Below are 72,089 nucleotides of genomic sequence, written 5' to 3'. Positions count from 1 at the left end.
TCAGCATTCCAACATTTAACACACCACTACAAGTTCACTGTACAAGTCAGGGTATTATTACTACATGGTGACACACAAGAATGATGATCCAAAGCGCACACACACTCACAAAAGAGAAACTTTCTCAAGGGTACCCAGAAGAAATATTTGCTTGCCCAGGGTGGCGGGGCAGGTGGTGTGGCGGGGAAGTCTGAAGGAGCACCCAGAGATAGATTCAAAGAAATAATCACTCACCATGGTGGGAGGTGAGGCACTCAGCCCTGGGAAGTTTCCCTCGACAGTGTCCCAATCCCACAGGGAGGGTTCCTAGTCTCATTCCTGCTGCTCTGAGGAACACCACTCAAAAGAGAGGTTCCCGTAGAAGACCCATTTATAGCCTGGTCCGATCTAAGTTGTGGTCATATATGGACATGGTCCAGAAGCTTCTCTGAGCCAAGATGTCCCATTGGCTGAGGACTCTGTCTGTTGACCTGGGGTCTGCCTCCCTTTCTCCCCCAACCGGTGGGTCTGTGTGACAAGAGTCATTATACCCCAGTGGGTACATGATGGTCAGCACCTAATGAAGGTGGATATGTGACAACAGCCATGCTGGGCACAAAAGGTATGAACATAAGGGTGCAAAAAGAGCCAGCAGCTGCTGTGTGAGAAGCCCTGGTATTGAAGCGGGGTGGAGGGGGCAGTTTGTGCACCTGACACATGGTTGTCTCATAGGAGACAAGTTTCCAAGAGACTTAAAAAAAAAAGCAAACAGGATGAAAAACTAAGTTGTATAGATTACTTTGAAAGTATAGAAACAAAAGCATGCATACAAATACTCAAAGTATCTTTCAATTTCTTGAACACACATGCACATGCATATGTGTAATGCAGACATAAATAGGCATGTACAATATACAGAAAGACTAATAAACAGATCTAGTTTCTGAAGTATACCTATACCCCTAACAGACTAATTGTGTCTGAATCCCTCACTTTCAAGCATTTTAGAGAATTATATCTCGCCAGAGCAGACTCTCTAGTAGCAGAGTGAATTTAGAGGCATAGTAAGAACAGATTTGTCTGCAATTAGGCTTTATTCATCCCAGAACCATACATGCAGACTGTCTTACCAGTAGACAAGGGAAACATTTCATTTACCTTTTGTGCTATAACTGATAGCACTTTTCCCACCTGATGTTGCAATCTGTCCTCCTGTCTCTTTCTGAGTGGAGTTACTCTCATTAAATTAAGCACCTTCTTGCTTGATCCTGGGTTGAATCAAAAGCATTTGACAATGTAACTTCCCCAAGTTTGTTTTGTTCTGCTGTCATCAGTGAATAGTCATCAAATGAATGAGAAAGGAACATTTGTAAAATAAACAAGTTATAAAAGCAATATAAATTAAGGAAATTAAACTTAAATAATGAGAAAGCATGAAGGAAAAGTCAACAGATTTGTGTAGAGCGATGGTCAAAGTGATATGTGAATCCTCAATGGGTGAATTTTATTTATATAATTTAATGAGATACTTTACAATTACCAAAGGCATATTGCTTGTCTGTATATTAAATATATAATCATATGTTATCACGAGTAAAGAGCAAATTCCGGATAAATTTGTCTCAGAGAAGAGCACAGATTATTTATAAAGAGGTAATGACTACTGAGTGAGAACCTCAGGCTGAATGATTATGCTACATCATGTGCCTTTGGCATCAGAAAAGCCAGCAGAGCTCTTTTGAGAAACAGAGTGGAAAGATCTTGAGGAGAGTCATACATATATATATATATATATATATATATATATATATACCACAAAACTTCACATCGCTGGTGGGCAATCCTCCCTCTAGAAGGGAGTGTTTAGTCCCCAGTGTGTTTAACTATGGAGCTGTGTTTTTTCTGTTTCTTCTCTGCTTTGGCCATAGCCATATGCATATGACATTTTTTGTCTGTGACATATTCATTAAACTGTCCTTGCTATATCCTTGTGCTAATATCCAATCTAATTCCACAGTACTGCAGCATACTCAATGGATTAGTCACAGACTTACTTTCTAGGAAACAAAATTTAAATACAATAGCGAGTTGCACACAAACAAGAAATTTCTCAATATTCTGGAAGGACAAAGAATGTACATAAATAAGCAAAAGAAAACTGTCAGTAACACAGCAGGCAACATGATTTAGATACCAGAAAACTGGCTGCCTGGGCTTGATTCTTATCTACCATCACTCAGATCAATGCACTTACACTGCTGTAATTTTTTTGTTGTCACAAACTGAGTTCAGTCTCTCTTCTGTTTTTTTCCTTCTTTTATTTTGACAAAGGGAATTTTGAAAAAGTATTCCCTAGATAAGATTAGTAGTGAGAAAAAAGTGGAAAAAACCCCAAAGGCACAATAGAGTGTTAATGAGAAGGTAGAGTCAGAGTACAGATCTGCCCAGACTTGCAAACTTGAATGTCCATATGATATAACAAAATCTCTCTAGACAGTACTTACAAGCTATGAAACTCTTTATGTCATTCACTTCGTCAGGACGTATAGTGTTTTGCTCAAGAGCATTATAATTTCTTCCAGATATCAGTACTTTTGTATCTTGTTTGTGGGTCAAAGGGTGTCGTGTAGAAATTAAAAATCTCTTATACAAGTACCTTGGATTTCAGAATGTTTGGAATTGAAAGCCTGAAGTCTTATAATGGACCTAGTACTAGTAAGCAAAGAGGGCCAGTGATTAGACTGAAACCCTGCTACACAACCGTGTGAACTGCCTAATCATTGCCTACACAGATTCACTGGGGTGGTCTTGGCTTGTGTCAACTATTATCCATGACCAGGATCATTTCACGGGTTGGTGTCTGTCAATTGCTACTCCTACTGTGCAGCTGGGATATGGCCACCAAGTTCTGGAAGTGGAAAATGTAGACATGTGGTTAGAAGCCTATCCATGACACATGGCCTCAGGATTTGGGAGCAGTCCTTGGGTTGTTTTATTTCATTGGGTAAATTAAGCCACTGAAAGCTCCCAGAGGTTTTGGAAATAAAATTCAGAAGTAGAAAACTTAACTCTGAGTGTTCTCATAAGACACAACACTCTAATACCCTTTGTCTCTTTTAATGACTAGGTTATTTGAAGATATTCAGAAGGTCACATGAATAAATGTTTTCATGTCTTATTCTACATGTCAGGATGCAAAGAAGAGTGAGGTGATGATGGTGGAGCAGCAGGTCTAAATCAGTTGTAGGCATATTTGGTAGAACCTGAGAAGCCCTGTAGACAAGCCTGCAAATAAGTAAATTCTCAGACCTGAATTACTGTTCAGTCCAACTTTGTACATACTGGCATGTGGATCTCTTTTTCTATGGATCATTTTTCCACTTTTTCATATCTAACCTGATGATTATTCTTGTCAAATCAGTATCTGATGCCAATTCTGCTGTGCAAAACAATGGTATATGCTTTTAGAAAAGAACATTTATATATCCATGAGCTAGCATATTATGCAAATAAATATTTAGCAATAAAACTCTTACTGGTTTCGTATAGATGTTGATGTGTGCATACTAGGGCATCCCTACCCCATAACTTGTCATCTACAAACCTCCATGTAGAATTCTGCGAGACAAGAAAGACTTGAATGAAAAATCCCCCTTGTAACTAATAACTCTGGCTTATTTCCCTGGGCAGGGAAAAAATTAATGAAATATAACAAGGGAAAATGTAGAGTATTGCATCTGGGGAGGAACAACCCCAGATTCCAGTATAAATTGGGGAATGACCTATCAGAGAGCAGTGTAGGCGAAAGGGACCTGGGGGTCCTGGTGAACAACAAAATGACCATGAGCTAGCACTGGGCCCTTGTGGCCAAGAAGACCAATGGCATCCTGGCGTGTATTAGAAGGGGGGTGGTTAGTAGGTTGAGAGAGGTTCTCCTGCACCTCTACTCTGCCCTGGTGAGACCACACCTAGAATATTGTGTCCAGTTCTGGGCCCCTCAGTTCAAGAAGCACAGGGAACAGCTGGAGAGAGTCCAGCACAGGGCAACGAAGATGATTAAGGGAGTGGAGCATCTCCCTTATGAGGAAAGGCTGAGGGAGCTGGGTCTCTTTAGTTTGGAGGAGACTGAGGGGTGACCATATTAATATTTACAAATATGTAAAGTGTGAGTGTCAGGAGGATGGAGCCAGGCTCTTCTCGGTGACAACCAACGGTAAGACAAAGGGTAATGGGTTCAAACTGGAACACAAGAGGTTCCACTTAGATTTGAGAAGAAACTTCTTCTCAGTGAGGATAACAGAACACTGGAACAGGCTGCCAAGGGGGGTTGTGGAATCTCCTACTCTGGAGACATTCAAGACCCACCTGGACACATTCCTGTGTGGCCTCATCTAAGTGTTCCTGCTCTAGCAGGGAGACTGGACTAGATGATCTTTCAAGGTCCGTTTCAATCCCTAACATTCTGTGACTCTGTGATTCCATTCTTTCTGTTTCACATAAGAAAAAGTATGTATTTCTGAGTCCTTGTGGTACTAGGAGACTTTTTCTTTGGTAAAAGAGGACAAATAAGACTTTGAAGGTCCTGGTCCTGCTTATCTCCTGCTGTCTCACTTAGTCTCTTCTTGCTTCTCTCTGGAGACATTTGGTGGTTCAGTGAGTCCTACGAGCACAGCTGAATGGACTGTTGAGATATTAAACAACCTGTCTGAGTTGAAAATTATTTCCAAAGCCACAGAAAAGAACAGATCTCAGGCCTAAAAAGATGTTCATTCTGTGTACAGCTCTCAATACTGCTGAAGTAGATCAGTCACAGCATACAGTAATAAAGGAAGAAAATATTAATGGATTTTGGGCTACCAGAGAAAACTCATTCATGGCAGGCTTCTTCAGATGAGCACTAGCTTCCTATGAGAGTCTGGGCAACAGGAGGATATTGGACTTCCCAGGATGAGCTGAGAAAGATGAAGATATCTTTCAGTCTTCAGTATTGTGATTGAGTAACACGAAAAAGAGGAGGATTAACTCAAAATGTCAGCATTTATCAGGAGGTACTGGAGTACAGGAGGAACTCTTTCTCCGATTTCACATGAATGAGATTTGCTTTATTTCAGCTGTCTTGTGTGGAAATGTATAGTCTTGGAGTGGTACCTTTGAGAGCTGTGTTAAATGTGATTTCAGCAATGGGCACCACTGAGGGACAATATGGACATTTGTGAACAATGCTTGATATGGAAAAGGTAATTTGATATTTTTGTGAAAATTGAATATGGCTTGCATTCCATAATATTGTTTTTTTCCCTGGCCTCTCAAATTTAACTGTGGTGGATTCACATCAGCAAGCAGCTAAGCACCACACAGCTGCTGACTTACTTCCCACTAAGTGGGTTGGAGGAGTGAATAGGAAGAGCAAAAGTGAAGAAACTCATGGACCAAGATAAAGACAGTTTAATAAGTGAAGGGAAGAGGAGGTGGGAAAAAAAGTGGTGCAAATAAAATCACTCACCACCTCTCACCAGCAGAGAGATGCCCAGCAAGTCCCTGAGCAATGGACACATGCCAAAAAACTCCTGCTCCCCTCACGCCTCTTTTTACTACGGAGCATTACATTGTATGGCCTGGAATATCCCTTTGGTCATTTTGAGTCAGCTCTCCAAGCTGTATCCTCTTCTAGCTTTTCTTACCCCTAGCCTGTTTGCTGCAGTGGTAGCAGAGTGGTAAAAAGAGAAATCCTGAGAGGAAGCACTGTACACAGTAGTCAAAACATTGGTGTACGTTATCAATGCTGTTTCAGTCACAAATAAAAAATTCAGCACCATACAGGCTGCTATGAGTAAAATTAACTCCTTTCCATCCAGACCCAGCAATGTTAGCCAAGCTCCCTCACACACTAACTACTCTGTCAGTCTCTAAATCACTGAGACACTTTGGTGGGGTCCTGAACACTGAAGGGTATGCATGCAAGACTGACTAATTCAACCCATGCCTATATCCTTAGATTTTCTAAGAGTCTTTAATAGCTGTTAACAAATTCTGTGTTGGAATCCAAACAGGCTTTCCTAGGAACTTTATAGCCACACCTGCAATTTAGACAGATGAAGATAATCAACATAAATGTCAACAGAAACAGAAGGTAATCAGTGTAATAGCACTGGATACCTGAAAACAAGGTCGTCTGGCTTCAAACTATCGAGCAGATTGCCTTGTGTTCCTGAGGTACAATTGATATTTTCACACTAAAACAATGTAAATACATTATCTCCTCAGTAGCATATGATTTTCAATGGCCATAGTCATGTGACTGGGGGAAAGGGATTTTTACTACATATATAATTCATAATAAAGAAAATTTTAAAATTAAAGAACAGAAAATTCATTCTGTGAATAGAAGAATGAAATATTTAATAGTAGGATGGGGAGAGAAGATGAGGGTGGAATTAAGGTTAGAATACACCCTGAGTGTTGCAGAGCTGTAGAAGGCATTACTGGAGAGGCCTGACAAGCAATGTTTTTGCCTTTATATGAAGTTCTAAGCTACTGTGAACCAATATGAGCTTTGGTGGCTCGAGCATAACATTGCCAAACTTGAAATATTCCAAGGTTTTGAACCATTACAAACCAAAGATGCTGCCTCTTCCTCCAGACATTGGCTTCCTCAGACCATACTGATTGCATATATATTTTGGCTCTTTCTAAGCACCTTTAAAAAAAAAGAAAAAAAATTGCAAAGGTGTTTTTTGTCTTTTTGTTTGTTTGTTTGTTTTTTGTTTTGTTTGTTTGTTTTTTGTTTAGTTGATTGGTTGATTGGTTGTCATTGCAGAAGTGACAACAGGGTACATTTTTTTGGGGAAGTTAGGAGGATGAATATAGAAAACCATTTCACTAAAATGCAAGTAGTGAGAGCTTTCAGAACACGGAATAGCAGGAGATTTACAATCAAATAATAATATTAGGTGACACCGTAAATGATTTTATGTGGGGGAAAACTAGATCAATTATTAGAATAATGTTTGACATTTGAATCAGTAGGACGTGGTTCACACTTTTGCAGTCTGTAAAAAGGATTTGATCCTTCTTAGGCAAGTTTTATAAAACTGGATTCACCAAAAAGATTTAGACCATAGCTCACTGTTTGAAGGACAATGTAATGAAAAGAATAGGGAATTCATCTGACAAAAAAATATAACTTATTTTCTTTTCAGGAGAGAGCCAGATAAGCTCCTCTTTCTGATTCACAGTGAATCTCTTAAAAAACTGTCAACTCAGCTGACAAGAAGATAAGCTTTAACATGAGCTCAGTAGCACCTTAAGCTTGTGCTGTCACAAAACACTTTGCATTATGAGAACATGACTTTACTTAACTAATTTGAGTTTTTAGAACCATTTTCAACATGTTCTTTATTCTACTTCATTAACAAACTATAAAGTCTTGACAAGAACTTGACAGTTTACAGTACAAGCACTCAAAATATTCATGAACTGTGCATTGCTAATGTAGGAGACATTTTCTAAGTATATGAAGAGCGAAAACAATTTAATAAAAAAGCATCTCTGAACCTGCATTTAGACTGAAGTTCAACTACCTTCTTTTGTAAAAGATTTCTGAATTCTCAATCCTATTGTTCCACAAAAAATGCAGGATAATTCCAAAATGGGCTTTATCAGTCTCCCCTGATGAAACTGCCGCTACATGTAAAAATTAATAATACATATATTTTCCTGGATAACAGAGAAATTTGAAATGACTCAGTAATCCAGTGGGTTGGTCTTGTAGCAAGAAGAGGTAATAGTTGTGGCCTAACATATCAGTTATAAAACACAGAATAATTTTATAAAAAAGAAATAGCATCAATTGTCTCTTCTTGTTTGCTTGATATTCCTAGGTGGGAGGAGGAGGAAATTCTGTATGTGACAAAGTATTGTCTTAATTTAAGTTTCTAATGCCAGGAAGTCTTAGTAACAGAAAATCTAAGGCCCAGGCTGGCATCTCCTTTAAGTTTAAAGCAGACTGTGCAGAGTGATTTGAGGAGTGCCTAGGAAATACAAAAGGCTAAAACGTACGTCACCAGCAACATTCAAAATAACATATTTCAGCATGAAAAGACTGCCAAGGAAAGTCTGTCCAAAACACTCAAAGACTCCTGTTGAGGCTGACTCAATTATCAGCTGTAATAGCATCAGGTGACAGACTTTGGTAAGTAAAGTGTTGCACAGTGAGAAAATCCTATTAGCAAACACCAATTTACACCTCTGAATTGCTGTTAATATTTGTTAACATCTCCTGTATGCTTCATAGCCATTAACTGATTAATGAAATCCTAAAGAGAAGTAGTGGTGAGCAGGTGTTACCACTGTCTTTCTGCAGGTGTTGGGAAACTGAGGAGAGACTTACTGATGATTTACCTGAGACCAGGTTGCTCAGCAGGTGGAGATGTTTCTGCAGGAGACTGCATGCTGTGGCAGCTGACATCTGACACTCCTGTGATAGCTGGTAAGGTGCTTGTCATACCCCAAGGTACTTACTGGTCATTGTCCCTTAGCTCTGCTTGCATCCTTCATTCAGCTACAAGACCTCCTTAAAGTAATCAAAAAGATCTTGACTATATTGAGTATTTTAGGAAGAAAGAGGTTTTGTAACTGTTTTGTAGCTCTAAAACTTTTCTAACTTTAATTTAGTTTGATAGCAGCTGTCCACAAACACTTTAGGTTGCCTTGGGCCTGTGCTACCAGAAGAAGCTGTCCCACATTCTATTTGCCTGTTAGCTTCTCACTTATCTCCAAAGACACTGAGTTTCTTTCATTAACAGAGTATACTCAAAAAGTCATTACTACATGCAAGTTAATATGATTTGCTCAGATAAATGAGAAAGTAAGAACAATTCCCATCGTACAGTAGGTAGATGAAACTGCATGTGCACATCCACTTAAAATACCAGAAAGTAGTACATTGTGACATAGAGAATCAAACTGAGAAAAATCTATATTTTTCCATGTGCATCACCACACAGCTAAGGTTTTCCAGTCGCTCTTTTCTTCCTCCTTTATCAAAATGGTAGAAAATGCTGTTTCTGTGGAGCAGTCTCACAAATCTGACAGCCTCTCCTGCAGAACTTAAGGGTAAGTCTCTTACTTCCTCTGATGCCTTGGTCTTCACTAAGAGGCTCGTGGGTGCTAGACTGACCCATTACTTAGCATGAGTAACCCTTAACAAAGAGGAGTAATGAGATGGAGTGGACGTGCCTTCACTGTAATTGCAGACATTATGAGCTGTCCTTTCCCAAGCACTTTGTATATAGTAAAAATTAATAAGTTGACCTTAATACAAATTTCTGCATAACAAACAGCTCTCTGCCATATCACAGGGTTTGCTCTCATGTACTTACTGCCAAAAAATCAACCCGACTTAGCTGATCAAATCAAAATGTTGCAAACAAACAAATGAACAATCATTTCCAAAGGCAGCTGCCCTAAGATTGGATGTTATCCAGCACAGCTCCACAGTGGGGTTTTTGTTGGGTGTGGGTTTTTTTTTTTTTTTCTTTCCCCTCTTATTTATGGTTGTTTCTCTCACATTGTACCCACTCTCTTAACTGAGTGTCTGTTTGGGATCTTTATCTCAGATCCCATCCTGCTTTGAACAGACATTCTGATCAATCCAACCACAGCTCAAGAGCTATAATCACCACCATCATAAATGAGCTCCCATTAATAACTATGAAAGGGTCCTAAAGGTCTGTTAAAGACTGTGATTTACATCTTCATCAATTAAAGGAGTAATATGTTCTCAAACCTATTTTATTAAGTTGTAAAATTCCATAGTGTACTGGTGAAATTCTTAAGAGTAGAGGAAGTTACTGATACTGAAGCTCAAAATTAGAAACTAGAATACAGGTTCTACTGATCCCTTGGAGGTGCTTTCTGCTTTTGGGCAAGACACTTTGTAGTACTTTGTGCTTCGCTTTGTCCAGCTGAATAATTAAAAGGGTGGGAGTTATCATCTTGGTATCCAATACTTTAGAAAAGCTTTAAGAAGAATGTTATTGAAAGTGTATTTGCTATGTGTACTTCTGTCAAATGAAGAAGATGTCATACTTTCAAGTACAGGCGGCTGGTGGGTGGAGAAGGGGAATTTCTGCCTGGAATAACAGTGGTGTCTCTCAGCTGAGGGATGGTTCAGTTGCCCTATGCTCAGAATCAAAAGTATCTTGAAATGGATTTAGTCAAGATTCTTCCTCCTAGAAGCAAAACCCCAAATAAAATATATCTCTGTGTAGAGGACAAGAATGTTGCACACCCCCCTCTCTCTAGCTTTCCCCTGCCTCGTTCAGTGTGGAAGGTGCATGCACACCTCCCGCCTCTTCCCCAACACCTCCCGCCTCTTCCCCAACACCTCCCGCCTCTCCTGCTATGGGGCAAGTTAACAGCTCCTTTTGTTTAATGTCTGTCAGTTAGCTAGGAGAGGGGAAGAGGCGCCAGACAGTTGGGAAGTTTCTGGGTGGCCCACAGCCAGAGTGGGGGAGCAGAGAAGCTTCTGGAATGCCCACAGCCAGATCTGACACGATTATAAAAACGGGACTACCTGCTGAGGCATTTCTTTGTGTGTGTCCTCTCGGAGCAGTGGGCCAAGAATGCTGTCATCGAGAGCCCTCCCCTTAGGCAGGATTGCCACCTAAGGTAATCTCCCGGGACTGGGACTGCCTCACCGCACCCTGTGGGTCAGTGATAGCCTTCTTAATAGTTCCTCACTGCATAAGCAAGTGTATTTTCCTTGCTGAAATCAGGCACGTGTATTTCCTCGCAGGATTTGCAGGTGTTCTTCCTCACTAGACAAAGTGAGGGTATTCCATGCTTAAATATGAGCACATGTATTTGTGTCCTGAAGTCAGGGATGGCTCTGGCATTGTTTTTCGTGAGCCACATGTATGCACACTGTGGATCTCCATTGTTATTATTTGCTGCACCCCAATAATTTCCTCAATTGATGTTCAAACCTGTATTTATGTTACTGGAGTGCTAACTGATTGCATAAACCCCGCTCCTTACCGGTTAATTTGCTGCACCTTTTTGACCCAAGTAAAAGTTTGTTTTGGACCTTGTTATCCACCTAAAACTGACTTCAGGGTACCTCCGTGACAAATCTACACATTATTAGGCCAATATTGTACCAAATGTAAGACTATCTAGAAACTTTGGAATAGCTGATTTGCCGGATGCCATGGACAGATGAATATTAAGCAGAGCAGCAGCAGACCAACCACCCTAAATGTTTTCTCCTTCCAAAGCCTAGGCTGTATATACTAAGGTAGAAAGCTTGATTGTACAGTCTGTATCAGTTTGAATTAAGTATTTCTAGACATTGGAAATAGATGAAGTATGGTATAAACCAGATGAGGTTTTGCTTTGTATAATTGCATTTGTATGTTCTTATGTTCCATGGAAATTCAGTTTAAAATTTATGTTATCATCTACTGCAGAATGCATGAAAACAGCCAATAGTCACACTGACATTTTTCATGTTCTAAACTCCCTATATTTCTAGATGTAGATATAGCTTGTATCGCTATTCCTATGGGTGGGTGTAGAGAGAGTTTTCAGATGAGAAATGTTGTGACCAGCCAGCTCCGTATGGAGGCAGAGGACCCCAGTTTTGTCTGTATCCAGCTCTGTAAACATGCCTCTTCTAAAGGACCCTGTTGCTTTGTGGTTCAGTAGGGGGATTTCTAAAAATGGGGCCTAATCGTGACAACAACTCATGGTGTCATACTGAACAACTGACTACATGCCAGTGTCATACTAAACAACTATGACTTGTTCTGTCTTTGTTTAGAATTGGAAAGGAATTTGGCAGTTGAAGCAGAGCTCTGGGAAACCCACGACACTGAAGCAACAGATGGCCACTTACTGCACACACAGGGTTGCAATTCTCTCCCCAGGACTTGTTTGATGACAATCCTCAGTTCAGAAATGACGGTGATCAGCCCTGAGAGTGAATTACAATTGTGTACAGACTCTGTGGGTGACTACTACCAGTCATTGTCCTGACTAAGAAAGAAAGCTATTTTTCTTCTACAAGTTGCATCAGCAGAACATTTCTGTACTTTAAGGGATTTTGGATTGGCATCATGTGCTTCTAACTCATGCCAGCAGACTTAGCTAGACTGAATGAAACAATTGTCATTTTTGCTGTCTGCCTCAAACCTCAACCAAAGTTTACCCATCCCTTTCAAGAGACAAATCCATGTGATTTATAGATGCCTATAAACGACATAGGTCTGGATAATTTCAGATAATGCCAGTATCTGGCGTCCTAAAATGTTAGCTGATCTGCTCAGTGAAACCTCCTGCAGTGTTACTGGGACAGCAAAAAGGCTGGGACAGACAACAGATGACAGTAACCATCTCAGCCACTCCAGTATGATCTGCCTGCAGATATGAGCCACTTCCTATGGCAGAACAAGGGGTAGGAAGCAGAAGGTAATAGCTTAAAGCTTGTTTTGGGCACAGAAATCAGATCTTTTAAAATTACTTCCTTGTCTCAGTACAGTTAAAAACACTTAAGAAAATGCTGAAGCCAGAAGGACAGATATTTAAAAATGTCTCAGCCTTCTGAAACAATGTAGGTAAGCTACCACTCTCAAAGGAAAGTGCACTCTCACATCATTTCTTTCTGTGGTAGCACCATTTTATGCCACTATAATCCCACACCACCCACTTTTTCATACCTCCATGCCATTCCTTTCATTATGCCTGGAAGCTGCAGGAGCAATTGGACCACAGAACTGATTGGCATCTAAAAAATTTCCTGTCACTAAAACAGATGCCCTCAGTGACAATGGTGAGTAATAACAGTGGAAGACAAGCAATCTGTCCTTCATAAACTCTTCTAAAGTCCAGTCTCCCATTTTACAGGCCACGAAGGTAACAAAATACTTTAAGGAAAAGTGAAAACTCACATCTTTGTTAGAATTTGCCCAAGATCAATTAGTCTGCAAATACAGCAAACAAAAAATAACTAAACCAAAACAACAACAACAAAAAGAGGGGTCTCTATCTTTGCCTGTTTGAGAAAGAGAATCTTACTGGATGTGATAGAGCACTCTTCACAGAGTATGTGGTTAAATGCCCAGAGAGTCCTGTGAAGAGAACCTCTAAGTATCTAAACATGTAGAATTAAATACAGGAATGTTCACTCATCATTGAAATGCTCTTATTGCAGGACTCACTATGAAAATGGAAGCCCTGCTATGTCAAAAGTCCTGATGCTTGTAGCTTGCTGATAAATGTTAATAACAGTAATAAAAAATGTAAATAATAATAATAACAATAATAATGATAATATAATATTCTTTACAATTGCTAATGAAGGAGATTGCTAATCTCCCGCTGGTAGCAGGAGAGTTCTTTGTCGCTGCTGCCAGAAACACGTTACAACTTATAATTAATTAAGAAGCATGCTGGGTGGGCTGGCAACACACGTTATAAGTAATATGAAATAAAGACAGTCAGTGGAAAGGTAACAGAAGATACTGTAAGATAGTGCCAGAAATAACTGTTAGATGATTATTACATCTAGATAAGCATGACAGGTTTTCTAACCAATGTAGAGCAGTGTGAGTAAAGAATTTTACCTGATTTCATCAGTATACTCTAAAATGTGTTTATGTCCTCTCCCCACATCCTTAGATCTTCTTTTCCCCCAGAGGCCATTGCCTGATGGAGGAAATGGAGACTAGTGGTTACAACAGAGGACTTGGAATTTGCTATTTTGAGCTGCACCACTAAATAATTTCCTGACCTTGGCAAGGTCAGTTACAGTAGCTATGCATCGTTTTCCATCTATAATATGGGAACAATCACAATTGTCTTCTAAAAGTGTGGTGATGCTTTAGGAGTAAAGGTTTATAAAGCATGTATTATTCACAAAAGGAAAACGTCTTGGTGATGATGTACCTTTATGACTAAACCCCTGGAAACAGGTTTGGGTGGAAATTCAGACATAGCACTTGTTCTGTTTTCTGAAAGTATTTGTATTTGTTATTGCTCAGTGCCTACAAGTCAGAGAGAACTGCAAAACCTATACCCCAAAAATTAACCTGTATTTCTGATGGCTTGAAAATGAGTTTTATTATCCTGCTCTGTTGGGAGGGCTGGGAGCTCTGTGGTGCCCACTGTTCCCATTCCCACCCAAAGTGACTGCTTCTGAGCTCACAGAGGAAGCAGTGGAGGTTAGGGAGAGATATGAAGTGTGCTGGTAAGCCTAGTCAAGTGCTTTGTGAGGAAACAGATTAATCACTGCATTTTATCCAACTTCAGTTCCAGCTGTCACCTGTGCTTGCAGTATTGGGCTAACTGAACATACAGGGAGATAGGTTTCTTCTTAGCTGGAAAAATCATTTCAGAAATGGATGGAGCCTGGTTTCTATCACCATTTTTTTGGTGCATTTTGCTCTGTATGCTGCACTTTCTGGAAGACTGGTCTGATCTGTGAAATAGAACAAGGTTCTTCTTCTTATAAATGATACAATACTGGCTGCCTCACTGCTGTCTTCTCAAATAATTTGAGTTCTGTGTCTAAAGTAATTTTTGAAAATCATGGTGTTTCATGTATCTTTAGATAACTTCCAAACTCATTTCCCATACTTTATTCACTCCCAGCTAAGGACAGGCTCTCATTGGCAGTGTAAAAGAGACTGGCATCACAGTCCTTCTGCCTGTGAGAGATTTCACCTGTTTTCATCAAACCCTTGAGGAAGAGATGGGTCCAGCTGCTGAAGGGCAGTGCTAGCTCCTGATATTTGTGCCATGCAATACAGGGAGGACAGATGCTGAAAGTCACCTATTTAATTTTGTTTGAAATTTGGAGATGCCAAAGATGTTTGTACCTGCATTTATAATTAAATTTGTGCTGCTGTACAAATGTAATTCACATTATTATTATTTTTCTTATTTATTCATATTTAGAGGTGGCATTTTTTCCCTCCCTGTGTACCAATGGAAATTTATATGTGCTTTATGAATACATCTGTACTTACATAGGCACAAAGACTGCTTTTGTGAAAGTCAAAAGCCAATTGTTTGTTAGAAATTAGAGGTACACTCCTCCCCAAATACAGAAAGATTCTTCAAGTAAATGATATTGATACCATTGAAGTACATGTTTATTTTTACAAGAAGGTCAAAATGTACATGTACTGGAACAATGCAGCTATTAAAGATTAATTTCACTCAGGATTAATCAATGATGAAGAAATAAATAAGACTCTCTTCGTTTTAGCTGGAGAGAAACTGTTACCTTGATCTATAGTTCAGTCAATAGGCTGAAATTGTGAATAACTATGGAACACATTGAGAGTTAACCTTTTGATCTCAGCTTGAATGCAATAATTGTAATAAAAATCCCAGACCTAGTATTGTTATGGATACCACCCCTTGTAGATGGTGATTAGGTTTGATTGTATTACTTTTATAAAGAACAAAGACAATGTGCTGTATTCAAATTACAAATGATCCATTCAGAAGAATTGAATTACACAGAACATTATAATGTGCTTAGTAGAGAGATATTAAAAATGTGGCTGAATCACTCCATAATTGTTTATTGCAAATTTTATAAAGCAGTGAGTAATCATACACTTATTTTGAAATTACACAGTATCTCAGAACTAACTAGCGCTATCAACAAACTGTTTGCCTGCTGTGTTTAAGAACAGCTACAGTCAGCTATTCAGCTAAGCATGAACTTGATTGTGCAGGCAAATATCTCAATGTTTACTATGGACTAAAGTCTTTCAGAATCAGAAGACTGTTTTTGCTGTCTGAGTGGAGGAAGCAACTTTCATTGGAAAGATGTCTGTGCATCAAGGGACTTGCATACTGATATCTCTTAATTTATTAATTTACTGTAACACATGTCTATAGAATTATCATAGAAAGTACAGATGAGAAAGTGATTTTGTTATTTGTAATCTCCTCTGGCTGTTGTGGAATTCCCTATATAAGATATTGCATTTATTTGGGCTAGTGGTAAAGCTTTTTGAAATGTGTAAGAGACTTTGGTAATGTTAAGCCATTTTTTAAAAATGATACAAATGTTTAGGATTTTCATTGGCTTTGAGTGGGGCAACAGTTTTATCAATAAAAGTGGGCAAATCAATTGCTTGTTTGCTTATGAAACCCACACTTTGGTCATTTCCATCCCACTATGTGTGTGAATACAAGATTGAGCCCTTAGTGATCGAGCCCGTCCCATGGATCAGTCTGATATAATGATGCCAGTAAAGCGAACTAAGAAAATATGCTGTAAAAGGTACAGTTTCTATGCATTCCACACCAAAATTTGGAACATAGTAAAGATTTCCTTCCTCCAAAGAAAATTTTGAGGAATGGAATGATTGTAAACATTAGAAGTGCTAACATACGTTGTACATCATATCGATGTACAATGGATATATCTCATCTAAGTCTGGAATGCAAATGCAACCTGATACGTAATATTACCCATGTTATCTCATTCATTCCAAAGACTAAGTGCACTTGTACTTAAACCGCTAGCTTTTTATTACATATTCCTATCTGCTTTTTTACAGGTCTGACAGCTGAGACCAAACTATTTTTACTCAGTTTTTTAAGGATATGCTGCATCCATGGTAGGTAAAAGCAGAGCAACTGACTAACAGCTAGGAAAAGGAGCTAGAATGAAAGCAAATTCTTCCTGCAGCAAACATAGAGCATATTTCTCCCCAAAATGAATCATTCATCTGTTCTGCCCTTGTAAATAAATATTGCCTGGGCTAGGGAGGCAATTAAAATTTATTTGGGGAAAATCTAGGAAATTCTGCTACATAATTCTTCATAATCATGGAATCACTTAGGCTGGAAAAGACCTTTAAGATCATCCAGTCCAACCATAAACCTAGTATTGCCATGTCCCACTAGACCACGTCCCTAAGTGCCCAACCTACACATCTTTTAAGTACCTCCAGGGATGGCGACTCAACTACTACTGTGGGCAGCCTGTTCCAATGCTTCACAACCCTTTCAGTGAAGACTTTTTTCTTAATATACAATCTAAACCTCCCCTGGAGCAGCTTGAGGCCATTTTCTCTTGTCCTACAACTTGTTACCTTGGGAAGAGACCAACACTCACCCTGCTACAACCTCCTTTCATGCATTTGAAGAGAGCAAAAAGGTCTCCCCTCAGCTTTTTTTTCTTCAGGCTAAACAGCCCCAGTTCCCTCGGCTGCTCCTCATAAAACTTGTGCTTCAGACACTTTACCAGCTTTGTTACTTTTCTTTGGACATGCTCCAGCACCTCAATGTCCTTCTTGTAGTGAGGGGCCCAAAACCGAACACAGTTTTTGAGGTGCAGCCTCACCAGCACCAAGCACAGGTAACAATCATTTTCCTATTCCTGCTGACCACAGTATTTCTGATACAAGCCCAGATGCCATTGGCCTTCTTGGCCACCTGGGCACACTGCTGGCTCCAGTTCAGCTGCTGTAGACCAACACCCCCAGGTCCTTTTCCACCAGGCAGCCTCCAGCCACTCTTCCCTAAGCATGTAGGTTGTTGTGACTCAAGTGCAGGACCCAGCACTTGGCCTTGTTGAACCTCATGCAACTGGCCTCAGCCCATTGATCCAGCTGGTCCAGATCCCTCTGTATGGCCATCCTACCCTCAAACAGATCAACACTCCCACCCAGCTTGGTGTTGTCTGCAAACTTACTGAGGGTGTACTCAATCCCTTCAGCCAGATCACCAATAAAGATATTGAACAGAACTGGCCCTAAAACTGAGTGCTGGGGAACACCACTTGTGACCAACTACCAACTGGATTTGACTCCGTTCACCACAATGCTTTGTGCCTAGTCATCCAGCCAGCTTTTTACCCAATGAAGAGTACACTCAACCAAGCCATGAGCAGCCAGTTCATCCAGGAGAATGCTGTGAAAAACAGTGTCAAAGGCTTTACTAAAGACTAGGTAGACAACAACCACAGCCTTTCCTTCATCCACCAAGTAGGTTACCTTGTAATAGAAGATCAGGTCCATCAAGCGGGACCTGCCTTTCATAAACCCATGCTGACTAGCCCTGATCACCTGATTGTCCTATATGTGCTGCCTGATGGCACTCAAGATGGTCTGCTCCATAATCCTCCCAGCAACAATGTCAGACTGACAGGCTTGTAATTCCCCAGATCCTCCTTCTGGCCCTTCTTGTAGATGGGTGTCCCAGTTGCTAACCTCCAGTCAACTGGGACCTCTCCAGTTAGCCAGGACTAAAGCTGATAAATAATGGAAAGGGGCCTGGTGAATACTTCGACCAGCTTCCTCAGAAGCCTTGGGTAGATCCCATCTGGCCCTATAGACTGGTGTGTGTCTAAGTGGTGTAGCAGGTTGCTAACAATTTCTCTTGGATTATGGGGGCTTCATTCTGCTCCTCGTCCCTCTCTTCCAGCTCGGGAGGCTTGGTATCTTGAGGAAAATTGGTCTTACCATTAAAGACTGAGGCAAAGAAGGCATTAAGTACCTCAGCCTTTTCCTCATCCTTTGTCACTGTGTTTCCCCTCACATCCAATTAAGGATGGAGATTCTCCTTAGCCTTCCTTTTGTTGCTGATGTGTTTACAGAAATATTTTTAATTATCTTTTACGGCACTAGCTAGGTTAATTTATTTGGCCCTTCTAATTTGCACCCTGCACAATCTTACAATATCATTGTAGTCCTCCTCAGTTGTCTGCCCTTTCTTCCAAAGGTCATAATCTCTCCTTTTATTCCAGAGTTCCAGCCAAAACTCTGTTCAGCTAGGCTCGTCATCTTCTCTATTGGTTCATCTTTCAGTGCATGGGGACAGCCTGCTCCTGCACCTTTAAGATTTCCTTCTTGAAGAATGTTCAGCCTTCCTGGACTCCTTTGCCCTTCAGAGCTGCCTCCCCAGGGATTCAGTCAACCAGGCCCAAAACAGGCCAACATCTGCCCTCTGGAAGTCCAATTTGACTTTTACTTATATAATTCTATGCACATCTGGAACATTGAAGTCGGAAGCAAGGTATTGAGCTGCAGCTAGAATTTATGCAGTGAACTGTTGCAAGTAAATATCTCAGTTCTTCCTAAGGCTTCCTTAGACCCCATGATTTCTTTATTACATATATTGACTCACATTTATCAATGAAACATTTAATCAAACAGGAAAACATTCAAAAGTGGTTAGAAACAAATACTCCATAATAAAGATTGTGGGGGGAAGTGATTTTGAAGAGCTTTGTGAAAGCTTCCACTCAGTACATAATTTGTCCTCAAAACTGGTCCACATTAAGGTGATCTTGAGGAACTGAAAGATGCAGCAAGTTGACTTAGCTGTTTAAATTCTAGATGTGCCTCTAACTAACAAGCAGTCAACTAGGAAAAGGTACAGGATTCCCATTGAGTAATAAAGACAGTGCAGGGTTCAGAGACATTTGTGCCTGCTGAACTATTAATGAGAACAGCTGAAATGCATTACTTCTTGAGATTGTTGGTGATGAGTACTCTAGGATAAGTAGTATTGAACAAAAATTTCCAGTTTCTGTAAATTTTTATAATTTTGAATGCCTTTATTAGAAGAGAAAACAAAAATGTTATACTGGAAAAAGATGAATGCTTTAAATTACTTGATTTCTGTTTTACAGTAAATCATAATTAGAGAGGCCTCGTGCATTGTTTTAATAAGCCAGATAATCAGTGAGGAGAATGTGAACTTGGACTACAATCTTTGTAGTCCATAGGGCAACTCATAGTCTGGTGCTCTGTGAATGGGACTGATGGTTTTCTTCTCCTTACCAAGTTCCTAAACCTTTACAGTCTGGAACAGTGAGTAGGCACTGTTAGTAGAGACAGCAGCTTTGTATCTACTGTTGGTTCGCTCATGCAGATAATCAATACCTGGGTTCATTTTGCCTCTTTGCCTGATACCAAACTCATGTCATCCAGACAGACTTATGCTGCATAGAAATTGTAGTCTCAATCTTTCGTGATGTTACTTTAGATTGCTTTTCAGGGGGTCTTGTTGCATTATCTTCAGAGAAAGTATATGCTGTGGCTGCTCAACTGTGGCAGAACAGATGTGTTGCTAGGTTTGTCCAGAGGGAGGAACTGGGGTATCTTTGGAAATTTTAACATTATAATGAGCCCTGGCTGAGGGCTTTGAGAATATTGGGTTTGGATTTAAACGGCTATGTAATTTGCGATTCTGCCTTAAAGGACTTGCCAAAGGTCAGATGGAGCTCAAACAGCGAGACAGAGAAGAAAAGCCAGATTTCAGCAGAGCACACACTCTCGCAGAGATATTTGGTTCCAGAACCTTTTCACACTGACAATATATCCCTCATGTGCTGTGTTGCATAAAACTCAGCATAATCTGCAAGGAAGCAAATTATAGAGTCAATGCTCCTTGAATGCTGAGATCTTCTTGAAACTAAAATCCAAAAACGTTAGCTCTATAATGTGTAATTATGATAGCATTAAAAAAAATATTTACTGTATATTGACAATGTTTCATAGGACAAAACTCTGCAGCATGGTTACCTGCTATTTTGTGACTGGGCAACAATTTTGAGGTTTTTCTTACGCTGCTTCTTATATCCTGATGGGAAGCATGTTGGCAAAAGACCAGTCAAGCCATTTCACAGTCATTTTCATGGCTCTGAACAAATTTTCCCAACAAATGCAAATACATTCTCATCTAGGTTATTAAATTAGTCTCCCCAAAAGGATCAATACAAAGAAATGCAAGTCCATAATCAGAATTTATGGAATTTATAATCCTTTTACCTGCAACAACAATCCTTTAGAAACCACATCTATTCAAGACTGCAGAGACAATAGGGCAGGCATGGGTATATGTATGTATGATGTCTTCAGTTTGTTTTCTGGGAGATTTTTTTCCAGTATACTGAAGAAAAAGTACTAGCATTTTTAGGGAACTGAGCAACCTGTGGAGATAAAAATGCAAAAAACCTGCTTATATTTTAGTTATTTTTCTAACTTATACTTTCAGTCTTCCAGACAGTCGCAACTGCAATATCCTTTGGAATTAAAATAATAACCATTTCAAATAGGTGCAGAGAGACACTGGTGGAAACAAGCACAGTTAACTTACCTAGCTGCCTAAATACAAAGTTTGGATCCTTCAAACTTTTGCTTGTCTAACTTAAGGATATGCAATAATTGAAGATGTTTGTGTTTCTGAAAATACTGCTTTTATGTTAACAAATGTCACTTTTCTGGTAAGTACCTCAGTCTTGAGGCTGCTGCTGAGAATAAAACATACAGATAACACATATCAACCTGATAGAAACATGTATGTAAGGTGTTTTCCAGAAACCTGTTTTCTCTTGCTGATTTTTCCAGTACCTGCTCTCATCAGGAGAGGGCTGACTTCTGATCCGACTTCACCTGAAATAAAGATTTTACATGGGGTTATTCCTTGTGAGCTGAACTATCCATCTCCCCTTTCCATTCATTATCTTAAACTTCACATTTAGGAGCAAGTTGACTGAATGACTCCAGTAGTTTGATTAAAACATAAGGAAATATCTAAAAAAAAAAAGAAACATAAATAAAAATTAGGAAAAATACTTTTTCCTTGACATACTAGGTCAATGATGTTAAATAAAACCATGCTAAGAAACAGAAAGGGTCAGATACTGAACCATTTCAGACTTTGAGACAATACTGATCTTTCACAGTTGATGTCACAAGACACCGTCAATACAGTAACTGCTTCATTAGATTCTCACTTTAATTGCAAATTTATCTATTCAGACTACATTTTTTTCCCAACACATATGATTTTTATTGAGAAACATATTTAATAATTTTTAAAATGTCTTAGATAAAAATTAAATTTCAGTAAAATCTAAGAAAAAAATGCCACAGATTGCAGAAATTAAAAAAAAAAGACATAATAGTTTTGTACTCTTCCACAAAGATCATTTTTAAAATAGGTTACTTTTAAATATAGTAAATATTGCAACTACAAAGAAATAAGGATATGAAGAGGCAACAAGGAAAGGGGGTTGATTAGTTATGTGTAGCACAGCAAACCCAGTTTGATGAGGACCAAAACCTTCTCTAGACATTGTGAATCCAGCTCAGTAAGGTGATAATCTACAGGAAAAAACAGCCCACATTTTACTTCTGTCAGTGAGCCCCAGAAACTGGAGTAGCCTTCACAGAGGCAAGCAGGGTGAACAAAGTGATTGGTAAAGTTTTTGACATTCAGCATATCTCTATTTTGTTCCTGCCATTGACAGAGGTTCGATAGGTACCAACTCCTTTCTAAGAATTTACATGGTATCAGATGACAGCTAGAATCAAATACTTTTCTGACAAGTAGTGTTCTCATAAAAGAAACAGACAACCACAAAACTAACCAAAAAAGTAATTTTCACCATCTAAGCCTGTACATCTCCAGGTAAATGGAATGTATATGTTTGCTCAGAATAATAGCATCTGCTAATACTCTTTTTCAATCATACACTTTCACACAGAAGAAAGATACTTTTATTGAAGTTCATTGTCAAAGCTAACTATCACTGTTCCTTAGGCATATATTCTAGATATTATTCCTTTCTCTAATACCTAAAACATACATATTACCAAGTATTGATAACAAATACATCTTGACTGAATCTCGCTGTAGGTAAAGTCAATAACATAATAATGGAAAATATATTTTTCTTTCTTTGCACATTCTTGACAATATTGGGTTCACTCACATTAAGGTTCTATGCAATATTTTTTTTTTTAGTAGTCTAAAAAGCACTGAATTTTGGTGTGTAATTACAAAGAATTAGAGTAATTGTCTACTAATTGAACAGGAGATTTCACTTACACTGATACATTAATGTATTTTCTTCTGTCCCAAATGTCATCCCTTGATGTTAATTACACTGTCAGAGAATACCTCAATGTTCTTTTATTATGGTATAACTAGTGGCCTGCTCTACTTTAAGTTTTTCTGTTGCTGTAGCTGGACTGATGACATTTGACTTGTTGATTTGTTCGAAATGAAAACCAAGTGATGAGTCCTCAGTTTCTGCCCAGGTGACTTCATGCTTACTCTCTAAAGCTTATAAAAGGGACCTTGCCATGAAAGTAAACATTATTAGAGACCACATCTGGAATATTGTGTCCAGTTCTGGGCCCCTCAGTTCAAGAAGGACAGGGAACTGCTGGAGAGGGTCCAGCGTAGGGCAACAAAGATGATTAAGGGAGTGGAGCATCTCCCTTATGAAGAAAGGCTGAGGGAGCTGGGTCTCTTTAGTTTGAAGAAGAGGAGACTGAGGGGTGACCTTATTAATGTTTATAAATATATAAAGGGTGAGTGCCATGAGGATGGAGCCAGGCTCTTCTCGGTGGCAAACAGTGATAGGACAAGGGGTAATGGGATCAAGCTGGAACACAAGAGGTTCCACTTAAATTTGAGGAAAAACTTCTTCTCAGTAAGGGTAACAGAACACTGGAACAGGCTGCCCAGGGAGTCTCCTTCTCTGGAGACATTCAAGACCCACCTGGACATGTTCCTGTGCGACCTCACCTAGGCGTTCCTGCTCCAGCAGGGGGATTGGACTAGATGATCTTTTGAGGTCCCTTCCAATCCCAAACATACTGTGATACTGTGGTACTGTGATTAGTACTTTTTGTTTGATCTTAGCTGGCGGTAGCTATCCACTCAACTGATGCATTTGAAAAGTGAGAACATCTTTTCCATGAGGAAGATTTCAAGTCTCTTTCAGATTGCTATAACAAAAAGAAAAAGGTATGGTTGATACGATTGTTTTTCCTGACCTTTAGCAATGTGGAAATAACACAGATAATAATTAACATTATTCATTGTTAATATATCAGTTGTTGTGGGAATTAAGTTTTATAACTGGAACTTGAGTAAAGCTACTAATAGATAAGAGAACGTAATGTATATCAAATAGGATTAAGAAAAAATTTTAATGTAAAATTGTAAACACAAGGAGTGTTTGCAATATTCCAAAAATTTAGAGCATCTGTCCATCTTGAATCCAAAGAGAATCAAGACACAGTCTCTGTGTCTTGTTGACAGTGATTACGAATTCTTTGCTAAACGTAGTATGAAAATAGTCATTTGATTGATAAGTATATGTCATTAAATATTTTAAAATAATTTCACCTAATTTAAAAACAAAAAACTCTGGAGACATTAGAAAGCCAAAGAAAAAATTCAATACTTTGTCAGAACTTAAAGAAGGTGACTAGACTCATTACAGTTTGGTTTGCTTGAAATTTAAGATGGGCAACTAATGAGCAGGCTGATACTTGCTGCAACTCTGATAGCTGGAACTGAGCTACAGCTATTTTCTTTTAGAAGAAATACCCAGCATTTGTTATAAAAATCATTCAGTACAACAAAATTCACTATAATCGTTTCAAATTGTATTGGTGGATCACTTTTCTCTTCCTACATGTGAATCTAATGTCTCATCTGCATTTGTCTGGTTATAACTTCCACCTTATGGATCTTTTAATATTTGTCTATTAGGTTTTAAAAAATCACTAATTTCAACATTCATTATGGAACTATTAACTAAAATTTTAACACTTCTTTTCAGAAATGAAAACTCTAGCATTGTCTTTCATGCAAAGTGGCTTTTTTTTTTTTTTCCCCATGGCTCTTTTCTGCAAAACAACTCTAATTTTTCCATGTAGTCTAGAAAGGCAGCTATGACAGCTAGTCAAACAGCTGTGGTGGAGAATTGACAAAAAGGAGGAAATTCACCTGATTTTGTATGTGTATTATGTAATCTGTCATTTTCGAATTATTTTTTGGCTTTACCTGGTTTTCAGATATAAAAAGCCTTTATCTCATTTCATCAGTTTTCAGAGTTATTTCTTCCAAGGATGGAGCTTTCCATCCTGTGTACTTTGCTCATGTTCTTCATTCCTACATTCTGACCTTACATTTACTCAATCAAAATAAAATGTCTCTAGAGTTTTCCATGGAATTAGAATCAATCCATGTATTGTCTCTATCAGGCACTTCTCATTTTTATTAAGCTCCTTTCTAAAAAAACCACCAAAAACCAAACCAAACCAAAAAAAAAAAAACAACAACCAAACAAACAAAACAAGCAAACAAACCCAAAAAACGTTTTGTCAGATTACTCATAAAAATATGAACAAATGTTACCAAGAGTAAATTCTAAATAGTAATAACTAACTAGATTGATACTTGCTCATAATCTAAATTTCTTATACTGGAAAAGAGCACTATCATAGGTCTTAAATTGAAACATCATACAATAGTAGTTTTGTGGCTTTAAAAGTATTCATAGGTCATTTCTGGGCTGATACCATCTCACGCTAAGATTGTAAAGTTTGTGGGTTCATGAAAATGAAGCTGTGTTTTGCGGGAGAATTGCAGCTCATCACTTCACGCAGGTCTTGTAACTGCTGGTTTGAAGTACAGTTATATTGCACTTTGTTCAAAATAGAAAAGATCCTGGTAGGCAAATGTGGTCATAAATCTTTAGAGCGGTGAGTTACTTCAGCTGTTTCCTTTCTTGTAACAAGCAGTGAGCCCCAAACACAGCATTGCTCAGTGGAAAATAACTAAACATCTTACAGTCTAGATCTGGGTGTTTTCATCCAAGGCAAACAGGTTATAACAAAAGTGATTCACATCAGGAAAGGCTGTGAAGAAGCTGTGCAGGTAGTCATGTTCTCACAGAATCCAATACAGGAAATAGGAGTTTGGTTTACTTAGGTATTGGATAGAGCTATCTTGTTTGCCTTTGAAAGAACTGTTCTGTAAAGATTTTGCGAACACATATATCCGTAACAAAATCAATTCATTATTTACATACTTTCATAGTATGAGAAATTGCTGAGTAATTTATAATCACATTTTGCACTTTTTTTTATGGCCACATGTATAGTAATGAAGGTATTCTTTGTCCCCAAACTGTATTTTGTTTTAAAATATCTATAGACCACTTTGCTTAGTATCCATATGACTACTGTCTGTGCTCCAGCACTGCAATTTAATGGAGACAAAGCTGAGCTATTGACAAGTGATCACTTCTCCAGTGGGTAAACTGGAAGGTGTTCTGAATGAACAGCACTAGGGACAAACCAGATCTTACCAAAAAACAATATTTTTGGCCAGACAAAGCTAAGCTGTACGGATGTAATGGCCTATATCCAGGCCATATCAGTTTAGTGGAAAAAATAGAATATATGACTTCACGAGTTACCCATCCATCCTCTTTCCCACAGCAGCTGGAGCTGAGGTTGCTTCCAATTGGTTCATGTGAGATGGAGTTATATGTCCTTGCACCACCCTGTCTTTCAGAACCAAAGCAGAAGATGGGCTAGCAGCATTGATATAATGAAAATGTCTCTGTGCAAATACAAGTACAATAACATTTCAGTTTATTTATGTGACTGACAGCAAACAGATATTGTCAGGTTGAGTACTTATGTTGGTATTATGTAGTTGATGCTTGTTCGTGGCCAGGTTCATGTCAGCCAGTTCATTTCTTCCGCACGCTTCAATTTTCTGTTTCTCGAAACCTTTCTTGTATACAAAGAGAGCTTTGTTATGAGCTGTCACTTAAACAAAAGACATAAATGGGCACGGTTGTATTGAGTGGTCTTCTGAGCCACATTTATGTGTGAGATATAAATATACACAATTGATCACTTATAGTATTTTTAAAGGGCAGCCTAAATTTAAAAATCCTGACTAATTTAAAATGGGCTGTAATGACAACTGATGATGCATATGCATAGAAAACTTTATAGACAAAGAACTTCATCTGACAAAGCAAACCAATTGTGATGACTGTCATGTCATCCCTCCACCAGAAATACATCCCCCGTGGGTAGAAAATAACAGTGGTTTAGTGGGACACAGCAGCATACCACAATACAGTGTAAAAATGAATTGAACTATTGCATACAATGATACTGCAGGGGAAATTTTTGCGAAACAAATTGGAATCTGTCCAGTAAAATGGAAACTAACATATTTGTTCTAAAAACCAAGAAACAAACAAACAAAAAAAGCACAAAAAAACCCAAAACCACACCGAAACAAACCTCAAAAGAAAAATGTTCTCATTTTAATATTTAAGGAGAAAATAACAATAATGTCACTTCATTATTATGTGGTCCCAAAGGATGTGAATGAGTGGTTCAGTTAAGTTCAATGCACTTGAAATCAGGTGTGTACCCAGATGACTTTCACCCTTAGGTCTACAGACCCATATCATTGAGTCTTAACTGAGGCAGGACAGCACTTCCACTGCTTATGGCAGCATGTGTCCCATGTAGGAGCCTCATTTGCTCTTGGATTCCAGGAGCTAGACAGAAGGTAGTGTGCCTGTTTCTCTGTTGCAAAAATTTTTAGTTTTCCTTCATAATGCCCAGTGGGTACAGGATTTGTAGATTTTTCATCTGTGTTTTTCCTGATAATTATAGCTGTTGTCAAAATACTGGTTCAGTTCAAATGGGGGAATTGTCCACGATTCTCCCCACCACTTTGGGCAACTCTCTGTGTTAACTAATTCCAGCAGCCTTTCTCACAAACCCTGCAGGCCAATTTCTCACCTCTCTAAAATAGTTGACATAATACTTTCTGGAGATTCTTCTTGTGTCGGATGTTCCTTTTTTAAAAGTGAATCTTCCAGTTGTACAATCATGACACTCTGTGCAGAAGAAAATTATAAAAAATATTAAATATTTGTTTACAAAGTCTTTCATTTCCTTTCAGGACTCAGATCCCAAACACAAAATTTCAGTCACTTCAAACAGTTACAGCATCATACAGAAATCCAGACTTGTCTCTTCTCTAGCATTTGTTCTATTTCTGAACTTTTTAATTACAGGATTTATGCACTGTCAAAGATTGTAATCTAATTACTACTGCTTTGAGCCTGCTTGTAGTTTTCAATGTCTGTCTTATAATTTAATTTAGCTAATTATTTATTTTAGATTCAAGCTTCAGTTTGTTTTGCATCCCACCACAATAATACACTTTGAAAATAACAGTGAGAAAATGAATAACATTTTTAGGTTCTTAACAAAGTAAAACCAATTCCTTTCCCTCCTATAAACTCCATGCCCAGTAAAACAAAATTAACTTTATTAATTTTGCTATGAGGAAGTGAGAAATTACCTGAAATTGCACAGTTTAAATAACAGAGGACCTTCCAAACTGTATTCGAGGCCAACATATAATTTTTAAAACAGCATTATGCTGTTATTAAATTACTTATATTATTAAATTACACATTTTAAAGTGTCACAGTTAAAAACTACTCTTGGCCTTCTGCTGCACACTTGGAGCCCCAATGCATGTGTGAAGATACAAAATAATACGTAATGAAAAGGGCAGTTCTGAAACATCCAGTGAAATTCTAGTTCTTGCATTGCACCTCTGGTAGATCCTCCAAGCAAAATAAAGAAGATAGTTGTGAAGGCATGACAGAAGGTAAAAAAAAAAATTATCATATTTGTCCAGAAAAGTTTATTAGGAATAAAATTATTTGTATTTCTCTTGAAAAAGTGTGTGAAGCACCCAGAACTTTGAAGACTGTAAAAGGACAGGTGGAAAGCATTCTTTTTTCAACATTTTCAAGCTTTTCCAATCTCTGCTCCCACTTCATGGCTAGAGAGGTTTGTATTCCCCATATGATGGCTATCAGAGGGCAAGGAGTTTGATATTTTTATAACATCTCTATGAAATCAGAAAAATTCTGTATGGTTTTGTTGCCTGTAGCTGATGCTGTCTAACACCAACAAGCAAGTTAGTTATTGGCAACAGGGAGATTTTTTGTTCCTTCTTGGGATTGCATGATCATTGCTGAAAACAAATGTAGCCTCTGAACATCTGGAAAGTAGTTCTGCCTCTTTAGTATTATATAACCACTTTGGACTCCTTGGGTTCCCTAAGTTGAGTTTTCAGAACCGGAGCTAATTCTGTTGAGCACTGAATCCAACTGGGTCTGACAACTGTTGTCCTATAGCATGACTTGCTTTGGTGTGGCTTTGCCTAAGAAACAGTACAGAGCCATCACTCAGGTCCTTTGATTCACTCGCACGTGCCTGTATGACAGAGGAACATGGCTGCAGGGGACTTGCTGTGGCACTTGCCCCAGGAGAGTTTCTTAGCTGTGTGGACTTCCTGCTCACAGTAATGTCTGTTTCATGTAGGATCTTCCTGAAAAGTGAATTCACCTGGAGAAATTTAATAGAGTTGTGATGACCACTTTCTGTGAAATTGACATTAGAAAGATTAACAGGATAATTCTCAGACATCATTACTGACAGGAATATAGTATTAGGCAAATTACAGTGAAGCCCCTGGTGTTTAAGGTTCCAGGAAGCATCGATAAAGAGAGAGGATTTCTTGCACTGAGGCAGCTTAAATGTCTCAATTATGCTTATGTTTCTATTACAGCATCTCTCTGACAAATGTAATTCCCAGACATTTGCCCACACTTATGAGGACAACTTTATCTTGGCAGCTACAAAACATCTGAAATGTCCATTTGACATACTGAGTAGAGATACATTTCTAATGGGATACAATGCTCATTGCACACGAGGGAAAAATTATATCTCCTGAGAGGTTTGATGTGACTTTTTGTAATTACTGTTAATAATGAGAGAAAGAGAAATACAAAGAGCTTCTTATTTTATGTGATTCTAAATCCTTTGGAAGTATTTTACTTGATTTGTGAACTTTTTCTGGAATGTTTCTCAAAACTCCCAGTGAATAGCAAGGACATGGTTAATCACATAAGTAAATAATGGCTTTTCCTGACTTCCTTTCAAATGCTTTTCCTTTTCTCAACTGTTCATATTTTCCAAAACATCTATTAACTTCTACTCCTCCCCTTTCTGTCCTGATAAGTCTTCTTTTCACTTCGTTTGCCCAGGCTCACTTTTAAACTGAAGCTGAAGTAGACCAAATCCACCAGCTACAGATTTACACCTATTTACCTCAGGTTTTAATTTGGCACCAACAGTGACCCCATATTGACCTGTGACACAGCCTACGCAAAACCTGGGCTGAAATGGAGTCCTAGGGTGGGAAGAGAATATGCATATTGGGGGGATAAGGATGGGGCAGCTGTGGCATCACAGCTTATGGGTCCTGACATGCACTGTGAGAAACCCCACCATGCAAGATGAGCAGCAGTATGTGAGCTGGGAGAAGTGCAAAACACATACTACACACACAGATATAAAGATATGCCTGACTCTTCTTGTGGCTTCCCTTACTTTTACTTGCATCAAACCTAGCACCTTCAATCCCAGTGCCAATGTAGACTGTGGAACTACCGTTACATTCAATACGAATTGAAAGAGGGCCTCACTTTATGAATTTTGCCTAATACATTATCACATGCAACTTTTCAGCTAGAATGGCTCTCTGATAGCATTAACCATTTAAGAGCTAGATGTCAGTTTAACTTTGCTTTTAAGACTATTTGAAGCCTTTAAGACTGACATCTGCCTCATTAAGCAGTCAAGATTAATTAGGTATTAGTCAAGATAATCAGAATAGGATCACTATGGACCTGCAGAGAAGTGGGGGTTTTATCAGGACATACAATAAGGGTTTATATAACATAATAACTATATGTATAACGTAAGTAACTATGTATATAACATAACTATGTATAACGTAACATAACTATAACATGACATCATAACATAACATAACATAACATAACATAACATAACATAACATAACATAACATAACATAACATAACATAACATAACATAACATAACATAACATAAATATAACATAACATAAATATAACATAACAGCATAACATAACGTAACATCACACTGCTGGGTCATGAAATGGATGAAGCGGGTGGTAGATGGCCAGAGCCAAAGGTTAAAATGTGGCAACTGAAAACAGTAATTCTAGCCACTAATTCTAGGTATAAGGTCTGTTGGATGGTGTATAGTGACAGTTTTTAGAGTAATATATAATCATCCTTAAATTAATTAATGCATTCACATTAATTAAAATTACCTTAAAAGTCAGAATGAATTTTGTGCATGAATTTTAGAATCATAGAATCATTTCAGTTGGAAGAGACCCTCAAGATGATCGAGTCTAACCATAACCTAACAATAGCATAAACCGTGTCCCTAAGAACCTTGTCTAAATGCCTTTAAAACACCTTCGGGGGTGGTGACTCCGCCACTCCACTGGGCAGCCTGTTCCAATGCTTCACAACCCTCTGCATGAAAAATTTTTCTTACTATCCAATCTGAAGCTTCCCTGGTGCAAGTTGAGGCCATTTGCTCTCATCCTATCACTTGCTACTTGGGAGAAGAAACCAACACCCTCCATGCTGCAACCTCCTTTCAGGTAGTTGTAGACAGTGATAAGGTCTCCCCTCAGCCTCCTTTTCTCAAGGCTAAACAGCCCCAGTTCTCTCAGCTGCTCCTTATCAGACTTGTGCTCCAGACCCCTCACCAGCTTTGTCACTCTCCTCTGAACTCTCTCTGGTACCTCAATGCCTTTCTTATGATGAAGGGCCCAAAACTGAACATAGTATTCAAGGTGCAGCCTCACCAGTGCTGAGTACGGTTGCATTGACCACTTCTCTAGTCCTGCTGGACACACTATTCCTGATATAAGCCAGGATGCTTTTGGCCTTTTTGGCCATGTGGGCACACTGCTGGTTCATATTCAGCTGGCTGTCAATCAACAGACTTTGAGACAGTCATCTCTAGTTTCATTTCAGGCTTGCATTAAATTTTGAAACTGGTATTAAGTTCTTGATTAAGATATTTAGATGGGTCTTCATGAGTGTCTCCACCAGGGCAATCACAACTAATGACTGTTCTTAACCCCTACCTTAAAAAAAAAATATAGGGCTACACTAGTACTCCATTCAAAAAAGTGCTCCAGAACTGAAATTAATTATATATATATATATCTATACATTCAAGATAAGCTAGTGGCAGACCTGTGAGGGAACCAGATTTGCCCTTTCTGTGGACATGTACTTATTTATGTTTTTCTTCCTGGGAAGGGAAGGGACACTAATACTTCAATTGAAACAAAAGTATTTTGGGAATTTGATAATTCGAATGTTTTCAGTAGAGCAGAAGGAATAAGTTTTGAAGTTGGTGTTTAAAAATTCATAGTATAAATTGGAAAAGAGTCATATCAGTATAGATGTTAGAAAATTCTTTTCCTAAAAGCATCAAGATGGAATTTTTCAACATGATTTTTGGTATGATATATTTGCAGTATGCCATTTATCTCACCCCTCTCCCTGGGAATTATAGAAAATTTACACACTTAAATTAATTTTATCTTGTGGCTGGCCTTTGTCATAAGCTTTTGATCTATTTCTCCTGCAAAGACATTTTGCTGTGGTATTTTAGAGACATTAAAAAAATCAAATTACTTCCTCCCCCCCCAAAACAAAGCCAAAGCATTTCCACCATGCAGCACTTTATTTTTAGGGATCCATATGAATAGCCTGGTTTGCACAAGTGCTGCACACTCAGCATTATCTCTCTGTGGGAACTGGGTACTTGATGCTTTTTAGAAATCACAAGAGGATCCATTGATAAGTAATACTTAAGAGGAAGAAAACACAGGATATTTCTGTGTGAACATCATGCCCTTGTGATAAGTTTATCTGCAAATTTCTCAGTGCTGCTGTGCTACATAACATTTTCGTCCATTTGCCATGCAAAAAAGATTCAAGTAAGGGCACATTAATTAATTTTAAATAGTGTTAATTTGAACATCTGAATCTAAAAGAAGGAGCATTCTTTCCTTTAGAAACTGTTATCTGATGTAGTGCTGCATTATGCTATTCTGTTTGAAAATTGAGACCATGTCATAACTGTATAAATTTTAAATCTATCCTAAAACCTCCAAATTTTGTGATTTAAAACAATCGAACTGTTTTCTGTGTGTCCTAAGAAAAATCTCTCCAGAGTTTGAAGAAGGGATTACTGTATCTTTTAGTTATTCCTTTCCTAGATTGCCTTTTACAGGCAGATTGAGTAAATGCTGTGAATTTGCCCTGTTTACGTTCAATGTCAAATGACAGTGCTGCTGAAATACCATTCAGTTAGGATTTACCTATATGCCTTTTCCAATGCTTGGAATTAAATGATTTACAAAGACATCTGGGTAGAAAGCCTTTGTAAAGAAGGTTGCAAAGAGCCAATGACAATGATGTGTCGAGAGCTGCGTGGGATGACTGAGGACAGTGGGAGACTCAAAAGTTGATTTCCCAGTATTGGGTTCTTTTGATATAGGTAAGCAAAGGGCGTTAAGAGTCTGCTATATAGATCGTGGTGTTGCTGTTGAAATTGTTTGTCATATAGCCAGGAAAAAAAAAAACACGACCAGGGACTAGATTCTGACCTAAAGTTCACCAACATGAATTCAGCGCAAGTCCAGGGCAGTCAATGGATTGCCATCAGATTTATAGCAGCGTAAGAGAAAAACAAAAATGGTTCAAGGTCTTTCAGTGCACTGTGACAGAATGCAAAGTTCAGCTACTTTCTTTGAGCATTCATTTTCCTTCAGACTGTTCCTTCATCCTACGGCATTTGCATTGCTGATTCCTACCCTGCTCCTCAGAGGACATAAAAATATGTAGCTGCTCATCTCCTTGTTCAGTTTTTATAGATTACTTTGATGTTCAAAATAAATCTCATTATGCTGCAGATCAAAGAGGGCAATTCCTTTCACCAAAGTAGTACAATAAGCCAATTAGCATTTCTTCTTTTTTTTTTTTTTTTTTTTTTTTGATAATTTCATGCAGAGACTATCACCCTAATGTATCTGTTGTGACTCAGTAGGTCTACAGTGAAACTCTAAATATCAGAGTCTGAATTTGGTTTTAGAGTTTCAGCAGTAGATCTGACCAAAACATCTAGATATAGGCAAAACAATGACTTGATTAAAAAATGGAGGGAATGGAATAGTATGAAATGAAGAGTTTTTTGTTTTTTTTTTTTTTTTTTTAACTTAACAGAACAACATCAGTGTTCAAAAGGCTCTCAAATGTTGGTTAACAAATTAAATGTTTTTTTTTTTTATTTAGTTATTTTTTATTCTCCCATTTTTGAATTAAACTGACCTAAATTAAGTCTCAAGTACAATTTTATAGTTAGTAATGGGACCATTATGTTCTGAATATTTTGTAAGTAAACATATTGGGTTTTGCAATTTTTCTTTGAGTAGGGGTTGCAAAATTTTAATGAATTAACCTAGATTCAGTAGTAATTCTTAGATTGTGATTGAAGTAAGTTTTTGTGATTACTATTATTATTTGGTGAAGTTTTTATCTTATCTTATCTTAAAATGTATGACAGTTGTCAAAAGATATTGTCCTGCCTTAAAAAGTTAAGATATAAAATATATCATGGGCTATACTAGTCTGTCTGAAAACAAAACATGTACCTTATTAATTGCTTAGATTACCTCTTTTTACAGATCCTCTATTAGCTGCCTTTATGTTTTTTTCTCTGGTTTTATTAGCAAATCAGTTCTTAATTGTTCACACTGAAGTATGGAAGTATATTTTAGACCAACATCTCACTTCCCACGAGCAGCCACAAGCATCACCCAATACCACTTTATGTTGGAGTAATGATGTGAAAAGAAACCTACCATTTTAATTAAACTGATAGCAAAGACTATAAGTCAGGGAAACATTTCTCCCCACTTTCATAGCATGTTAACTATTAAACATTTTTTGAAAGCAAAGGCACTTAGGGACATAAACAGTAAAGAGAAACTATTTAATATTTATTTAAATTTTAGCTGGAATTTTTCTGTCCTTGCCAGACCAGAGTAAGTTGGTTCATATATTAATTGAATATTTTGTGAATAAAGTGTTTTGTTTTGTTTTCCTGGTATTTGTTTTTAAATGATATTTCATTTTTAAATGGTCCTGAATACAAAGATGTGTATAGATCTACAACTCCAGAAAGTGACAGAAAATATACCAGACTTGATGAAATTCATGCCTGAGTTGCTATTGCAGTTGTATATTTAAAGCAAAACCAACAGGTTGACTATTTCACTCTAGAATAAAAACTGTTGGTTACTGTATTAAAGAAGCCTGATGCTTGAAAGAAGATGGATGATGTAAATGTTACTATTACCAGCAAAGCGTGACTTTTCAAAACCCAAATGTCTGGGGAACATCTCAGCTGGAGCTGAGTAATAATCTAACAACTCTTTCAAAATTATCTGTATTGTTAAATACATTTTATTTTAGATGCATACTCACAACTTTAGTATGAGATTATTATGTATCCTTATTATTATACTTTATTTTTACTATACTATCAACCATTTCAGAGAATAAATTTACCAGCAGGAATTTCTACAGGTGCAAAAAATATTAAATTGTTGCTAGATTATTTTAAAGAAAGAGAAAAAATTATCTTGCATTTGATACTGGAATTTCCTGACCCTGAAACCTTAAAGCTCTACTCAAACAATTCCACCTTTAAACTCCAAGAACCACAGTGAAAACTGTGGTTCGAATAACTGCTGCTTGCAGGTCAAAATTTGACTATCAGGTGCTTGTAGTTAATGAAATGTGAACAATCCATGTACCAATAATTACTGGTCAGTGGTCTCCCCACCTTTATGCCCCTGAATGAATGAGTGGTCATCTTACAGTTGTGTAGGAAGCGTATCTGTATTTCTGTCACTTTCTGAATTATGATTTGTGACTATTGATTTGTGAACTAATAATAATGACAAAGCACATGAACCCTGCAAAATCTCTTCAAGAGGGAGAAGATTTTTCTGGAGATAGACAATATGAACTTTGAGTAAAATAATAACACAAGGGTTAAACAGAGAACTAGGCAGAAGTCTCTAGTTTTGGCTACCTGTCTTGAGATTCTGCAGTTTATGCTAATGAATATGCAGAGCAGGATCAAGCTGCCCTTGTAGCAGTGAAGTTGTGCATCTGACTTCCCAGTGATGTACTACTGGACTGGCAACGGTGAAGAGCTGACTTAACATTGTTGTGGAGCCAACATGAATTCGTGATGTCAGCGGAAGCAGAGCAGAGTTTGAGAGAAGTTGCAACAAATTGAAATGACCCATGTAGAATATTTTTATCTGACTGACAGGGAATAAACTTAGAGATTTAATACCTGCTGACATTAATACAATGCTGTGTATAGATATATATATATCTCTATATGCACACACTTTCTGTGAATGTGTGCATTAATATAGAGCCGTGTGGTACTTTAAGTAGAAGTTCACTTTTCCATTTGAAATAGCAATATCTACTTTCATTTTTCAGACACACGCACAAAAGTAATTTATTATTTGACATGTTTTGTACAAAGCTTCTGTAATTGTTTAATTGTCAGATATCTTGTTCACTTTCCATTGCTTTATCTATATCTTGTCATCCAAATGTAACTATTTGGTGTGATATAAATACATTAGGAAAAGGTCAGGATAAATTCCAAAAGCAAAGTATTTAAGTTCATCATCACAAATAAAATCAGGCCTTTACATTAACTTGGTTTTACATACAGTACCTTCTGTTAACAGTACTGGGGTAGTCAAATATTCTTTTATTTCCATAGTTAACAAAAACATAAACAGAAGAAAAGAAAGCTCTGGAAATTAAAATCTCACACATTTGCAAGAATTTATAATCAGGTATGTACTGTTGGTTTTTTTATATACAACTGTATACCCTGTACCTGGAATACATCAGAATGACCATGAACTTCCATGTTACCAAGACAAAATTAAAAATAAACTTACGTTACTTGACGTTTATTTACAATAAAATATTTTTTAAAAAGAATATGAAATAATTTTTTATAGACAAGACTACTTAAAAAAACCCCATAACATATACAGTTTTAATAGGGAAAATAATCTGTTGGCCAGATACCTGTTTTTTGTAGAACATATAATAAATACATAGATAACCTCAAATCTACTCTAGGATATTTGTAGTAAAGCTAAGTTCTCTTTACCTACATAATTAGGAATTTGGTCTGGAAAAAATTTAACGGTCTTGCTGTGATGCACTTTTAAGATAGTTAATATCCTATAAAGGCACTTTTTTTTTTTTTTTTTTTCTCTTTTAATATGTTGTGCCTTGATATCTCCCTTAATCAATTTTGTTCCGTCTACCTGCTGCACACGTTACCCTGGATCGTGTCATCATCCCTGAATGCAGAGATCATTCATTAAAAGATTTGTTATGTACTATTTGTAAAGATTTCCTACATTTATATTGAGTTAATGAAAGTTTTCTTTACTGATAAATGCTAGGAGTTATTTTATATCAGTGTGTGTGCAAAATCCAGCTCCAGTACTAAATGTACTGGAAATGAAAATGTACTAAAGTACATTTTCACCTGAACTTCAGATTACATCCATTGTACAGATCTTTTCAGTTCCTACCTAAATGTCCATCCAGTTTGACTTCCGGAATGTCCATTTGTTAGGTCCTTTTTATTTTAGAACACTGCAATACAGCAATAAGCTTTGCCCAAAATAAAAATTAGAAAAATCAGGATAAACTTTACATAGCTCCTCATTTTCACTTCATAGCAGTTTCCATCCCCATAGTAACAGACCCTTGTGTGAAGTTTGTAATTTCAGCTACTCTGTTTGGTTTCTAAATTCTGACCTTAATTTTCCAGCTGATTATTCTCCAAGTCAAAAAAAGAGTGTTTGCTAGCTTAAAATGGCAGAGCCAAAGCCTGTATGGGTGCTGTTCTTGCTCTGATGAGAGATCAGATATCTCTGATCGAGAAAAATTAGAGACCTTACCAATTTAGAGTGTTTATTCCAGCCTTTTACTGTTTATGGTTTTTAGAAACTACTTTCTATGTTTTAAGTTTAAACAACCCTTTTGTTGCTTTAATTCCTATTTGAAAAAAAATGGACCACAAAATCAGAAAACTATTAACATAATCAAAAATATCTGTTTCACTGCCATGACTTGCCTTTCCATTCTCCTCTTTCCTCCTTCCAAAAATTAATTTGTATTGAGAAGAACCCACCTGTTTTATGGCTAGCACAGTAAACAGATTTGAAGAGGCATTTTCAGTTCCTGTAATAACCAAACAGAAATAAGAATTAGACAAATCTCATGAGTTTACAGTTGGGAGACAGCTAGGTGCATTTGCATACTGAATCCAGGTTCAGGAGTAAAGCTGAGACTGTAGCTAATGACAGTGACTGAGAATTAAATGCCCTGCAGATATTGGCAAAAAACATTTCATAGCTATTTGGAAGTTTAAATCATCACTGTACACTACAGTTTATTTTAAATTTTATCAGATTAAAAAGCCTTAGTTATTTCAAGAGAGTGAATGCACTTTATGTTTTACAGTGTAGATGTTTAAATCTGATTTTAGGTTCTTTGATTATAGGCAAATATGTTTTTTGAAGAGGTGTTTACCTCTTAATGACATATTTTGACCTTTCATAAGAAAAATATACCATTAAAGTGTCTGTTACTCCCCATTTACTCTAACAGAATCCTGGAAAGGTACTAGGATGTAGATTTCCACGTTACAGATGTCCAGAGTTATATAGCATAATCCCAAACAAATTACCTGAGAGAAATTCGAGTTGTGTTTCCTTTCAGTTCAGATGTCAGCCAGACATGCTTATTCTGCCAGGATTTTTAAGCACTTAAGTGTAACCTCAGAACCCCTTGAAAGTTTTGACCACTACCATTTTCCAGAGGAAAACCCTCCCAAATATGATGCATCCTAGGTTTTCATGTGTCTTTATGCAGAAAATCAGAAACCCCCTTTTTTGTTTCCTCTCTGGCCATGTTGTTAAAAAAGTGACCTAGTTCTATCTTTTTGCCAATAACTGATAATATTTGAGGACACTTTTTTTGTATCCAGAACTGGTTTAAATATTATTATCTTACTCATATTTATTTTACAGTAAGTGTTATTAAAAAGCTATAGAATTGGACACTGAACTACTTGTAATAGCCTTCCATTTCACCATCTTTTTACTGTTGTGCTTTTTCTATTTTTAGTAATTTAAATTAAGTTATTTAATTATTTTACAATTCTGTGCATTTATATGCAGACTTAAGAAACTGTTTCAAAAAAAAGCAATAGACTATGTCAGAGACCCTAAATGTGTGGGATGTATCTGAAATGCGAGAGTATGAATGAATTTGTTTATTCCTGCTGTTGTAGACAGAGATTGCAGAAAAATTACTGTTTGGCCTGTTTTGGAAGTCAGTATCAACCAGATACACAGCTTCTATGTGGTTCTTTAAAATTTAAGGCTTTTGATACTGGTTCTTTCCCTTCCCCTTCCCTTCCCTTCCCTTCCCTTCCCTTCCCTTCCCTTCCCTTCCCTTCCCTTCCCTTCCCTTCCCTTCCCTTCCCTTCCCTTCCCTTCCCTTCCCTTCCCTTCCCTTCCCTTCCCTTCCCTTCCCTTCCCTTCCCTTCCCTTCCCTTCCCTTCCCTTCCCTTCCCTTCCCTTCCCTTCCCTTCCCTTCCCTTCCCTTCCCTTCCCTGTTAAATGCTTTTGATTAATTTGATAGATGTGCTGTCTCCTGTAAGAAATTCCTTGGTGTTCTGAAGTGTTTAGATTTATCTATATGCACAGCAACAGCCTGGTCACATTGGACACTGAGACACACTATTATCCTAAGCTTCCTATACACTCCAATCTTCTACTACTGAAGACAGGTACAAAGTATTGTAGTGTTTGTTTGACACGGCTAAGAAAAAAATGGAAATGAAAGGCTCTGAATGGCTTACAAATTCAAGTCATTAAAGTATGACTATTAAAATGGTATTGATAGATTAACCAACTAGCTTATTCTCTGCATTATGCCATAGGGAAAATAAATCAGTGTCATTGGCAACCTGCTCATTTGAGCAAAGGAACCTGGCTCATCGCCAGAACACCATAAAGTATTTACAAGGGCAGTAATTAAAATTAATGAATGAAATGTTGAATGGATTTGACAGACTAAAGCAACCAGAATGGAGATTTAGCTTCTTTTCACACTCCCTGGTAAAACAGGATTCAGAGAAAACCCATTGCCATTAGAGCTAAGACCAGTGATTCTTGGGAAGTTGACTTCAGGTTTAATTAATGGTTTGGGTTTTTTTTAAATTTCATAATGCTGCAGGTTTTTTTTCCACTTTCAAATTCTAAGTAAATACGGATGAGATACCAGCTACGTCAGTCCATCTATTCCTGGAAGCACTGAAAAAACTACACTGTCTTGGCTGACTTTGGAAAATAACCCAGTGGTTTTCATTGTGTTCTGATCCTTGATGTAGTTTTCTAGCACATGCAGAATTGCATGTAGACTTCTGCAGAAAAATAGTCTTTAAGAAGTGTTCTGATTTCCTAGATATCACCAAGACATTCGAGGACAAATGAGATGAACAGTAAAAATAGGGAAAAAAAGGAAACTATAAAGTTTGGTGGAAATTGTTATCAGAATCTTTGAGAATGAAGGACTGAGCTTCCTTTATACCTTGGGGAAGATGTCTCTTGCTTTTTTCCTGATCTTCTTTGACTATTATTACTATTCTAATAACAACTGTGAGTTAGGAGAATTTATGACTTTTCCAGAGGTGATCTTCTTTGTCACCAAGTATCCCCTGTTCTCCAACATACTTTAGGATTCAGTTCATTGTAATCTAAACTTGTCTCAGACCAATTCTGCCCTCAAACTCTGAGCACATGCTCCTGACATATCTGTGACCAAAATCTTGCACACATCTTATTCTTAATAAGATGGTTCAAGAACACATCCTCAGGAAGAGGGGAAAGTGGGGCTCTGGTAGTAACAAACTTAAGTAGTCGTTGGTTCAAACTGCAATGAAATGAAGCCTTCAGTCAGTCTGTTGCGGAGGAATCATACTTAGATCATTTACTGTTCAGAAATCTTTTAAATCAACAGTTCATTGGAAAGTCTTTTTTAAGCTCCTGTGCTTCCAAACATGTTAAATAGGACAAATAGCCAAAAGAGAGCTGACGCATTTTTTTTTCCCTTTTGTTTAAACAGAGACATTAGGACCTAATGTCTACATTTAGCATTAAATTTGGCTTATTTAGCTGTTATCACAGCATACTTTCTCACAGTTTGCATCTATACAGTGCTAAAATTGAAACCATCTCTGGAAGAATATAATTACCTCAAATTAATATGTGCTTCATTCAATCAACACTTTGAAAAGTCCAATGAAACCTTGAATTATCAGGCAGATGAAAGCAATATGCTCCTGAGATAGGCAGAGTTTCCAGGAGTGCCATTCGTACATTGATAAAACTAATTCCTTAAAAAGAAGACTCCATATAATGCATAATTCAACCATTTTTCTACAACGTTAAATATTTCAAATGCTTATTGCATGTAAGGCAAATAAATAATAACTAATGCCATATATATTTATCAAACTGGGAAAGCTTAGTGATAAATTATTCAATTATACCTGTTCTTAGATTTTTCCTCTTATTTATTCTAAGATATAGGCTTTAAAGTCCATTTCTGGTGAGGCATCAAAGGATTTCTGAACAAGGCAAAAATAACTGTCTTGTAAAACTTGTGGGAAAAGGAAGGAAATTATGCCAAGTAATTATAGGATTTTACAGAGTATGTACTGGATTGTTAATGTGTTTATTAAAAGAAGCCTGTTCATAAATGAGTGGTTACTTAGCAATGTATGATTTGGTGATTGTTATACAAGGCCATGCAGTTATCATGTTAAAACTGTAGACTGACCACAGCTGTAAGAAATCTAAGAATTGTATTATTTATGAAGACATAACCTATGTCAACAGCAAAGACTTGGTCCTTCTCATCAAAATTGAAGAAATCTACTCCCTCAAGTAAAAAAACCTAATGGCTAAAATATCTTTATTTTCATTTAGAATTCAATCAGTCATATTGATATAACAAATTGTCACCTGTCTGGAAAAAAACAAAACCAAAACCAAAACAACAACAACAACAAACACAACCAAAACCAAACCCCCCACATTTGCATTTTTGTACCTTGTAAAAGGTTTTAATGCTATTTTTTTCCCCATTATTTTTATAGAAGATGGCACTTTTTTATTTCTTTAACCATATTTTTATTTAAATACTGCTGCTCCTAGCTGAACAAATTATCTTTCCAATCTATACTGCATGCTCACATTTTAGACACAGTGAATGCTGCCGTTGTGGAGTAATAATTACCAAAGGCTTGCATTTATAAATCACATTGCACTTATTAATTTTCCAAAAATTTCTAATGGAACATTACACTCCTTGGTCTTTTCTAATTCAGTTGAACCCTGACAACAAAGATCAGGAGACACTTTTCAACTTAAGATAAACTGGGACAGATCCACTAAATCATTATTAGAAAAGTCTGCTCCAAGTTTGTGTAGTCATAGGAAGAATCTTGCCCATGAAAATTGTCCTTTATAATATACATACATAATGTTTAAAGTAATTTCCTCAAAGTCAATGCACAAAGGTGGAATGGTAATGGATATGCCACAGGCTTCACTGTGGCAGGCTTACAACAAGGTTTTATGTTGTAGCTGCTTATGCAAGACTGAAGTAGTCACTGCTGAAGTCAACAACAAATTTTTTGAGTGGCTTGAATTGGACTTTAAAAGTTTGGGTTAAATCATATATAGAGTACCTGCAGGTAAAATTATATTATCTTTCATGATAGTGCTATACAAGAGTATACTTGAGTGCAGAATTTAGCTGTTGAATTTGGTATTTGCTGTCAATCTTTTATTTTCAAAAACTGACTTGATTCCTTTTCAAGGAGACTGCTGAAGAGCCCAAGTATGTTGGAAATCCATGGTGACATTAAATTATAAATGGTTTGATAACATGAAACAAATTCACATTGACCATCTACAAATATTCTTTCCAATAGAATAAAATTTGCCAAATGCTTACGATCAGCCTTTTTCACTGTATGGTAGATAGCAGAATTTACATGAAGCATGCAATAAGAATGTGGCCCTGAGATAAAAGGAAGGCTTTTCTGTTTTATTTTAATTAAAGAAATTTATGTCACTTCATGTTCTGAGTTGTTATAGTACAACATGTTTTATAGAAAAAGGGTGGAAAAATTGGCAGAATAATTTTTTTGTACCTGTGTTGTTTCCTGCCTGGTGCTGAGTAGTCACTGAAGTCAAAAGGATCTAAGGCTAATCAGAATTTTGTAAGATATACCTTTTATCTTCTTATCAGCTATGTATAGCAGGAATTTTCTTTTTTCTTCTCTCTGTCTTCCTGAACAGCTCTCACAACAGGATTAGCTGCAGCTGTTTACAGGCCCAATAAATAATCAGCAACTGCTGAGTTGAGGTTACATTGATACATACACAAAGTTTATGTCTTTTCTCCTTGCATTTGATCTTTATAATGTGAGCAGCCTGATATTATCCAATTAATCTTATGCAAGATACTCAGCACACAGAGGTTTCATTTTAATTTACTAGCTTATAAAGTAGCTGTAGTCTCTCTGCTATGTCTAGCATTTTGCAGCCATAAATTATTTGGTAGCAATTATCCCTTAAAATGTAACAAATTCTTGTTTTCTGTGTCCTGAATTCGGAACAATTGTGAAACTGAGAACAAAGGTACTTGAACAGTCTAGTGCTTTGTGCATCTTTTCTCATAGGAAAATTACATTTGTGTATTTTGATTAAATAATCACAACAATAAGTACATATTTCATATATGAAAGTAATATAATTAAAGGAGATAAAATATGCATATTTTTCCTCCCTAAGCAGTCCATCGGCCCTAGTCAAGCTAATTTAAATAGACTGGAAATTTAGGATTGCTACCATTATTATTATAATAATTGTTAGTGTTGTTATTATTATTTGTAGACTCGAAGGAGGATTTTCCAGTTGATATGCCAAATATGATGGTAATGGTGAAAACTAAAATAGGCAATAACTTCTCTGTTGGAAATATGACAACTGGTATAAAAATACGTAATATGGGGTTTTTTTTGAAAAAAAAAAGTATTTATATTTTGGATGTAATTTGCTTTTTATATTCTTCACCACCTTTTGATATATCTCTGAGATATACTACAACAATTCTGGGATATCTAGCTTGGAAAAAAGAATTTTAAATAAGAGAAAAAAATCACAAATGAATCCCAGGAAATCGCTTATCATATTCTGTGTAATTTTGGACCGAGTGTTCATATTTCAGTTTTAAAATGTGTCTCAATAATCCAGACTGGTAGCTGGCCAGAAGGTGCAATAGCTCTTTCCTGACCATATGCCTGGTCTCCATCATGGAACAGATGTTGCATAGTACATGTTGAGGTGTCACTTGGCAGGATATTAGGACCTTCAAAGGAACATACTTGGCTCCTGGAGATTGGAAGAGCTCTGAAATCCTCCTGCATAGATGTGGTCAGAAGTAACTCCTTGAGGCATTAGATAAACTACTCAAACATATGTAGCTACAAAACCTCACATCTTAACACTTGAGGTACTTCTAGCCTTATAGAGTCCAGATAAGTATTACCTGAGAAATTTGAACACAAATCTGAACTAGCTGTTTTTTCAATTTGGCCATTACAATCCATATTATGCTCTGCCACTCCAGAAGAAATTATGGATCGTTAGTTTTAACAAGGAAAAATTAATTGGCACTGTGCACAAATGGCATCACCTACAAAAATGGCTTTGGGGAGCTGGAAAGTATTCTTTTTTCCATCTATACTTGGAGTACAAGTCTGCCCCTTTCCCCCCTGAAATTAAGTGTATTTTTGCGGTTTTCTTCAATGGGGCTAAGATTTCATACCTGAATTCTTATGCTTTGCATTTCCAGTGGGTTTTTTTGCTGCTTTGCAGGTATGTATGCACTTGTTCCACCTTTTTTCAATCTTGTACTGTGATAACTCACATTATTCATAGCAACACCTTTAGGGTATATCTTGGAACCCATTTGGCGGCAGTGTTGGTAACATATAAATATTACTAAGTATTTAGAAAACATGATTTCCAAGCGTTATTGCACATTTAACGGCAACATAGGAAGTCACAGTCCTTTCCTGTGGAGAGACGCCTTAGACGTAATTAGAGGACACTAAGAATGTAAACTGTAGATAAAGCTTTGAATGCAGAGAGGAATTTGTCCCCACAAATTCTTAGCTGACAGCAGATAATAATGGTAAGTTACCACTTATGCTTCTTGTTTATAAATTTTTGATTTTTAAATGAGTGGAAAACAATGACTATAACTATTTTTTATTAAAATGGATCTAATTCTAAACTGGCTGCAAATTATTTTCCAGAGAATGCATTAAAACTCAAATTTAAGTAATATGAAGGAGAGAAATATTATAATGTCCCATGATATGTCAATATGTAGCAAACTCATTATTGAACAATTTGCAACTTTTGACCAGTGGGAGTAATTGTGTGAACCTTTTAGTGGGAAACTTATTTTACTCGATCCCACTCTCTGTGTCACAGGTGTCAAATACCTGGCCTGTAGGCCAGATCTGGCCCACCTCCTTGTGTTATCTGGCCCAGCACTTTGTTCCCAGCCGGTGGCAGCGCTGAGCTCCCTGTCCCCAGGCACCTGCCAGTGTGCTGGTCACACGTGCAGTGTGTGTGACACGCGTGGCGCTGCAGGAGCAGGAGACTGGTGTTGGAGTGAGTTTGACACCCCCGATCTATGCCATTGATGAAGATATTAAACAATAGCACTGCTAGGAAGTGTAACTGGTGGGATTTGAAGCAGCTCAACTAGTCTGGAGATGCTAGGTGGCTTTCATGATCCTACCTTTTGTTTTCAAGAAGGTCTTAAACAACAGCCTTTCTGTATTTTGGAGATTTCTGCCTTTTTCTTTTTCTACCTTTAGGATATTATTCACCAGAAAATGAACTGTGCTTGATGTGATCAGGGTTATTAGCAGAAGATTTTTAAAGCCTTGTCGTAAAAAAAAAAAAAACTTGCCACTAATAATATTAATAGTTGGCAAATAATTCCCTTTCATGTTAATGTTGTATCAAGAAATCAAATAATGTAACCACAAAACAGCAACATTAATTTGGAGGATGTCAGGTGTGAGTTATAGGAAAAAATGCAGGCTGCACAATACAAGTGGGCTTGGGGAAGAGTATTAAGCCACAAAGATTTCGAGTTTTAAAAAAATGTATCTGTGGGCTACTGCCATTTACATCCTACTCAGCCTGGGAATTAAATCTTGATGATGTATGGTAGCTATTAAATTGTAGATAGTAGGGTTATGCTCTGATCCCTACAGAGCCAGTAACTGAGTTGTTCCTGTATTAATGGATAAATGTTGAATATAGCTATGGAGACAAAAAAAGATCTTCAATTCTGTATATGATGGGATAAACAGACTCAGAGCAAATTTAGCATTCATTCAGCCTCTTATGGTCCCCATCCTCTGGTAACATTTCAACTACTTTACTAAATGATGACAAATGCTTGAAGCCAAGATGTGTGGAGAATGAAATTATTTTTTCAAAGTTAATTTCTCCAAAGAATCACCGCGTTAAAGGTTGCTGTCAAAAGCAACTGGATTGAATTATGCTACATACTGAGGGAGAAGGAGAGAAGATATGTGAGAGAGAAATATGTGATAGATTTTCAATGTGATTTTTTTCTTACTCTTGCGTACACTGGGTTTGACAATTTGCAGCAGGCAGTTTGTGTTTTGCTAAGTAGGACCATGAATATAGTAACTATTTTAATTATCTTTACTGCTTTTATCGGATTGTTTTTACATATGCAGTTATTTTATCTGTTCTTTTTTAGGGATTAGAGTTCAAATTCGATGTTACAGAAATATAAAAAATATTGTGTGGGAAGAAAACTCAAAATATGGAGCTACTGCAGAGAGTCCAGCAAATGGCCACTGAGAACATGAAGCTTCTGGAGCATGTCTCCTGTGAGGAATCACTGAGATAGCTGGGACTGTTCAGCCTGGAGAAGAGAAAGCTCAGGGTGGGGATCTTACAAATTTGTACAAATGCATGAAGGGAGGGTGTAAAGTAGCGAGAGCCATGCTCTTTTCAGTGCTGCCTAGTGACAGGACAATAGGCAATGGGCACAAACTGAGGTACTGGAGGTTTCCTCTGAAGATCAGAAAACAGTTTTTTTACTGTGAGGGTGACTGAGCACTGGCACAGGTTGCCCAGACAGGTTGTGGAGTTTCCATCCTTGGAGATATTAAAAAACTGTCTGCATGTGGTCCTGGGCAACCTGGTCTAGGTGGCACTGCTTGAGTGGGGTCTGTTGGGCCAGATGACCTCCAGAGGTGCTTTCCAACATCAACCATTCTCTGATTCTGTGACATCATACTGTAGGGAAGCTGTCAGTTCAGATGTAATTTATGTTGGACATCCACTAATAATATGAAGGTGAAAGGCTCAGATGTTCCCCATGTTTCATACATAACAGTTGCACTGAGCTTTCACTTTGACATCTTTATATTTTCTACTGTGAAAGATGCCTTGGTCCATGATATTGTTCAAGATATATTTTGATTTGTTTACTTTTTGCTACTAACTGCTATGTTAGATCAATGCACAATTGTGCATTCGTTTAAACCGAAAAAAAAAAAAAGTCCACCAAAGAAAAAAAATTCAGGATAGGTTCCAATATACTGAGGTAAGATCTGCAGCATGGAATACCACCAGTAAAAATATTGTCTGGGAGGCACTCTGGTAAATTGCAAATAGCCTGGATTTGCCAAATGTTCATACCACAGATAATGCTGCTTTCAAACACAGGCAGTAGGTACTTTCCCCAGCACTCACTTGTATTTGCAATAGTTTCTTTGCTATTTTGGAGACAAAACATCTGGACTGAGGAAATTGTAACTCTGTCTAACTAGTGGCAAACATGAGAGCTTTTTGTTCTGACTTCTTTATCCCCTTTCCTGCTAGAATAGAATCTTAGAATCATAGAATCATTTTGGTTGAAAGAGACTCTCCGGATCATCGAGTCCAACCATAACCTATCTCCAGCACTAAGCCATGTCCCTAAGAACCCAGTCTAAATGCCTTTTAAACACCTCCAGGGATGGTGACTCCACCACTTCCCTTGGCAGCCTGTTCCAAAGCTTCACAACCCGTTCCATGAAGAGATTTTTCTTAATATCCAATCTAAACCTCCCCTGGTGCAACTTGAGGCCATTTCCTCTTGTCCTATCACTTGCTACTTGGGAGAAGAGACCAACACCCTCTGTGCTACAACCTCCTTTCAGGTAGTTATAGACAGCAATAAGATCTCCCCTCAGCCTCTTTTTCTCCAGGCTAAACAGCCTCAGTTCCTTCAGCCACTCCTCATAAGACTTGTGCTCCAAGGGGTAGACCCCCTTCTAAATCATGTTCCTTTGCTAATCCATATGAAGGATCAGAGTTTCTCCTGCAGATCAAGCATCCAGAACAAGCAGTGTTGTCCCAGATCCTTTATCTTCTGCAAGTGTCTCTGCTTTAACTACTCTGCTTCCACCCATAAGAGTCAGCTAGACACTGAAGATACATAACATGGAATAAAGGAGGGTTATTTTAAGTTGACATTTTATAAGTCATTATAGATAAGCAGTCTTGAGATATCATCAAAACTAATACAGTCAATGACATACTTAAAAAAAGGGCCCTGAAAGTGCTTCTGTATTCAGCTAGATAAGAGTGAAATAGTAATTACAGGAATTTCACAGTGAATCTATTACTTCAATCTATTACTTCAACCAAGTGCTAGCCACAGGAACAACATGATGTGCTTATATAGGTCATGGCAATTTCAAAAGGAAATGCTTTATAAAGAGCAGGAACACATCATGGGTATCAATGCAAATTACTATGTCAGTAACCCTAATTAAATTTAGCTGAACTTACAGTGTGGCTGAAGGAAAAGTTCATTTATTTTGCTCATTTCTTGCAAAACATGCCACATTCATACTTTCTCCATTACCTTGGATTCATTATTAGGAAGCTTGAGATGTCTTTCATGCTGATGGGGATTCAAAACTGAGTAAAACCATGGAATCAGAGATTTTCAAACAGAAGACCAGAACTAGCATAGAGTTTCTTCAGTTATATAATCTTCATAGATGGCTGTGGCCCTGACAACTACTATGCTAAATTCAACATCCTCTCCTTTTATATGTGAATTCGAGAGTTGCGGTGGTTACAGCTCTCACGCTGGGCCACCTGGATACCTGGGTGAGAGATGCATGTCAGGGAGAAGAACTCCTATTGTGCAAGTGTAGTGAATCAGAGCACCAAGGCACCCTTCATCACTCTTGGAGCTCCTGCCATAGGCATACCTCCACGTATATTCATGCATTAATGCGCATGCCTGTGTGTCCACATATATTTAAGAATCCATGGTCTAATGTGTGTGAGTGGGTGTCTGTATTATAGATTTGTATGTGCGTGTTTTTATCTTTATATGTGTGTCTATGCCTATGTGATCTGATTTATCTCTTTGTAAGTATAGTGTGACCCTTGTCATTTTTGAATCTGTATTCAAGTCACTGTTTTGATTATAACAAATCCCCTTGAATTACTTTAAATAACTTCATTAATCAGCTGTTGATTGTTATCAGAAATAATGCATAAAAACTTGTGATTTAATCCAATAAATTCAAACTGCTGCTAAATCAAAACCATGTAAAAAATCCATCCATGAAAACAATCCAGAACCATAGTTACTAGTCTGTCCTAATCTTTCTAAGGAGGACAGTGAGAAGATGGAAAAAATGTAATAAGATTTGACCTAAAAAAATGCCTCAAACAAACCTAATGCATTAGGTTTTTCCTTTAAATTTCAACTCCTGGGTGTACAAGATTAGGGATTCAAGTACAAAGTACAAAACACATATATTAATGGGTCAGATATGGTACAGAGTGTACAAAACCCCACCCTAAACTCCCCCAAAACATTTTTTTTTTCCTAAAGAGCCTTTTAATACTGTTAATTTATTTAGTAAACAAAACTTAATTCTGACCTGAAAATGGTAGGGTTGGTGCTTACCTCCATCCCTGGGAAAGTGATGGAACAACTTATCCTTGGTGTCACTCAAGGCATATCAAGGAGAAGAGGATCATTAGGGGCAGTCAGAATGGCTTCACCAAGGGGAAGTCGTGCTTCACCAACCTCATAGCCTTTTATGAGGACATAACCAGGTGGATAGCAGTGGATGTGGTCTACCTTAATTTTAGTAAACCATTTGACACCGTCTCCCACAGCATCCTTACTGCTAAACTGAGGAAGTGTGGTCTCAATGATTGGGTAGTGAGGTAGACTGTGAACTGGCTGAAGGAAAGAAGCCAGAGGGTTGTGGTCAATGGGGCAGAGTCTAGTTGGAGGCCTCTATCTAGTTGCCTCAGGGGTCAGTGCTGGGACCTATACTATTCAATATATTCATCAGTGACTTGGATGAGGAAATAGAGTGTACCATCAGCAAGTTCGCTGATGACTCCAAATTGCGAGGAGTGGCTGACAGAGGAAAGGGACCTGGGAGTCCTGGTGGACAGCAGGATGACCATGAGCCAGCACTGTGCCCTTGTGGCCAAGAAGGTCAATGGCATCCTGAGGTATATTAGAAGGGGGGTGGTTAGTAGGTCAAGAGAGGTTCTCCTGCACCTCTATTCTGCCCTGGTGAGACCACACCTAGAATATTGTGTACAGTTCTGGGCCCCTCAGTTCCAGAAGGACAGGGAACCGCTGGAGAGAGTCCAGCGCAGAGCCACAAAGACGATTAAGGGAGTGGAGCATCTCCCTTATGAGGAAAGGCTGAGGGAGCTGGGTCTCTTTAGCTTGGAGGAGACTGAGAGGTGACCTAATTAATGTTTACAAATGTGTGAAGGGTGAGTGTCACAAGGATGGAGCCAGGCTCTTCTCGGTGACAACCAATGGTAGAACAAGCGGCAATGGGTTCAAATTGGAACACAGGAGGTTCCACTGGAATATGAGAAATAACTTCTTCACAGTGAGGGTAACACAACACTGGAAAAGGCTGCCAAGGGAGGTTGTGGAGTCTCCTTCTTCTTCAAAAGCTGCCAGGACGTGTTCCTGTGTAACCTCATCTAGGTGTTCCTGCCCCAGCAGGGGGATTGGACTAGGTGATCTTTTGAGGTCCCTTCCAATCCCTAACATTCTGTGATTCTGTGACCAAGCTACATACATTTCTCAAAATCTACTAACTCTCAGCAAACTCAAACATGCCTGAGTTAGACATGGTAAATTCAGTGCCATCACAAGAGTTTCATCTTGGTGTCTATCGCTAGTGGTCATGAAGGGTGTTATTGTTACCCATACTTCTTGTTAAAAAAGCAAGAGATCTAAAAAGGTATCACAGGTATCAAAGGTGCAAAACAGGTAGAAGCATCTCAAATGCAAAATCAAGAACAATCACTATAAAACTTATTTTCACATAAAGGAAGGTTTTTTTTAAAAAAAAAATTCTACTCAGAAGAAGAGTGATGGACTTTTGTATTTCTTATAGTTGAGGCTTAAATCAAAACAGTATCTTCTGAAAACCCAGTCTGCTCAAAACAAAATAAAATGGGGAGTCCAGAATAACAAAGGACCAAAGGATTAAGATTAATGAATCCAGCATTACGCAGGATGCTCCAGAGAAAGATCACAATTCAAATTCCTGTTCTGCAAGCTCCAAGGAAGGGATTTAGTCTGGATTTTCAGCAGCAGTATCTTTAAACTAGGTTGAAGAAAGGTATGCTGTGGAAACAGTTTTACTTCATAAAGAGATTAAGCATTCACTAGGCCAAACTGTCATTCACTTGAAGTGTTTAAGACTGTCACCCCAGATGTTTGGTAACTAATTATTAGTCTCTAGTGCAAATCAGGTTATACGAACACTTGTGGTCAGGTGAGAGAGTTGGCCTCAAGGTAGGCTGTTCTCTAGGTCAGCCACTGAGGGAACCATTCCATGTCATAGCTGAAGTCCCTTTCTGCTTAATTATAAACCATTTTTTCTGCTTGTAATATGTTTCAGTTTCAATGAATCAGCATTTTCCTATGGAGAAAAAGCATGTCCCATCAAATAATTTCCAATTGCCTCTATTTTGATGTGCTTCAAGTTGTTGCAAAGCAAAGTATAGCAAAGTATATATATCTCTGGGAAACTACTTATAGGGAAGAAAATAACCTAGTGAAACTTTTTATAAAGAATAGATATTAATGCCTACTTATAGACCAGTACTCCCTCCATGGGGAAATAACTTCTAATTTCAAGACAGTGGTGCAGGTATTGCTCAGCACATTGTATTTGTTACTGACCAGATAATCAGTGTTTCAAAGTGTTTGGACATATTGGCTCTAAGTTTGCAGGGACTCTATTGCAAACAATGGATGACTTAGAAAGCCTGTTGCAAATTGCTGGAAAATGGCCACATTTTCTGCAAGAAAACTGAGTCATATAAGGTGGCAGTGAACTGAAAAAGACTGAATGTAATTAAAGAAGGCCAAATCAGTTGGGAAACTGATTCAATGGCAGAACTATCCACAGTCTGTAGTTAGTCAAAGGTGCATCTGTTACTATATCAATATTTTCCAAGGTAAGTTTCTTTGTATTCATTTCCCAAGTGGATTCCACTATTCATGCTTGTCTCCTTAATCAGCTTTTTTCAATTTACAATGATACAACTATTCTGATACAGATAAGGATAACTCTCCACAGCCCTTAGCAGCTCATATAGGCACAAAATAGTTGAACCCACATGGCTGAGTTGTGTATAGAATCAAAACATCTCTTCTTTTGCTTTGCATAGGTAGAGTTTGACAGTACATGTTTGCTGCTGAAAAGCACTACTTGTTTGTTATGGCTGGGCCACTTCAGTCTCCTGCAACGGGAGCTCTGTTGTGAAGTCTCTTCTGCAGGAAAATGTTAACTTGCTCCTTAGGCTACTTTCCAGAAACAGCATCAAAAATATCTAACTTGGATGACTTCCCCTTTTATTAATGACACCTTGAAAAAGACTGAGAAGCTTGAAGAAAGGTCAGAGATGAAAGAAAAATGTGAAGTATTATTATGAAAGAAAAATTTCTCCTAACCAAATGTGACCACCAATCATCAACGCTTAATTTTATGCATTCAAGCGTGCTGTTTTCTGCACTATTTAATGCTATTTTACATATGTAAAATTTCTTCCAGGCACCATATGACCATAAAAAGAACAGATTTTAATTTCTAAGAGTGTATAATGGAAAATTTATCTTGGCTCAAGGCCTTGCAGAACCCAGAGCAATCAGATTATTTATTGCAGGTGTTCTTGGTGAGCAATGTTTCTCCACTCATAAGCTATGAGTTAAAAGGTTTAAAAATAAACAGAACGTTATTGAGAAAAAACAATAAAACATCAACTGGGGAAAACTGAATAAAGTCAGCAGGAGGTGTGATTACCACAGCCAGTGTAGTTTGCCAACATTCCCAAACCCAGTCATTTTGCTGATCTACCTGTGAGGTGGATGGGGTACTAGCTCCAGACTTTCTCCACCTTTTTTTTTTTGTTGTTGTTGTTGCTTTTACTCCCTCTTCATTGTGCAGTCAAATTTATCAATAACTTACAGGCGTGTTTGGGGAGGAACTATTCAACTGTGTTAGCTGGTTGAAGTGGTCTCTTACCAAAGGGAAGGCCATGCAGTAACCTAACTTATAGAAGTATCAGTCCCCAGACTCACGTATATACCTTACTTTACAACTGGTACCAAGCTCTGCTGATTCTCTTGAGGGAGCCTTTTCCACATATCCTTTCCACAGAGAGAAATCAGCATCATTCATGAATTCAAATTATTCCACATTATAGAAGAACCCTGTTGAATATGGCCATGGTTCCTTTCTAGTCTGCTTTAATCAGTGCTTAGCTCTGCAGGGCTTCTTTACTCTAGTGTACATTAACTAGAGTGTAGCATAAGACACACCAGACACTGCTCGCTCACTGTATCTACCCCAGACAAGAAAAACAGTGGTCCCCAGATTAATGAACTCCTGTGATATAAGAAACCTCAGATTTGACAGCTACTCACTGTGTGAGGAGATATTTTGTTGATCCCTGATGACCTGTCTCAACTTGAGTAAGCTGATGGCCTGGTCACATCTGTAGAAAATTTAGCATGGCTTATGTCACAGTAATTTGTGACTATGCCTTCAGAGGACAGGCACTGTCCACATAGTTAAACACTGTTTCAGCATTAAAACTTACAAGTATTTTAACAGAACTAGCATGCTTTGCTAAAGTGTATGAGACCTGACTCACATAGCAGTTATCTTCATTAACTCACAGAGATATCTTCTCTCCAACAGGGACACTCTTTCAGGAAATTAGGTTACTCATCTTATTTAACAATAGGTATCTCTAAAGTGACCTCCCTTCTCCTTCAGCTCTCCAGATTGTATTTCTTACATTTACTGGAAAACAAAAACAAAAACAAACACAACCCCAAAAAACAAACAAAAAACCCAATAAAACAACAAACTAAGGGATTTTTCAGCTCTCTCTTCTTTAGTACTAAAAATTGATTACGTATTTATACATAGTCTGATGTTATCTCCTTTGAAATAATGACAAATGCATAACTTTGTCAGCCACTGCTCTGTGTAGGTGAAAAGAAAAAAAAAGAGAAAAAGGAAAGGAAAACAAAAAGGAAAAGAAAAAGAAAGAAAAGGAAAAAGGAAAAAAAGAAAAAGGAGAAAAAAGAAAGTGTAAAAACAATCTCTGTCTTATGTTAGTCCTTAGAAACTAGAGGGATTGAATCACAGTTTTGGAACTTCCTCCTTTCTCCTGGGCATTGTTGATGAAGCACTGGGCTGCTCACAGGTGGAGGAGAAGGTGGCATTATTCAGTTTCACCTTTTCATCTCAAAAATTTAGAGTGGCAGCTCACTCTGTAATAAGTCAGGCTATGACAGAAAGAAGCACAGAAGGAGAGAGTCAACTGTTATTGCATGCTACCTGAACAACTATTGTATGATTTGAGCTTGGTGGTGGCCTCTCATAGGCTGGGTCTACCTTGAGGTTGCCAGCTGCAGCGTGTTGATCTACATTATCAAGGGCCAAAATAGTGCCTGGCCGAATAATACAGTACTCATCCTGGCTTTTGGAGCTGGGATCCATCCTTCAGCTCTGAAGCTACAGTACTTCCATCTTTCCAGTTTCTCCCTTAAGATGAATACCAGATTCCTCTAGCATGAGGTAAGGTCAAGGACACCTAACTTGCTGAACTTCCCTTTTTTGTGTTTTGAGTCATTGAGGCTGAAAAGTGTTCACCGACTCATAGCTGTAAATCCCATGGTTATTGGTCTTGAGGCACGGCTCAAAGCAGCTTCCTGATGACATCACAGCATCATTAATAAAGAAGCTAAGCACTCCAAATCATTTAGGAATTCAGAAAGTCTGGCCAGTACTGGTTTATCACTGAGAAAATATATTTACTGTGCTAACTAGAATGAAAGGTATTGATTGATTACAGAATTGTTTTCTACTCCAGACCAGCAAAGTTCTTCCTGGCTGTATGTGAGAGTATGGCATATACTGATAAATGTGTCCTACTTTTAGAGGGTGCAAATGAAGCTGGAAGTGAGGCGCTTGCTCAAGCCTCCACAGATGCCAATTCAGTTCTTTCTTGAGTCTCAGATTTCACTGGGCAGGTCATGCTTCCATCTGAAGAATAAAGATAATAATAACATGTCTTCACACTTTTTATCTGTATTAATTACAAAGAATGAATGGGCTTGATATGTGGCTGTATCTGTGCAGTGCTGTAGAGACTTTTAAATGCTACTGTACTAAAAAAAACTTCTTCCTTTCAGTTCTTTCTGTAGCTCCAGTAACAGATTTTATTTCTTCTTTGTTTTCTTGCCAGGATTCAGGTCCAAGCTACCCTTCTATTGTGGCAGTTTGTGATGCCACAAATACTCGTATTATGAGTAGATTCGTGGTTTCCTTGTGCCAACAGGAAAGATATCACGAGGCACAACCATGGTTCTGATCTCTGAATCCAAGTTTTTTGGTGAGACCAAATGAAGTCTTCTTTTCCACCACAGTCTTAATGTTTGCTACTGAATTAGTGTTCTTAACAGTATTTTATGGGAAGTAGCCAAAAACTCATCTATGTATCTGGAAATAATAATTTGTGATACTTTTTTGTCTAGGCAATTTGCCTTTTTCTGCTTTTAGGTGGAAGTTGTTGATCTTGCTCTTCTCTACTACACAAAGCTCTTATTTTTTTATTTTTTTTTTTTTTCTTATGCTTACTAGAGTATTAAGGAGACAGCTCAGCTCCTGAGCAGAAAAGAAAAGACAGACCAGAATCAATATAGAAGCTGGAATTACTAAGGCGCCACTGGTCTGGGAGCTTTAGAAAGCTTAACAATGTTCATGAGAAGCCAACTGAAACAATGTGAAAGTTATGAACTCAAACACTCTTGACTAGTGTTTTAAACTGGGTGTTTTGTAGTCTTATGTGTGCATTAATACAGGCTAAGAATATATATATATTTTTTTCTCCTCGTTAACTAATGAACACTGATTGGAAAGTCCCCTATTAAACAATAGCCATTTACCTTTGGCTAAACAAAATGGGATCACAGAGATTAGGTTAAACTTTAGAACAAAACTGATGATGCTAATTCTAACTCTTTCTGTTCTTTAATTATAATGCTGGCCTTAAAGATTCAGGCATTTATAAACACATCTCTGTAGGTACTTCTGAAAATTTCTCTGGGCTTCAGCCAGCTAGCTGAAATTTATAATTTAACAAAAATACAAGCAAACAAAAAAAATCATCTGTTTACTCTGAAACAGTTATGCTTAGAAAAGTGAAAATAAAATATATGCCTTCCTAAAACAGGGAGAATTTAAAGGAGTCCCAGCAAAATTCCTCTCTATTGCCCAACTAAGAAAAAGGATCCTTTTTTCCACTAAATAGGTACCGTGTGAGCAGAGGCAATCATCTAATAAGACTGAGAGGGCAAGTCAGGTTCCATCATACATTTAGTCTTATGAAACCAATAGTATGATTGTTTTGAAACATTTCTGTGGACCATAATACCTTATTTTTCTGCAGCAGTATCTATGATTTTCAGTTACATCAAACCATTCAATTTAAGCTGGATAAAACCCTGAAAAGGCAAATATTTTAATAAAGAATCCCCCCACTTATTTCCAGAACTGACTGTTCTTTACCAGAGCAACTAATTGGAGAGTCCTTTAAGTAATGCAACTTTGATATTATTTTGATGATTTTTATATTGACTTGGAAAAAGCAGAGTGTAAACATGCTGTCTTCATGTATCTCATATGAACATATTTTCATTTTATGGATTAACTAAAACCATGAGTCAGTGGAAATTCTGAAGGTTATATTTTATTCTTACTGCACTTCTGCACAGTTACTCATCCATAACTTTTAAATTACCTTCCAAAAAGGAAGTCGTGCCTCCCTTTTGCAGACAGAGATAGTGGTGCACAGAGAGGGGCAATTAATCCCAAACTCTTACAAGGCATCAGTATGACAGGTGTTCTCAATGCCAACCATATTGCTGTTTGATAAAGGTAGAACAACTCAACAATAAAGTTAATTTATTTTTTGTTGATACTTGAACTACAGATACAAAATATGGAAGCTCAGCTGAGCAGAGAGGCTTACATGTCCAAAATGGTAATCAGTATCTGCTAACATTAGTTAAGATATACATTTCCATATGTGATAGTATGAACAAAGAATTTAGAATGTAATGGCTAACAATTAAACACTTCATTTCATGTATCAGCATGAAAAAAATGTTAAGACTTTTTTTCAGGCTTCTCTGAGAGCCAGGGCAAAGATTGGTTATCAGTGTGTATTTATTAAAATAGCAAAATAAGTACTCCTCACAAATCTATTTCCTGTATGTGATAATCTTCCAGTCTATTGCTTTTGGTATCAGTAACAGACATGTGCAACATTCACTTTATGGTTATGTCATCAGTGAAAACATATGTCCCATTCCATTTATAACTACCTTTGAAAATTGCTGTTATGTTTCATACTTGGGCTGGATCTATAATCTTTAGTTTCCCTATATGGTTCAGGACACTGTATTAATTTATCCAGTTTCCTGTTAGTGTGTTTCCATTAATTTATGGAATTGTAATTTCATAAGTGCCTTGAAATTGCTTGTTTAATGGAAAATAACTCCTGAAATAAGAGCTTGCATAAATTTATTTTCTGTGTAAGAGTCAGTGTCTCACCTTCTACTATTTTTTCCCAATTAAATAAATATGTGAGTTATTTCTATGGCCCATGGTCTTGGTAATAACTAATACACTAAAAAAAAAAAAAAAGTAAAATATGATTATGCCTGCTGACTGCCCTTAAAATTAGTCTGTATATAAAATAGCCAAAAGTTGAATTTATTAGGATAGCTGCCTGCAAGGCTTTTCTTAATTTCAGAAATTTCAGGTCCCTAGTTCTGCCTTATATTTTTGGAGTGCTATAGTAATTCTAGTTTAAGGACAACACAAGGGGGTTCAAACATAAGAAAATGTCCGTATGTTGTGGTGTTTTTTTGTTTGTTTGTTTGTTTTGTTGTTGTTGTGTTTGTTTTATTGTTTGGTTGTTTTGTTGTTGTTGTTGTTTGGTTGCTGTTTTTGTTTTTTCCTAATGGATTACATACTATACAGTGTCAATGATTTGAAGCCCTGAGTTGAAAGTTCCAGGGAAGAAGGGAAGAAAACTAAAATGAACCAGTAAAATAGCTCAAACATTGGGAGATTATTTATGGAAGAGAAGAACAGAAATAGTAAAGTGAATGCAATGAAAGACAGAAAGGTAAAACAAACTGAAGTTCCTGGGATATAATTAGGTGGTTTAATTTGAAGTATTGAGTAATTTGAATTTACACTGTCCTGTACTGGGTGTCATCATTTATTCTGTGCAAGGTGAGTGTTAAATATAACAAAAATTTTCCTAGTTTAATTTGACCACTTTGTGCTAACTCTGAGAAGCAGTTAATGGCCGCTGATAGTGAAGGGCAATGAAACAATTAGACACCTCTATTTAAATAATTAATTTGCATTCTGAAAAATGATCTGTCATCAACTTTACAAGCTGCATCTCAATCACTTGTTCTGACTGCTGCACTATATTTTTTTCATTTTCCTTAAAGATTAAAGTCAAGATAAAATTGTGATTTTGTTCTGTGCATTGCAAAATACTTCAGTGGTAGCTGACGTGAGTATTTAGGGCTCTGTGTGAAGACAGGGAGGAAGAAGAAGGGAGAGAAAAGATTTTTTAAAATTTTATTTTATTTTGTTTTGTTTTTTTTCTTTTTCCTGGGAGAGCAGATATTTCTTTATGCTTAACATCAGAAGGAGAATTACTCATTCATTGAAAACCAGTAGGCCCTGATGGTTCATTACTTTAGAAACACTAAATGAAAATATTACATATTATACTGAAAATTGTATACTACACTGAAATGAAAATATTAATAGATGGGCTTGAATGAGTTTTCAATGCTATTGCAAATAACAATAATGAAGGACATACATAAAGCATATTGTTTGGAAATATTTCTTGTAGGACTTTTTTCTGAAACCTTGACACTCCCACCTGAAAAACACCGATGTAAAACAGCAAATGGGGATTATCTTTGCCCATCTGCATAGCGAACACGCTTGGGACATGTGAGGAGCAGGGCTAAAACATGCCAACAAACACCAACTAGCCTAATGGCCTCTGGAAGATTGTCAGTATTTGTGTGTGCTGGGATAGATGCAGCTTTATGGTGTGCAGGTATTGAGTGGGACCACAATACAGAAAGGGAACATAACAGAAGCTTAAAGGTAGGCTGAATCTGGCTCCTACAACACTGCTGTCTTTCATATGCTGTTTTCTGGATTTTGCCATTATTAAAAGGGGTGCACTTGCCAGGCAGGCAAGTACTTAAAATTCTGAGTTTATATATCCTGTTTTTTATTTACAGCTTGAGATGTCTGAATATGGTTGGACTTGGTGATCTTAAGAGTCTCTTCCAACCAAAATGATTCTGTGATTCTATGAATACTTGATACTCCTGATCCTTTGGATCCTGACAGCAGGCATAGGTCAGCTCCTGAGTGATGACTGTAACTGTAACTTTGGTAACTGTAACAGCTCTGAAAAAAACTGCTGGGGCACACTACTGCTCTCTCCTTGTTCTTGAACTGCTGCTTGTTACTTTTTACATGCAACGATGCATTAATAATTAAATTGCATATTTCAGGCCATTGCAGCAGGTAGCGTATTGATTGGGTAAAACTTACAGAATTCTAGAAAGTAGGAAATTATTACAGTTGGGTTAATTACCCTTCATGCACCAGGAACTGAACAGATTTATTTGTTTGTTTGTTTGTTTAAACTCCTTTCTTTCTAGTGAAGTGTACAAGGGTAGTTTGTGAATCTCTTCAATTTCTATTATTCAATCTCTTCAATTTCTGTTATTCAGGAGGATAATTGGATTAAGCAGCTAGAATGAATTAGAATGGGTTCTTCATGTAAGAGGAAGTTTTATTGATCCATACAAGATTTGAGGTGGTGAAAGTGTAAAGACTTAATTCAATAAATTGCCAAACACTGTGTTCTGACAGAAAAACCTAATGAAGATCAAAGAAGTTGTAAACAGTTGCCATCTCCCAACATTAGGGTCTCTTGACACAGTGTAGGAACAAGACCCCGGAATATACTTCTAGGAAAGGAATGGTTTATGGATTTGTTTAGATTTTTATTTGTTTTACTTTTTCTTGAGTAGTTTTCACTTTGTTTTTGAATCATTCTCATATTAAGCAAATGTTATGTAGAGGAATGATGAAACATGGGAGAATATTATAGCATGTAGCCAATGAAGACATGGAATGGTTGAATGGCAATGGAGCCAGAAATACAATGCTGCAAATAATCTGGAGGAGAGGTGAATAAAGCTAAACTGCCTAAATTTGTGTCAGCAATAGAACTAGATAAAGATTTTAAGTTCTATTTTAGATCAGTGTTGTTAATAATAAAATAAACAATATGTTATCCTGTTACTGTCGAGGCAATTGTAAACAGGAATATTACTGCATTTTGCTGAATATTACTGATGTAGAAATGACAGATGGCTCTCCAGCTAGTGTCAATCAGAGCTTGTCCTACCATGGAGGTGCAGAGGCACAGGCATCTGATCCCTTGCTGCAACCAGCGTGGGTTCCCAGCTGGGTCTGCTTCATGTCTGGCCACACTGGACCCTGGATGCATTGTCTGCATCCACTACTGTTGACATGAGATGAATACTGCTTCTGGTGCCAAGTCAGTTATATTGTTTCATGTCGTCTCATAGGAAACTTGAAAAGTATCTAAGAGGTTAAGGAGTACAGTCCAATGTTTGCAGCAGGAGCTTGACATACATGGAGATTAAAACCATTTTATGTCTTATTTGCTGTTTGACTTTCATAATAAAACTCTCTGTGGCTCAACTTCCTCTTCTGTAAAATGATGGTAATAATTCCTGTCTTTCAAATATTAGAAAAAGCTTTATTGTTTATAGAAAATACTACCATTAATTGTTCTAAAATATTTATTCCACCAAAAATTTAGTGTCTTTTTTTTTTTTACCATGAAATCCTGGGAAGCAGACAGATCAGCTACCACACTCCATAAACAGACAATTGTGTGGGATTTTGTTCAGAGGTTATCTGTCTATCAGAGCAAATTATAAATTAAATATTTTCTTTAGTGTGTGGCAGCTGAGCCCTGAGAAGAGCTTAATGATTCTCAAAAAATCCCTTATCTCATTTGAAAGAAAGTTCACAAGGAAATCTATCTAGGAACTGATATGCTAACAAACTGTAGTACAATTACAAATTGTTTAGATAATGAAGTTGACTAAGGTCGGATGCCAAAGTGAAGATGAGCAAAAAAAAAATGCATTGTAAGAGTAAACACTGCTTCCATTTAACAGCTTAAACAAATATTTTTGAAGACTTTATTCTGCTTGATAAACAAGTTCAGAGTCAATGGGTTATAAAATTGTATTCTTTAGCTCTGATGAATAGAACTTAATAGTTATATTTTAACTCTGGAAGGCAGCTGTTTCTTCCTAAAGAAAATGTGTCAGGTTTGCCTGGCAAGTTTGCTTGCTAACCCATGATTTTTAGAAAATCTGATGATCTATTATAGGAAAAAAAAAAAAGCAAACCTTCAGATTCCCTTTTTTATAACTATCATTCTACAGTATGATAAGAGTGCAATGATAGAAGACTTCTGATTAGCTCTGCTATGACTTTTGCAGGTTATATCAGAGAACTCCACCAAAGCTTTTTCCTTGCTGCTGTCATACACTCTACATAGGGCGTAGGTATTTGGATCCAAATTAAACTCAGAATAAGACATTATATTCTGATAGATCAGTTTTGGCCAAAATGTTCCCTTTGAAAATAGTAGAACTTTTTAAAGCTGAGTAAAGTCAGTTTGCATGTTTTTCTGACTGAAAACTTCTTATTACTTGAGAAAAGGAAGTAGAACCCATCGTGTCAGCAACTGAATTCTAGAAAATAAATTTGGATTTAATTAGTACTGTCCAGAAAAGATCAAGGCTAGGACCTTCACCTTCTACTGTTTTGGGCATTGTTAGCTTCTTATGGCACTGTGTGTGGCAGATTTGGCTTTTCACAGAAGAAATGCCTGAGATTAGCTCAAAAGCTATGTAAAGAACAGGGTAAGCTAGCTATAGAACAGGCTGAAGGATTTAATTGTGTGATGAAATCTGTGTAAAATTGCTGTAAGAGCTCTCAGCTCACACTCAGTCTCTCCACAAATCAATCTCCTATCAGTGTAGTTTAGGACATATAAAGTACTGTTGTTTTGGGGTGTATTCAACAGTTACACGGATCCAACTAAGGTTAAAAAAATTTCTAATCCATACTCTTACTTAATTCCCAAATTTTTAGTATACTTGATGAAGAGTGAACCTTATGATTTGTGTCACTTTGTCTATATTGATTACAATGATGTAATTGTGATAGCTTTTGTTACTTTTTAAAAAAACATATTGTCATGAAAAGTAGTGGAATCTACAGTTAATATGGAAGAATTTCTTGCTGGAAGACCTTATGACTGGTTTCCTTTTAAATCTTATCTAAAATCTAATTTAAATATTTTCTGCTCAAATTTTGAGTCACCTGGGAAAACAAAAGATAATGACCAGGACACATGCATTCGGATATTTCCAAAGTTCTGTCACATTTGATTATATATTTCTCTTGTTAGTGCTTTCTGAATTTGAAATGAGTTTGAATCCTGAGTGTGAACACTTCGAAATATTAGGATGTTTGGGATTTGGCCAAATGTCTGCCCATCACTTAATGTCAGGAGAGAGGCTGTTTTTAATCTGGTGTGCTGAAATTCCTTGTCATAAAACTTTCCCCTTTAGTCTTTCTAGAATCTGCCCAACATAATTTGAACAATGAAAGGGAGCTGAGTAAAAGAAACAGACACAAGCCATCCAGGTCCAAAGAAGTTTTTCATCACACTTTAGAATTAAGTGACTCAAATTGAGTTTTAATTTACATGTTAGATTTAATATCACACTCATTGCATGTTAATTAAATAGCAATGGATCATTTACCAGCCCATTTAATGAGGTGTAACAATGGCTGCATATGAAATATACAAATGCTATTATTACACTGTCCTTAAACCTCAGTAAATCTGCTTGAATGATTTCTAGTGCTTCAGCAATATACAGTAGCTAACGCACCTCTACTTCAATTAATTGGTGTAATTGATACAAAGAGGTACCTAGTGTCATGGAGGGATCCTGAAATTAGTTTTAGCGGACAACCAGGTCCAAACCAGACTTTTATTCTGTCCGGGAAAGTCTGGAAAATCAACCAATTAGAAACGGGGTTTATAAAGTCAGTTAGTACTCTGGTAACATAAAATACAGGTTCAGATATCAGTTGAGGAAATTATTGGGGTACAGCAAATAAAAATAATGGAGATCCACAGTATGCATACACGTGGCTCACAAAAAACAACACCAGAGCTGTCCCTGATTCCAGGAAAATACACTCACTTGTCTAGTGAGGAAATAACTTGCATATATTAAAGCAAGGAATTATTAAGGAAAATACACTCGCTAGTCCAGCGAGGAATTAAGTTATTACTCACCCACACACGAAGATGAGGCAGTCCCAGTTTCTGGAGGTTACCTTAGACGACGTGCCGGCCTAAGGGGATGGTCGCTGTTGGCTGCATTTTGGCCCACTGCTTTGAGAGGACACACACAAAGGAAAGCCTCAGTGGGATCCCTGTTTTTATAGTCTTATCAGATCTAGCTGTGGGCATTCCAGAAGCTTTTGGGCTTCTCTGCTCCCCCACTCTGGCTATGGGTGCCCTGAAACTTCTTGGCACCGCCCCCCCAACTCTGGCTGTGTGTGCCCAGAAACTTCCTGACCTTTTGGTGCCTCTTCCTCTCTCCTAGCTAACCGACAGACTTGATAGACTGGAAAAATGGGCTGATTCCAATGGGATGAAGTTCAATAAGGCCAAGTGCCGGGTGCTGCACTTTGGTCACAACAACCCCCTGCAGCGCTACAGGCGGGACGCAGAGTGGCTGGAGAGCAGTCAGACAGAAAGGGACCTGGGGGTACTAATTGACAGGAAGCTCAACATGAGCCATCAGTGTGCCCAGGTGGCCAAGAAGGCCAATGGTATCCTGTCCTGTATCAAAAATAGCATGGTCAGCAGGACAAGGGAAGTGATCCTTCCCCTGTACTCTGCATTGGTGAGGCCACACCTTGAGTATTGTGTTCAGTTCTGGGCCCCTCAGTTCAGGAAAGACATTGAAGTGCTGGAGCGAGTCCAGAGAAGAGCAACAAGACTGGTGAAGGGACTTGAGCATAAGACCTATGGGGAGAGGCTGAGGGAGCTGGGGTTGTTTAGTCTAGAGAAGAGGAGGCTTAGAGGTGACCTCATCACTCTCTATAACTACCTGAAGGGAAGTTATAGCCAGGTGGGGATTGGTCTCTTCTCCCAGGCAGTTAGCAATAGGACAAGGGGGCATGGGCTTAAACTCTGCCAGGGGAAATTTAGGCTGGATATTAGAAAGAAATTCTTTCCAGAGAGAGTGGTCAGGCATTGGAATGGCCTGCCCAGGGAGGTGGTGGAGTCGCCGTCCCTAGAGGTTTTTAAACTGAGATTGGACATGGCACTTAGTGACATGATCTAATAAACGGACTAGAGTTGGACCAAGGGTTGGACTCGATGATCTCTGAGGTCTTTTCCAACCCAGTCGATTCTGTGATTCTGTGATTCTGTGACAGAGTGTTAAACGAAAGGAGCTGTTAACTGCCCCATTGCAGGAGAGGTGGGAGGTGTTGGGGAAGAGGGGCAGGTGTGCATGCACCTTCCACATTGAAGGAGGAGTTGGGGGGAGAGAGGGGGTGTGCAAGTGCCACACTTAGTAAATTCCATCAGCCTGTGTTTCTGTCCTACGTGATAACTGAGTGCATCTCAAGGTTGCTCCTTCTTATTATTTTTAAATGTCTTTAAATTGTGTCAGCACCAAAAAAGGAATAAAAATTGCATGAATAAAAATCTAAAGGTAGTTACATTTAACTTGTTTGGAGTTCACCACACAAGACTGAATAACTGGCATAATTTTACTGTGTATAATTGCTTCTGTACTTACAATTATGGAGAAATTATCAGCCATAATAAGTGCTGCACTGTCAATATCATAAATTCTATCAGTCTGGAGGTGTCATGGATTCAGAATAAGGCTACAAGCATTGTATGAAACTGGTTTATATTATTTCTTGATGAGAGATATCAGAAAAATGACATCTCTCTTCCTTTGATTTCCACTGACAGAGGTCTAGGCAGACAACTGACCCAGAGAAAGTGACATCTTGGTTGGTGGCTACTTTGCATTTTGTAAGGACAAGTAGCTACCTCATGGCCATGTTGTAAATACCTTTTCTGTCAAGTGAAGACTGGATTTAAAAAGCCAATCTTTTATGTGCTGTTCATGGCTTGAATTTGAGGGCCCTCATTTAACAATAACTTCTCTTGTAGTTAAAAGCTTGCTTTGTGTAAATGCCAGTCTGACAGCACCACAGGTTTCCAGGTGATGCAGGAGTATTTTAGCAGTACCACCTTAGCTGAGTCACTCTCAGCCAAGAAACAATCTGGTGTCTTAAGGGTTAATTCCTGGACAGAGCTCAGAAAGAGGACCATCAGGTATGATCTAATTAAGAGCAACTGACCTCTTTGCTCTCAAAACTTTTTAAGAAGTAAAAACAGAAAGAAAGACTTTTCTTCACATGTAGCTTGGAGCTCTGCAGAGAAAAATATGATGGAATAGATTTGAGGTGTTATCCTGTTGTTTCAGACTTTTCGTGTAATTTAATGGTTGGACAGTCTAGCACCCACAAAGTTTTATAAATATTTGGGCATTTCAAATAGTTGACTTACTTCATTACTTAATCAAGGAGCTGAGAAATGTTCTCATCTTGTTTGATGAAAATAAATCCAGCTTGCTTTTGTGAGTATAAGTAGTAGGTTTTTTTCCTGCTGTTTTCAAATTATATTTACTGCTAGTGAGTAGACATCTTTGTCTGCCTTACATAGTCAGATATACTCCAGTTTGTAATCTCTTAAATTATTCAGAGTTTCTAAAGCTTGTGGCCTTTATTTTCCCAGATCATTTATTAGCAATGGGAAGGAGGATGTAATATTTTTACCTCTGTCCTCACTTTGTAAGATCCCAAATAAAAAAACAACTAATTTACCTGGAATGAAGATATAAGTTGAACCTACATCAGTGGCTTTGAAGTGCTTTAACATTATTAATATTTATGTTTAAATATTCTTAGTAGAGAAGGATGTCTTATTTTTTCTGTGATGCAGATGAGAAACTGGGAAAAGGAAGAAAAAAAGGATTGAGGAAGTTCAAAGTGTTACAAGACATCAATCAGCCTGTCATGGCCAAGCTTCTAAATATTTATTTACATGTTAATTTTTCTTCGTGCTCATAGTTGTATATCAGAATATAGCTTTATTGTGCAGCATAATTAATATCAACATGCTTGACTAAAACTTTGAGGCAAAATAAAACAAGGGATTTCCTGCCATCAGCAAATCAGGAGAAAAAATGGCCAGGAGGCCAAATTCTTGTTTAATTTATATCCTGTCCAACATCACAGAGTTCAGTGTTGCTGTTTGATTAATGCTTTCTATAGTTAATGGAGCTGTACTACTGTAATGAAGGGAAAAAATGTGGTCCATTGACTTTCATGGAGTGACACTGATCATATATTGGTGCAAGTCTAGAGCCTTGTGCAAGCTGACCAAGGTTTTCATTACTATCTGTTGATTTGTCATATTTCAGTATAAACCACGTCAAAACAGAATGCTATATAAACCAATGTCTTACCTTCAGCAGGTAGATAGTTCCAAATATTCAGAGAAAGAAGCAAACCTCAGAAAAAATAGCTAAATATTCCAAACTATTATTACAGGTTAGAATGACATTTTCCTTCAGTCTTGGTTTTTATGCCTGCACCTCTGTCTGGATTCATGTCTCATGCATTTTTATCCAAGCTAATGTAATGTTTCGCATTCGTACAGTTTCTCACATAAATATTCCATGTCTTTTGTCTTTTGCACAAAGTCAAAACAAGCTCTGAGTATTTGATTGAAGAACATAAAACCCAAATAATTTGGAGGTAACAAGATATTTTAATTAGGGGTGACTGACCTTCTCTCAATCCTTGTGTCCTGCCAGGAATGACCTTTCAATTTACAACTTTCTCTTGGCCTTTTCAGCTTGGAAAGCCGTCTTGCATGATCTGTGCTTACTCATATTCACAGGTAAACACTGCCTATATAAATTTTCTGAAAGAAGCTGGTATTTTGTCACTTTCTGACAAACTTGGACTTCCTAACCATGACTTACTTGGCATAGCAAATGGGCTAGCCAACATAAACTGACAGTTCCAAAGCCATGTCTCAGTGTGATAACACTAGAAGTCTCCTCACTGTTGTGTCCAAAAAAATCTGGTAGTTTTTAGGCTATAGGTAAACTGAAATGTCTGATGATGGGGCCGCTCAGCCTTGACTTATCTTTGAACTCTCTTGCCTGCCTGCATCTGTTGTTGGTTGTGTGGTACATAAATGGTAAATACTTGAGAGCAGAGACTGCCTAGGTGTAATACCTAGTGTGATGTGTCTTTTGCTTGTGAGACACATTTTCTGGCACTACAACAATTGGAATATATACTTTAATTACATTGTTGTTATGTTTTGTTTTTTGTTTGTTTGGTTTTGTATTTTTTAAAAAATTAAAAACAAAACAAAATAAGGAACACATCAACAACCACAAACAATGCCCCACAATACTAACCTACTGAACCAACCCAGAAGGAGCTGGATTATTGAAATTTTACCCAACTTTTGGGGGCTTACTTTTGAATCTTAGCTTGGGTCAAAAGACTGTAGAATACTACAACTCAAAACACCCAGAAATCCAAAGTCAGACAAACTTTGCTTGCTCACAAACTGAGTTTTGCCCCCAATAGTTGCCTTTGCCTGTGTTGGGCTGCTGTTGGACAACAAAACCGTTTCACATATGCAGGATAACTGAGATCATTAGGTAAAGCATAATGAGGGAAGCTTTCTGATTTTCCATTTACAATAATAGCTTCTCATTTTATATTTTGATACTAAAGTTGGAGTATTTTGCAAACAGTTTCTATTTCATAGCTTCCAAGATTACTATACTTCATTTGCTTTGTACAAGTAAGGAGTAATTTGTGGTAGTTCTGTCTTGATGACTGGCATATACTGACATTTACCATTTACATATGATCTAGTATAAATATGATCTAGTTATCTATATTCATGCAACAATTCAATAATATACAAATCAGAGCTTTCTCCATGATTGTGATAAAGGAGTTTCAATGTCCTATGAGAACTGCCACCCACCAAAGAAGGTGACTGGAACTTGACTCATTAAAACTAGCAAGACAAAAAGATCTTATGTTTTTCGGTGTTGGCTAATCTATCTCCTGAATCTATACTTATATGAAGTGCACCCCGAAGTTAAAAAATAATAACGATAATTGTAAGGGATCAAATATGATCCAAAGACAAACTCAGGGAAAACTTCAGTGCTTTATTTTGTTTATCTTAAGTGTTTGGAGAAGATTGAATACCCTGTATACTTTCTGCCATGTGGGATATGCCTATGGCAGAAATGTTAGGTAAAATTAGTGCTGCAACTTCCTTGTGTACGTGGAAAAGAGAGATGCCTTAAAGAATAGCTCAGAATGAGCTCTTCTGTTAAAATTAAAGCCTAAAGTGTATTCGCATAGCCAAGACAATACTAATAATTTTTGCACAACTACTGTTAGTCTCATGTTGAGTCATAAGATGCACACACTAGGTATAATGACCTGAAACATACATGTACATTTTCAGAATACAGTCTTCTGTCAGATAAGTGTTTTTCAAGCTGGTAGTTTTGTGGGCTAAAATTACTTCACTTGCTAAAAGAGAAGGAATTTCTTGCATGTCAGCAATTTAGCTGGTCTCTCAGTTGTCAAACAGTCAGCCAGGAAGGACCAGGACTGACAGTGCAGGAAATAAGCTGTTATACTGTATCTGATAACCAGTTTTGTTGTATTGATGGAAAGCAATGCTGTCTAGGGCCATTCATTAACTAGACAAATGAGCTATTCTGGTTCCCCAAATTTTCTTTTGTATTCTTATGTGTCCTGAAATAGATCCTTTCATCTTCAATATGTACTTGTGACTGACTATTGACTATTTTTTTTCTTTTACTACCCACGTATACTATCCAGCCTTCTGTTTCCCTATAGTTCAATACCTATTGTTGCTCTTCTTTCACTTGCATTTTTCCTGATGAAATTATCTTTTAAAAATGTAAAAATCTCATTTTAAAAGGACCATAATGACTTATGTACTGTGTTGCAAAAATAAAATTTGATGTTCAATATATAAGTAAACATGATATGAGGTAGTGTAGTCTGTATTAATTCCAATTTTCTCCATTTTTCAAATGAAGGGATCTCATAGGATCAGACCTTAAGAGGCAATGTATCAGTGATATTTAATGTCTGGGTTACATTTTCAAGAATTTTAGGGGAAAGTATGACTCACAGTAATATTGTTTCAATTTTCTTCAAAAAATGAATCTGATCTTATGAGTATTTGCATATCTATGCAAATCTAAAATGCAGTCCAGCACTAAAAATAATGTACCACTGAAATACAAGGCAGCTCAAACTTAGGTTTAAGCACATATTGAGAAATATTTTTTCAGTGAATGGTAGTCATCTGGAAGGGTATTCTGTTTACTATTTTAGTTATAACATTATTTTTTTTCTTATAAATTCCTATTTGTTTTGGTTGTTTTGTTTTGGTTGGGTTTTTTTTTTTTAAACAGCTGTGACATCTGTGTTCAACATATGATTTAATTATATATATATCAGGCAAGTTAAAGTACACAAAGTTAATCATGACAGCTTTGAATTTTCAGTGTCCATATGTACATGTGGTGTGGATACTTACGTACATATTTAAAAGCAGGAGAAAGCATATATGTAAGCATTGTGATCTCACTACAGAAATTTTCCAAGGCTTTTTTTTTTTTTTCCCCCACAGATGTTGATTTTTCAGCATGTGTTGTGTTTTCAGTATGTATATTCAAATGAATAAAAGCAGTTTTGTAAACATTCATGTGGAAGTCAAAAAAAGAAACCTGAAAAAAACACTTGCCTTCTTTATGCTCTGCAATAATGCTTTTGCAACTAGTGGTTGCTGTGCAGGTACTGAATGAAAGATAATAAGAACAAGATAGAAAGAAAAAGAGAGAAACAGAGGGGACAAAATTCATGATAGAAATTCAGAAAATGGATGAAGTGTTAGTGAGGGAGGGAAACAGAGCAACATAATTCCAGATATCAGAAGCAGGAAGGGAGACAGTTCTTTCAAATGATGGCAACGAGATCATGTGAGAGAAAATTACAGACATCAGAAATGCACAGGAGAAGAGCATACTACAGATCATCACTAAAATTTTCACAGTCACCGTCTTTCACTTGGTTGCTTCTTTCTATGCAATATCTGCATTATCGAGGAGAACATTCTACCCAGATGCAGTATCTAAGACATCCAATTTGCAGAACAGTTGTCTCCTATATGCCTCTTTTTCCCTACTAAATTATCATTGGGATGTTTCACATCTTAAAACCTGTGATCTAGCCTTCCTGTGTGACCTTGAGACATTTCTTAAGCCTAGGTCTAATGAAAACCTTTGGTAATTTTGGGGCCTAATTACAGAACTAGAATCTTTAAAACACCAGCTCAGAGACTGTCTGACTGCATAGTCATACAGTGCAGACTCCTCGGTTGTTCCTCAGGTAAAAAATATGCATACTCATTCTTCCTGTGATTTAAGACAGTCAAGTGCTGTAGGTGCCTGGATACGATTTCAGGTCTAAGAACTAGGTGATGTTTCTTCAGTGCCTATTAGGCTGTTCCCTACTTACACATTCTATTTGCTGTTGTCACTCTCAGAGTGAGAATTTAAAATCTGCTTACTTACACAGCAGTTGCACTGCTTAATACTCTGTGCTTGACAAATAGCTATGATTCTACAGTAGCAATTAAGCATCTAGGCATTTCTGTGGATCTGGATATAGGAAGTATATTCTTTCCTTCCTTGAACCATTCAGAAAATTATAAAAAAGGCTCTTCTGTTGTTTTCTTTGGACACTATGAATGAATAAAAAAGCCAAGTAAGTCAGACTTTACAGAAAAATAATCTATGGAGTGCTACAGGGTATCCTATTGTTAAATTATCACCACCACTCTATATAACAACTAGTCTAAAAGTTGCAGCTAGTAGAGTATTTTCACCATTTCCACTGGGATAAACTTCCACAGACCAGTAGGAATGGTTAGACATGTTCTGTAAGGTCAGTAGGGGATACATGCGTTAACGAAGCAATCCT

General features: G+C 37.4%; 1 long non-coding RNA gene across 1 annotated transcript; it reads right to left on the bottom strand.

The window, feature by feature from the left end:
• Window positions 1-26,403: 26,403 nt before the first annotated feature.
• On the bottom strand, window positions 26,404-64,451 carry LOC309442684. The gene is made up of 3 exons (XR_014184649.1): window positions 64,216-64,451; window positions 27,600-27,697; window positions 26,404-26,565 (listed from the first exon to the last, which is right to left on the bottom strand). It is a non-coding gene; the product is annotated as an uncharacterized lncRNA (long non-coding RNA).
• Between the last annotated feature and the right edge of the window lie 7,638 nt (window positions 64,452-72,089).

This window comes from Streptopelia decaocto (assembly GCF_964273445.1).
Source record: "Streptopelia decaocto genome assembly, chromosome: 7".
Classification (NCBI taxonomy): domain Eukaryota; kingdom Metazoa; phylum Chordata; class Aves; order Columbiformes; family Columbidae; genus Streptopelia; species Streptopelia decaocto.
The sequence above is the reverse complement of the archived record's forward strand: the minus strand, read 5'-3'. Positions and strand labels throughout refer to the sequence as shown.